This window comes from Schistocerca gregaria, unplaced genomic scaffold (genome assembly GCF_023897955.1).
Source record: "Schistocerca gregaria isolate iqSchGreg1 unplaced genomic scaffold, iqSchGreg1.2 ptg000327l, whole genome shotgun sequence".
NCBI lineage: Eukaryota > Metazoa > Arthropoda > Insecta > Orthoptera > Acrididae > Schistocerca > Schistocerca gregaria.
The window spans coordinates 3,749,542-3,821,630 of record NW_026061797.1 but is presented as its reverse complement, the minus strand read 5'-3'; positions in this window follow the sequence as shown (position 1 = coordinate 3,821,630).

The following is a 72,089-nucleotide window of genomic DNA, read 5'->3' as shown; positions in this document are numbered from 1 at the left end:
GGGGGGGATATGTAGACAGATATCTTACGAGAGGGGGGTAGTTAGGCAGACATATTCTGAAGAGTTGTAGGAGGACGGACATATTCCAAGGGGGTAGGTAGACAGGCATCTACAGAGGGGGTTAGGTAGACAGTCTTATCAGAGGTGTATAGGTAGACAGACATCTTCTAAGGGGTTTGGTAGACCAACATTTCCTAAGGAGTGGCAGGTAGACAAACTTCTTTCGAGTGTGGGTGGGTATGTAGACAGACACCAGTAAGGAATTGTAGGCTGACAGACATCCTTTGTGATAGATGGTAGGTAGGCAGAAATATTCCGAAGGGAGGGTTGGAAAACATACATCTTCCAATGGAAGGGGTAGGTAGTCATACATCTTCTGAGGGCTGGGTTTAGGTATACAGAGATCTTTCCAAGGGGGGGCAGGTAAGTAGACAGACATATACTCAGGGTAGGGGGATGAGAGACAGACATTTTCCGAGGGGGAGGGGTAGGTAGACAGACATCTTCTGATGGTTGGGTAGGTAGACAGACATCTTCCGGGGTGGACAGCTAATCGGACATGGTTTGAGGGAGCTTAGGTAGACAGACATTTCCGATGGGGAGTGTAGGTAGACAGACATATTCTAAGGGTGGGGAGATGAGAGACATTTTCTGATGTGGAGATAGGTAGACAGACGTCTTCTGAGGGGTTGTAGGTAGACAGACATCTTCCAAGCGGGAGCTGTAGGTAGACAGACATCTTCAGAAGGAGATTGTAGGTTGATGGACATATTTTGTGCAGGTAATGATAGATAAACAAATTCCAAGGGGTGGTAGTTTAACAGACATCTTCCCAGGGGGGCTGAGTAGATAGACAGACATCATCCAACGTGGGTAGACAGACATATTCCAGGTGGAGTAGACATCCTCCAAGGGGTAGACATCTTAGAATGGTGGTGAGGGTAGGTAGACATCCTATGAGAGTGGGGTTAGAGATTCTCTGAGAGGGAGGTGTAGATAGCTACCAAGAGTGGAGGTAGATAGACATATTCCGAGTGGGGGGGGGTTGGATAGAAATCTTCTGGGGGTTGAAATTTGGCATTTGGTAGACTGGGCTTTTCTGAGACTGTGTTTGGAAGACATTTTCCGAGGTGGGAGGTAGACAGATATATTCCGAGGCAGTTGGTAGGTAGACAGACTAATTCCAGGGTGGTTGGTATGCTGACAGACATCTTCTGAGGGGGGGGGGGGGTAGACAGACATCGCCTGAGGGGCTGGAAGACACCTTCCAAAGTTTGGGGGTCTCTAGACATCTTCTGAGACAGGGGTAAACAACTTCCAAGTGGGGGGGCTGAGTAGGGGTTGGGATAGGTAGACAGACAAATTCCGAGAGGGCAGGTAGGTAGATAGACTTCTCCTTAGTGTGGGGGGGGGGGGGGTGTTGAGAGACATCTTTCAGGGTGATAGACATCTTACGAGGTGGGGAGAGAGTTTTTGTGGGGGTATAGATAGACATCTTCACAGGGTGAGGTAGGTGGACAAACATCTTCCTTAGGGGGGTGAGGTAGGCAGACATCTGACGAGGGGGCAGGTAGACAGACATCTCCTGTGGAGAGTTACGTAGACTGACATTTTATAAGGAGCAAGTAGGTAGAATTACATATTAGGTGGTGGGGCGATGAGAGACAGACAGCTTTCGATGGGGTAGAGGTAGTATGAAATCTTACGATGTGGGAGGTGTAGGTAGATATCATCTGAGAGGGGTAGGTACACAGACATCTCCCGAGGGGTGGGGTAGGTAGACATTCATATTCTGTGGGGAGGGGTAGGTAGTCATACATATTCTAAGGGGGGGGGGGGGATTTAGGTAGACAGACATATTCCAAGGGTGTGGGTAGGTACACAGACATCATCTGAGGGGGAGGGGCGGTGCAGGTTGACAGAGATCTTCCATGGATGGGTAGCTCGGTAGATATCTTCTGAGGGGGATAGATAGGCATATTTCGAAGGTGGGGTAGATAGCCACCTTCCCAGGGGGGGGGGGGGGGGCAGATCATCATGGGTGTGACGTCACGTGAGCTGCACTGCTGTTGAAATAGCTTGTTAATGTTTTATAAATTTTAGACTTCATTTACGTATTTTAAAGTTTTTTTGTGTTATTATTTTTGCCGTAAAAGCAAATTATTAGTGGATATTCATTTATCTCAGTGTTTCTTCCTGTGGTATTGACTCGAGTGGTCTATTATGTGTAAGTGTGCTTCCATGGTTCGTCTAAGCCTCGCGCCTCATCAGCGTGTTTACATTTTGCGGCGTGCACTGCATCTGCAGCGGTTATAAGCTAAGTACTGACGAACTTGTTTGTGCTCTGTAATACGTTATTAAACTGAATAGATTGCAGTGGTGTTGCTTGCCATTTTTGGCGAAATAATGACTTAATAAACTCTTGTAATCCTTCGCTCGCTGTGTTTTATAGAGTTTTCAGTGTGTTGAAGTCGTTTAGTAAATTTCGTGCTTTAGTTTTCAACTGGCGTTTAGTTTAAATTTTTTGGTTTTAGCCAATAATTTTGTGAAGTTTTGCTGGTATTGGTATCGGCTGTGTTGTAGTAGTATTAATACAAGTAGCTGCTTTCTTAGTAGGCAGAGAATTTCGAGACCATAGTTGTTAGTTCTTAAATAGTGCTGCTTTTGTAACTGAACTTTGGTAACGTAGACGTATAGTTTTTTTTAGTAACTGTAAAATTTTATCGTGAGTGAGAAGTGATTGCTATGTCGTAGGTTTGTGAGTAGTGGGTTAAGCTGTGGGATTTGTTCAAAGTATTTTCATTGGGGGGAATGCGGTGGGGAAGCCAGTGGTCATTTGAGGGTGATCCTGTCCTGGGAATGTAGAATCTGTAATAGAAACAAGTTAATAGAGGAGCAGGAGCGTAAGATCTGTGCCCTTCAGGTGCTGTTACAATGCGCAAAGGAGGAACTAGATAAGTTGAGGAGGGTGAAGGGTGCTGGGGAATGGGAACTGGCAGTTGACAAGAAGATAGATAGGAAAAGGAGGTAGTCAGACAGTTTTACTTTGCATACATGCAATAGATACGACAAACTGTCAGTTGAGCGGAGAGGAGCCTCGTGTAGCTGTATATGGAGGTAACTTGCAGCCGTCCTCAGCAATTAGGAGGCCTAGGTTCTGCTGCTAGGTAGTTACCGGGTAGAGGTGTGGGCCAGCATTTGCAAGAAGTTTTGTGGAGTGAGTACCAGGTCACAAGCATTGTGAAGCCTAATGCAGGGTTGGCTCAGGTGGCTGAAAGCATAGGGGAGTTATGTAAGAATTTTACAAAGGAGGATCAGGTAGTGATAGTGGGTGGTGCTGGGAGCAGTCGCAATAGGGACAGGGGGTATGATGTCAGTGGTGACTTGGTTAAGATAGCTACTCAAACTGGTGGCACTAATGTGCTTTTCGTGCAACTGTTTCAGCATAATGATCGGCCACACCTTAATGCGGCTGTTGGGGGCGTAATTGTGGGGCTGGGGAGTGCAGTGATGGGAGAGGGCATGGATCACATCTCAGTGGTGCCAGTTGGGTCTATCAGTAGATGGGGTTTCACTAGGCATGGCCTGCACCTCAATAGGTATGCGAAGGAGAGGCTACCTAAGCTTATAGGTGACAGTGTAGTGGGTGGTGGTGGCGGTAGTGGTGTCACTCATGGAAAAATTCCTGTAGTATTTGGTGTTAGAGCTGCACCTTTTTAATACTGAAGTCAGCTGATTGGTATACCAGCTTAAAGGAAGTGCCTCTAAGGTTCAAAAATGGTTCTAATGGCTCTGAGCACTATGCAAATTAACATATGGGGTCATCAGTCGCCTAGAACTTAGAACTAATTAAACCTAACTAACCTAAGGACGTCACACACATCCATGCCCGAGGCAGGATTCGAACCTGCGACCGTAGCAGTCGCGCGGTTCCGAACTGAGCGCTTAGAACCGCAAGACCACCGCGGCCGGCGTGCCTCTAAGGGCTCTCCTCCAGAGGATGTAATGTTTCCAAGTAGAGAAGGAATTGGCATATTTCATCAGAATATAAGAGTTATTAGAGATAAAGTTAGTGAACTGCTAACAGATGTTAACGCTGAAATTATTTGTATATCAGAGCACCACTTCAATAAATTGATAATTTATAGGCTTCCTTTACCAGGCTACATATTACCTGGCTGTTTCTCAAGGAGTTCCTTGCGGGGTGGGGAGGTGTCTCCGTACATAAAAAACAGTACGTTATTTGAGTCCATAGAGTTATCACGACACTGCACTGAACAGATATTTGAAAGTTGTGCAGCATTTGTTGAATTTAGTGAAACTCAACTTCTAATTGCTGGTGTTTATAGGGCCTCTAACTCAAACTTCAGAGCATTTTTGCTTAAGCTAGAGAGGGTTCTTGATTCACTTTGTAGGAAGTACCAGAAAGTAGTTATATGTGGGGACTTCAATATTAATTTTGTATATGATTGTGCAAGAAAAAGGGGGGTTGGGTTGTTTGGGGAAGGAGACCAGACAGCGATGTCATTGGTCTCATCGGATTAGGGAAGGATGGGGAAGGAAGTCGGCCATGCCCTTTGAGAGGAACTAACCCAGAATTTGCCGGGAGTGATTTAGGGAAATCACGGAAAACCTGAATCAAGATGGCTGAACGCGGGACTGAACCGTCGTCCTCCCGAATGTGAGTCCAGTGCCTTAACCACTGCGCCACCTCGCTCGGTCCCAAGAAAAATGATGTTGGTAGATCTCCTAAATTCATATGATCTGATGCCAACTGTGTTTTTTTTTTTTTTCAAACTAGGGTGCAGGCGAATAGTAGCACAATTATAGACAATATTTTTATCCGTTCTTCAATACTAGATGGGCATCCGGTTAGTAAAAAAGGGAATGGCCTTTCAGACCATAATGCACAAATTTTAACACTAAAAGGTTTTTGTACTCAACCCAATGTCATATTTAGTTACAAAGAACGTAGGAAAGTCAATCCAACAGCAATAGAGTGTTTTTAAAACTTGTCAAGGAACAAGAGTGGCAAGATGTTTATAGTGCCAATAATACAGATGATAAATACAATGCTTTCCATGGCACATTTCTCATGCTCTTTGAGAGTTGTTTTCCATTAGAACATTCTGAATGGGGTACTAGCAGTAATAGACAGCACAGTTGGCTGACTAGTGGGATAATGATTTCATGTAGAACATAGGGCGAATTATATCAAAATGTTAGAAGTAGTCACAATCAAGCTAAATAAAAATTTAGTTTCAACAGGAAATCATACAAATTTCTTCGCAAATACCTTTCTGAGATTGACGTCTGAAATACTCCCCTGTGATACAAACAAGAGAGAGATTGAGTCAATAACTATATCACTGAAGACTAAGGACTCTCATGGATATGATGGAGTGCCTAGAAGCATATTAAAGTACTGTGCTGCACATGTTAGCCCTGTATTTAGCCATATTTGCAATTTTTCCTTTAGAGTTGGTCAGTTTCCTGACCGATTAAAGTACTCATCAGTAAAGCCGCTTTATGAAAAGGGAGAAAGGGATAATATAGATAATTTTAGACCTACTTCTATGCCATCAGTGTTTGCAAAAGTTACCGAAAAGGCTGTGCATGTAAGGTTAATTGATCACTTGCTATCACACAATTTTCTGTCAAATGAACAGTTCGGTTTTAGAAGCCGTCTGACAACTGAAAATGCTGTATTCTGGCGTACAGACGTACTTTTATGCAAAATCGTAAGGTCCTAGCTCTTGTCCAATGCACCAAAGCCGACAAATAAGGGAATAACCGATAACTAAAACTTGAATAGTACTGCTTCTTACTGGCTACTACATCTTCTTAGAAGATATTTCTGTGTTATAATATGATGTTTTCAGTTTTCTCCGCATACCGCAACACGCGACATAATTTTGCAGACGATAAATGTAACCGTTTCAGAGAGAAAAGCGGCCAATGTGAAGATGTGGCAATAAAGTCGATTCGATAGCAAATGACGAAAGCGGGCGGATTTCTGAAGTTTTTACTACGTATGAACAGTTTCCACATTCTCCCGTGCAACGTGGTTTCCAGACGTCGTTTCATGCTGAATCTTTAGGTCGTCGGTCATGTGCAATGTACCAAAGCCGGCAAATAACTGAATAACCGATAACTAAAACTTGACTACTACTGCTTGTTACTGGCCGATAAAATCTTCTTAGAAGCTTCTTCTGTGTTCTACTATGGTGCTTTTAGTGTCTCCGCATACCGCGGCAAGAGACATAACTTTGCAGACGATGAATGTGACCGATTCAGAGAGAAAATCGACCAATATGACGATCTGGCGTTAAGTCGATTCTTATGGCAAATGACGAAAACGGGCGGATTTCTCATGGTGTTACAACATATGAAAGCTTTTCTCATTCTCCCGTACAACGTGGCGTACAGACGTACTTTCATGCAAAATCTTAAGATCTTAGCTCATGTCCAATGTACCAAAGCCGGCAAATAAGTGAATAAACCGATATTTAAACTTGAATAGTACTGCTTCTTATTGGCTATTACATCTTCTTAGAAGCTTTTTCTGTGTTCTAATATGATGTTTTCAGTTTTTTCTGCATACCGCAACACGCGACATACTTTTGCAGCCGCTAAATGTAACCGTTTCAGAGAGAAAAGCGGCCAATATTACGATCTGACATTAAGTCGATTCGATGGAAAATGTCGAAAACGGGCGGATTTCTCATGTTGTTACTACATATGAAGATTTTTTATATTCTCCCGTCCAACGTGGCGTACAGACGTACTCTCATGCATAATCTTAAGGTCCTAGCTCATGTCCAATGCACCAAGGCGGCAAATAAGTGAATAACCGATAACTAAAGCATGTATATTACTGCTTCCTACTTTCGATTATATCTTCTTTGAAGCTTTTTCTGTGTTCTAATATAATGTTTTCAGTTTTTTCCGCATACCCCAACACGCGACATAACTTTACAGACGATAAATGTAACCGTTTCAGAGAGAAAAGTAGCCAATATGACGATCTGACAATAAGTCGATTCAATGGCAAATGTCGAAAACGGGCGGATTTCTCATGTTGTTAGTACATATGAACACTGTTCACATTCTCCCGTGCAACGTGGCGTACATACGTACTTTCATGCAAAATCTTAAGGTCCTAGCTCATGTCCAACCGTGCGACAGCTAAGGTCGCAGGTTCGAATCCTGCCTGGGGCATGGATGTGTGTGATCTCCTTGGGTGAGTTAGGTTTAAGTAGTTCTAAGTTCTAGGGGACTAACGACCTCAGCAGTTGAGTCCCATTGTGCTCAGAGCCATTTGAACTGATGTTTAATGTACCAAAGCCGGCAAATAAGTCAATAGTATAGTTCTGCTTGCTACTTTCGATTACATCTTCTTAGAAGCTTTTTTTGTGTTCTAATATGATGTTTTCAGTTTCTTCCGCATATTGCAATACGCGACATACATTTCCAGACGATAAATGTAACTGTTTCAGAGAGAAAAGCGGCCAATGTGACGATCTGGCATCAAGTCGATTCGATGGCAAATGACGAAAGCGAGCGGATCTCTCAAATTTTTACTACATATGAACAGTTTTCACATTCCCCCGCGCAATGTGATTTCCAGACGTCGTTTCATGCGAAATCTATAGGTCGTCGGTCATGTCCAATATACCAAAATCGGCAAATACGTGAATTACCGATAACTAAATCTAGAATAGTACTGCTTCTTATTGGCGATTACATCTTCTTCGAAGCTTTTTCTGTGTTCTAATATAATGTTTTCAGTTTTTTTCATACCGCAACACGCGACATAATTTTGCAGACGATGGATGTAACCTGTTCTGAGAGAAAAGCGGCCAATGGGACGATCTGGCAATACATTCGACTCTATAGCAAATGACGAAAGCGATCGGGTTTCTCAGGTTTTTACTACATATGAACGCTTTCCACATTCTCCCGTGCAACGTGTCGTACAGACGTACTTTCTTGCAAAATCTTAAGGTCCTAGCTCATGTCCAATGCACAAAAGCCGGAAAATAAGTGAGTAACCGATAACTAGAACTTGACTAGTACTGCTTGTTACTGGCCAATTACATCTTCTTAGAAGCTTCTTCTGTGACTACTATAGTGATTTTAGTATCTGCGCATACCGCGGCAAGCGATATAACTTTGCATACGATGAATGTAACCGTTTCAGAGAGAAAAGCCACCAGTGTGACGATCTGTCATTAAGTCGATTCGACGGCAAATGACGAAAACGGGCGGATTTCTCATGGTGTTACTACATATGAAAACTTTTCTCATTCTCCCGTGCAACGTGGCGTACAGACGTACTTTCATGCAAAATCTTAAGGTCGTAGCTCATGTCCAATGCACCAAAGCCGGCAAATAAGTGAATAAACCGATAACTGAAACTTGAATAGTACTGCTTCTTACTGGCAATTACATCTTCTTTGAAGCTTTTTCTGTATTCTAATATAATGTTTTCAGTTTTTTCCGCATACCGCAAGACGCGACATAATTTTGCATACGATAAATGTAACCGTTTCAGAGAGAAAAGCGGCCAATGTTACGATCTGGCATTAAGTCGATTCGAACGCAAATGACGAAAACGGGCGGATGTCTCATGTTGTTACTATTATGTACAACTTTGTCATTCTCCCGTGCAACGTGGCGTACAGACGTAATTTCATGCAAAATCTTAAGGTTATAGCTCACGTCCAATGCACCAAAGCTTGCAAATAAGTGAATAACCGATAGCAAAAACTTGAAAGTACTGCTTCCTACTTTCGATTACATCTTCTTAGAAGCTTTTTTGTGTTCTGATATGATGTTTTCAGTTTTTTCCACATATTGCAAACACGTGGCACAAATTTCCAGACGATAAATGTAACCGTTTCAGAGAGAAAAGCGGCCAATGGGACGATCTGGCAATACATTCGATTCGTTAGCAAATGACGAAAGCGATGGATTTCTCAGGTTTTTACTACATATGAACACTTTCCACATTCTCCCGTGCAACGTGGCGTACAGACGTACTTTCATGCAAAATCCTAAGGTCCTAGCTCATGTCCAATGCAATAAAGCCGCAAATAAGTGAATAACCGATCGCTTAAACTTGAATAGTACTGCTTCCTACTTTCGATTACATCTTCTTAGAAGCTTTTTTTGTGTTCTAATAAGATGTTTTCAGTTTTTTCCGCATATTGCAATACGCGACATACATTTCCAGACGATAAATGTAACTGTTTCAGAGAGAAAAGCAGCCAATGTGAAGATGTTGCAATAAAATAGATTCGGTAGCAAATGAAGAAAGCGGGCGGTTTTCTCCAGTTTTTACTACATATGAACAGTTTCCACATTCCCCCGTGCAATGTGGTTTCCAGACGTCGTTTCATGCAAAATCTTTACGTCGTCGGTCATGTCCAATGTACCAAAGGCGGCAAATAAGTGAATAACCGATAACTAAAACTTGAATAGTACTGCTTCTTATTGGCGATTACATCTTCTTAGAAGCTTTTTCTGTGTTCTAATATGATGTTTTCAGTTCTTTTCCGCATATTGCAACACACGACATAAATTTCCAGACGGTAAATGTAACCTTTTCAGTGAGAAAAGCGGCCAATATGACGCTCTATCATTAATTCGAGTCGATGGCAAATGTCGAAAACGGGCGGATTTTTCATGTGGTTACTACATGTGAACACTTTTCACATCCTCCTGTGCATCGTGGTTTCCAGACGTCGTTTCATGCAAAATCATTAGGTCGTCGGTCATGTCCAATGTACCAAGGCCGGCAAATATGTGAATAACTGATAACTAACACTTGAATAACACTGCTTGTTACTGGCCGATTACATTTTCTTAGAAGCATCCTCTGTGTTCTACTATTTTGCCTTTAGTGTCTGCGCATACCGCGGCAATCGACGTAACTTTGCAGACTATGAATGTAACAGTTTCAAAGAGAAAAGCGGCCAATGTGACGATCTGGCATTAAGTCGATTCGAAGGATAATGTCGAAAACGGTCGGATTTCTCATGTTGTTACTACATATGAACATCTTTTACATTCACCCGTGCAACGTGGCGTACAGACGTACTCTCATGCAAAATCTTAAGGTCCTTGCTCATGTCCAATGCACCAAGGCGGAAAATAAGTGAATAACCGATAACTAAAGCTTGTATATTACTGCTTCCTACTTTCGATTACATCTTCTTAGAAGCTTTTTCTGTGTTCTAATATAATGTTTTCAGTTTTTTCGGCATATTGCAATAAGCGACATAAATTTCCAGGCGATAAATGTAACTGTTTCAGAGAGAAAAGCGGCCAATGTGAAGATCTGGTAATACTTTCGATTCGATAGCAAACGACGAAAGCGATTGAATTCCTCAGGTTATTACTACGTATGAACACTTTCCACATTCTCCCGTGCAACGTGGCGTACAGACGTACTTTCATGCAAAATCTTAAGGTCCTAGTTCATGTCCAACCGTGCGACTGCTAAGGTCGCAGGTTCGAATCCTGCCTGGGGCATGGATGAGTGTGATCTCCTTAGGTGCGTTAGGTTTAAGTAGTTCTAAGTTGTAGGGGACTAATGATCTCAGCAGTTGAGTCCCATTGTGCTCAGAGCCATTTAAACTGATGTCCAATGCACCAAAGCCGGCAAATTAGTAAATAACCGATAGCTAAAACGTGAATAGTACTGCTTCCTACATTCGATTATATCTTCTTAGAAGCTTTTTTCGTGATCTAATATGATTTTTTCAGTTTTTTCCTCATATTGCAATACGCGACATACATTTCCAGACGATAAATGTAATTGTGTCAGAGAGAAAAGCTGCCAATGTGAAGATGTGGCAATATAATAGATTCGGTAGCAAATGACGAAAGCTGGCGGTTTTCTGTAGTTTTTACTACATATGAACAGTTTCCACATTCCCCCGTGCAAAGTGGTTTCCAGACGTCGTTTCATGCAAAACTTTAGGTCGTCGGTCATGTCCAATGTACCAAAGGCGGAAAATAAGTGAATAACCGATAGCTAAAACTTGAATAGTACTGCTTCTTACTTGCGATTACATCTTCTTAGAAGCTTTTACTGTGTTCTAATATGATGTTTTCAGTTTTTTCCTCATACCGGAAAACACGTCAAAATTTTGCAGATGATAAATGTAACCGTTTCAGAAACAAAAGCGGCCAATGTGAAGATGTTGCAATAAAATAGATTCAGTTGCAAATGACGAACGCAGGCATTTTTCTCTAGTTTTTACTACATATGAACAGTTTCCACATTCCCCCGTGCAATGTGGTTTCCAGACGTCGTTTCATGCAAAATCTTTAGGTCTTCGGTCATGTCCAATGTACCAAAGGTGGCAAATATGTGAATAACCGACAACTAAATCTTGAATAGTGCTGCTTCTTATTGGCGATTACATCTTCGTAGAATGTGCTTCTGTATTATACTATGTTGCTTTTGTGTCTCCACATACTGCGGCAAGCGACATATCTTTGCAGACGATGAATGTCTTTACTACATATGAAAACTTTTCACATTTTCATATGCAACGCGTCTGCTAGACCTCCCCTCATGCAAAATCTTAAGGTACTAACTCATGTACAACGCACCAAAGTCGGCTAAATATTCAATTTTCGGTAATTAAAACTTGAATTGTATTGCTTCTTGCCGGCTACTACATCAACTTAGAAGCTTCTTCTGTGTTCTACTATGGTGCTTTTAGTGTCTCCGCATACCTCAGAACGCAACATAGCTTTGCACACAATAAATGTAACCGTTTCAGAGAGAAGAGCAGCCAATGTGACGATCTGGCATAAAGAAGATTCGATAGCAAATGACGAAAACGAACGAATTTCTCTGGTTTTTACTACATATGAACACTCTTCACAATCTCCCATGCAACGTGGCTGCTAGTCCTCCCTTCATGCAAAATCTTAATGTCAAAGCTCATGTCCAAGGCACCAAAACCGGCTAAAAAATCCAAAATCGATAACTAAAACTTAAATTGTACTGCTTCTTACTGTCTATTACATAAACTTAGAAGTTTCTTCTGTGTTCCACTACTGTGCTTTCAGTGTATCCGCATATCGCAGCACGCGACATAGCTTTGCACACGATACATGTAACCGTTTCAGAGAGAAGTGTGGCCAAAGTAAGGATCTGACATTAAGTCGATTCAATAGCAAATGACGAAAACGGGCGGATTTCTCAGGTTTTTACTACATATGAACACTCTTCACATTGTCCCGTGCAACGTGGCTGCTAGTCCTCCATTCATGAAAAATCTTAATGTCAAAGCTCATGTCCAAGGCACCAAAGCCGGCTAAAAAGTCAAAAATCGATAACTAAACTTGAGTTGTACTGCTTCTTACTTGCTATTACATCAACTTATAATCTTATTCTGTGTTCTACTATGGTGCTTTTAGTGTCTCCGCATATCGCAGCACGCAACATAGCTTTGCACACGATAAATGTAACCGTTTCAGAGAGAATAGCGGCCAATGAGACCATCTGACATTAACTTGATTCGATAGCAAATGACGAAACGGGCAGATTTATTAGGTTGTTTCTACATATGAACACTTTTCACATTCCCACGCGCAACGTGGCTGCTAGTCCTCCCTTCATGCAACATCTTAAGGTACTAACTCATGTCCAAGTCACCAAACCAGGCTAGTGAGTCAATAATCGGTAACTAAAACTAGAATTGTAGAACTCCTTACTACCCGATTATATCAACTTAGAAACTTTTTCTGTGTACGACCATGATTCATTTAGTGTCTCCGCATACTTCAAAACGCTACATAGTTTGGAAGACGATAAATGAAACCGTTTCAGAGATATGAGCCTCCAATGATTCGATCGTTCATTAAGTCGATTCGATAGCAAATGAAGAAAACGGGAGGATTTCTGAGGGTTTTACAACATATGAACACATTTCACATTCACCCGTGCAACGCGGATGCTAGTCCTCCCTTCATGCAAAATCTTAAGGTCCTAGCTCATTTCCAAGGCACCGAAGAAGGGAAAAACGTCAGTAATCGATAACTAAAACTTGTATTTTACTGCTTCTTACTGGCTATTACATCAACTTAGAAGTTTCTTCTGTGTTCTACTATGGTGCTTTCATTGTCTCCGCATTCCGCATTTCCGAGAGAAGAGCGGCCACTGTGACGATGTGACATTAAGTCGTTTGGAAAGCTAATGACGAAAACTGGCAAATTTTTCAGGTTTTTACTACATATGAACACCTTTCACATTCTCCCTTGCAACGTGGCTGCAATTCCTCCATTCATACAAAATTTTAAGGTCCTAGCTAATGTCCAAGGCACCAAAGCCGGCTAAAAAGTCAAAAATCAATAACTAAAACTTGAATTGTAAAGCTTCTTACTGGCTATTACATCACCTTAGAAGCTTCTTCTGTGTTCTACTATGGGGCTTTTAGTGTCTCCGCATTCCGCAGCACGCGACATAGCTTTGCACACGATAAATGTAACCGTTTCATGGAGAAGAGGAGCCAATGTGACGATCTGACATTAAGACGATTCGATAGCAAGTGAAGAAAACGAGCGGATTTCTTAGGTTTTTACTACATATGAACAATTTTCACATTCTCCCGTGCAACGTTGCTGCTGGTCCTCCCTTCATGCATAATATTAAGGCCCTAGCTCATGTCCAAGGCACCAAAGCCGCCTTAAAAGTAAAAAATCGTTAACTAAAACTTGAATTGTACTGCTTCATATTGGCTATTACATCAACGTAGAAGCTTCTTCTGCGGTCTACTATGGTGCTTTTAGTGTCTCCGCATACCTCAGAACGCAACATAGCTTTGCACACAATAAATGTAACCGTTTCAGAGAGAAGAGCAGCCAAAGTGACGATCTGGCATAAAGTAGATTCGATAGCAAATGACGAAAACAAACGAATTTCTCTGGTTTTTACTACATATGAACACTCTTCACATTCTCCCATGCAACGTGGCTGCTAGTCTTCCCTTCATGCAAAATCTTAAAGTTCTAGCTCATGTCTAAGGCACCAAAGCCGGCTAAAATATCACAAGTCGATAACTGATTTTGAGTCGTACTGCTTCTTACTGGTTATTAATTCAACTTAAAAGCTTCTTCTGTGTTCTACTATGGTACTTTTAGTGTCTCCGCATTCCGCAGCACGCGACATAGTTTTGCACACGATAAATGTAACCGTTTCATACAGAAGAGCGGCAAATGTGACTATCTGACACTAAGTAGATTCGATAGCAAATGACGAAAACGGGCGGATCTCTTACGTTTTTACTACATATGAATTCTTTTCACATTCTCCCGTACAACGGGCTGCTAGTCCTCCCTTCATGCAACATCTTAAGGTTCTTGCTCATGTCCAAGGCACCAAAACCGGCTAAAAAATCCAAAATCGATAACTAAAACTTAAATTGTACTGCTTCTTACTGTCTATTACATAAACTTAGAAGTTTCTTCTGTGTTCCACTACTGTGCTTTCAGTGTATCCGCATATCGCAGCACGCGACATAGCTTTGCACACGATACATGTAACCGTTTCAGAGAGAAGTGTGGCCAAAGTAAGGATCTGACATTAAGTCGATTCAATAGCAAATGACGAAAACGGGCGGATTTCTCAGGTTTTTACTACATATGAACACTCTTCACATTGTCCCGTGCAACGTGGCTGCTAGTCCTCCATTCATGAAAAATCTTAATGTCCAAGCTCATGTCCAAGGCACCAAAGCCGGCTAAAAAGTCAAAAATCGATAACTAAACTTGAGTTGTACTGCTTCTTACTTGCTATTACATCAACTTATAATCTTATTCTGTGTTCTACTATGGTGCTTTTAGTGTCTCCGCATATCGCAGCACGCAACATAGCTTTGCACACGATAAATGTAATCGTTTCAGAGAGAATAGCGGCCAATGTGACCATCTGACATTAACTCGATTCGATAGCAAATGACGAAACGGGCAGATTTATTAGGTTGTTTCTACATATGAACACTTTTCACATTCCCACGCGCAACGTGGCTGCTAGTCCTCCCTTCATGCAACATCTTAAGGTACTAACTCATGTCCAAGTCACCAAACCAGGCTAGTGAGTCAATAATCGGTAACTAAAACTAGAATTGTAGTACTCCTTACTACCCGATTATATCAACTTAGAAACTTTTTCTGTGTACGACCATGATTCATTTAGTGTCTCCGCATACTTCAAAACGCTACATAGTTTGGAAGACGATAAATGAAACCGTTTCAGAGATATGAGCCTCCAATGATTCGATCGTTCATTAAGTCGATTCGATAGCAAATGAAGAAAACGGGAGGATTTCTGAGGGTTTTACAACATATGAACACATTTCACATTCACCCGTGCAACGCGGATGCTAGTCCTCCCTTCATGCAAAATCTTAAGGTCCTAGCTCATTTCCAAGGCACCGAAGAAGGGAAAAAAGTCAGTAATCGATAACTAAAACTTGTATTTTACTGCTTCTTACTGGCTATTACATCAACTTAGAAGTTTCTTCTGTGTTCTACTATGGTGCTTTCATTGTCTCCGCATTCCGCATTTCCGAGAGAAGAGCGGCCACTGTGACGATGTGACATTAAGTCGTTTGGAAAGCTAATGACGAAAACTGGCAAATTTTTTAGGTTTTTACTACATATGAACACCTTTCACATTCTCCCTTGCAACGTGGCTGCTATTCCTCCATTCATACAAAATTTTAAGGTCCTAGCTAATGTCCAAGGCACCAAAGCCGGCTAAAAAGTCAAAAATCAATAACTAAAACTTGAATTGTAAAGCTTCTTACTGGCTATTACATCACCTTAGAAGATTCTTCTGTGTTCTACTATGGGGCTTTTAGTGTCTCCGCATTCCGCAGCACGCGACATTGCTTTGCACACGATAAATGTAACCGTTTCGTGGAGAAGAGGAGCCAATGTGACGATCTGACATTAAGACGATTCGATAGCAAGTGAAGAAAACGGGCGGATTTCTTAGGTTTTTACTACATATGAACAATTTTCACATTCTCCCGTGCAACGTTGCTGCTGGTCCTCCCTTCATGCATAATATTAAGGCCCTAGCTCATGTCCAAGGCACCAAAGCCGCCTTAAAAGTAAAAAATCGTTAATTAAAACTTGAATTGTACTGCTTCATATTGGCTATTACATCAACGTAGAAGCTTCTTCTGCGGTCTACTATGGTGCTTTTAGTGTCTCCGCATTCCGCAGCACGCGACATAGCTTTTCACACGTTAAATGTAACCGTTTTAGAGAGAATAGCGGCCAATGTGACCATCTGCCATTAAGTCGATTCGATAGCAAATGACGAAAACGGGCGGATTTCACAAGTTTTCACTACATATTAACACTTTTCACATTCTCCCATGCAACGCGGCTGCTAGACCTCCCTTCATGAAAAATCGTAAGGTCCTATCTCATGTCCAAGGCACCAAAGCCGGCTAAAAAGTCAAAAATCGTTCACTAAAACTTGAATTGTACTGATTCTTATTGGCTATTACATCAACTTAGAAGCTTCTTCTGTGGTCTAGTATGGTGCTTTTAGCGTCTCCGCATTCCGTAGCACGCGACATAGCTTTGCACACGTTAAATGTAACCGTTTCAGAGATAAGAGCGGCCAACGTGGCCATCTGACATTAAGTCGATTCGATAGGAAATGACGAAAACAGGCAGTTTTATTAGGTTGTTACTACATATGAACACTTTTCACATTTTCCCGTGCAACGTGGCAGCTAGGTGTCCCTTCATGCAAAATCTTAAGGTCCTAGCTCATGTCCAAGGCACCAAAGCCAGCTCAAAAGTCAAAAATCGATAACTAAACTTGAATTGTACTGCTTCTTACTGGCATTTACATCAAATTAGAAACTTCATCTGTGTTCTTTTATGGGGATTTTAGTGTCTCCGCAACCGCAGTAGGCGACATAGCTTTGCACATGATTAATGTCACTGTTTCCCAGGGAAGAGCGGCCAATGTGACGACCTGACATTAAGTCAATTCAATAGCAAATGACGAAAACGGACGAATTTCTCAGGTTTTTACTACATATGAACACTTTTCAGATTCTCCCGTGCAACGTGGCTGCTAGTCCTCCCTTCATGCAAAATCGTAAGGACCTAGCTCACGTCCAAGGCACCAAAGCCTGCTTAAAAGTCAAAAATCGATAAATAAAACTTGAATTGTACCGTTTCTTACTGGTTATTACATCAACTTAGGAGCTCCTTCTGTGTTCTACTATGGTGCTTTTAGTGTCTCCGAATTCCGCATCACGCCACATAGTTTTGCACACGATAAATGTAACCGTATCAGAGAGAAGAGCATCCAATGTGACCATCTGACATTAACATCTGACATGAACACTCTCCACATTCTCCCGTGCAACGTGGCTGCTAGTCCTCCCTTCATGCAAAATCTTAACGTCCTAGCTAATGTCCAAGGCACCAAAGCTGGCTAAAAAGTCAAAAATCGTTAACTAAAACTTGAAATGTACTGCTTCTTATTGGCTATTACATCAACATAGAAGCTTCTTCTGTGGTCTACTATGGTGCTTTTAGTGTCTCCGCTTTCCACAGCAAGCGACATAGCTTTGCACACGTTAAATGTAACCGTTTCAGAGAAAAGAGCGGCCAATGTGACCATCTGACATTAAGTCGATTCAATAGCAAATGACGAAAACGGGCGGATTTATTAGGTTGTTATTACATATGTAAACTTTTCACATTCACCCGTGCAACGTAGCTGCTAGTCCTCCGTTCGTAGAAATTCTAAAGGTCCTAGCTCATGTCCAAGTAACCAAAGCCGGCTAAAAATTCAATAATCGATAGCTAAAACTATTATTTTACTGCTTCTTACTGCCTATTACATCAACTTAGAAGCTTCTTCTGTGTTCTACTATGGTGCTTTTAGATTCTCCGCATTCCGCAGCACGCGACATAGCTTTGCACACGATAAATGTAACCGTCTCAGAGAGAAGAGCGGTTAACGTGACGATATGATATTGAGTCGATTTGATAGCAGATAACGAAAACAGGCGGATGTCTTAGGTTTTTACTACATATGAACGCTTTTTACATTCTCCCGTGCAACGTGGCAGCTAGGCGTCCCTTCATGCAAAATCTTAGGGTCCTAGCTCATGTCCAAGGCACCAAAGCCGGCTAAAAAGTCAAAAATCGTTAACTAAAACTTATTATTGTAATGCTTCTTATTGGCTATTACATAAACTTAGAAGCTTCTTCTGTGTTCTACTATGGTTCTTGTAGTGTCTCCGCATTCCGCAGCACGCGACATAGCTTTTCAGTCGTTAAATTTAACCGTTTCAGAGAGAAGAGTGGCCAGTGTGACGATCTGACATTAAGTCGATTCGATAGCAAATGACGAAAACGAGCGGATTTCTTAGGTTTTTACTACATGCGATCTCTTTTCACATTCTCCAGTGCAACGTGGCTGTTAGTCCTCCCTTCTTGCGAAATATTAAGATCCTACCTCAAACCCAGGGCACCAAAGCCGGCTAAAAATTCAAAAATCGATAGCTAAATTTGAGTTCTTCTGCTTCTTACTGGCTATTACATCAACTTAGAAACTTTTTCTGTGTTTTACTATGGTGCTTTTAGTGTCTCCGCATATCGCAGCACGCAACATAGCTTTGCACACGATAAATGTAACCGTTTCAGAGAGAAGAGCGGCCAATGTGACGATCTGATATAAAGTCGAATCGATGGCAAATGACGAAAACAAGCGGATTACTTAGTTTTTTACTACATTCCATCACTTTTCACATTCTCCCGTGCAACGTGGCTGCTAGTCCTCCCTTTATAGACATTCTTAAGGTCCTAGCTCATGTTCAAGGCACCAAAGCCGGCTAAAAAGTTAATAATCGATAACTAAAACGATTATTTTACGGCTTCTTACTGGCTATTACGTCAACTTGGAAGCTTCTTCTGTGTTCTACTATGGTGCTTGTAGTGTCTCCGCATATCGCAGCACGCGACGTAGCTTTGCACACGATAAATGTAACCGTTTCATATAGAACAGCCTCCAATGTGACCATCTGACATTAAGTCGATTCGATAGCAAGTGACGAAAACGGACGAATTTCTCAGGTTTTTACTACATATGAACACTTTTCACATTCTCCCGTGCGAGATGGCTGCTAGTCCTCCCTTCATGCAAAATCGTAAGGTCCTAGCTCATGTCCAAGGCACCAAATCCGGCTGTAAAGTCAACAATCGATAATTAAAACTTGTATTGTACTGCTTCTTACTGGTTATTACATCAACTTATTAGCTCCTTCTGTGTTCTACTATTGTGCTTTAATGTCTCCGAGTTTCGCAGCACGCAACAAAGCTTTGCGCACGATAAATGTAACCGTTTCAGAGAGAAGAGCGCCCAATGTGACGATCTGATATAAAATCGAATCGATAGTAAACGACGAAAACGGGCGGATGTCTTAGGTTTTTACTACATATGAACACTTTACACATTCTCCCGTGCAACGTGGCTGCTAGTCCTCCCATAATACAAATTCTTAATTTCCTAGCTCATGTCCAAGGCACCAAAGACGACTAAAAAGTCAATAATCGATAGCTGAAACAATTATTTTACGGCTTCTTACTGTCTATTACGTCCACTTAGAAGCCTGTTCTGTGTTCTACTATGGTGCTTGTAGTGTCTCCGCATTCCGCAGCACGCGACATAGCTTAGAACACGATAAATGTAACCGTTTCAGAGAGAAGAGCGACCAGTGTGACGATCTGACATTAAGTCGATTCGATAGCAAATGACGACAACGGGCGGATTCCTTAGGTTTTTACTACATATGAACACTTTTCACATTCTCCCGTGCAACGTGGCTGCTAGTCCTCCCTTCATGCAAAATCGTAAGGTCCTAGCTCATTTCCAAGGCACCAAAGCTGTCTAAAATGTCAAAAATCGATAACTAAACTTGAATTGTACTGCTTCTTACTGGCTATTACATCAACTTAGAAGTTTCATTTGTGTTCTACTGCGGCGCTTTTAGTGTCTCCGCATATCGCAGCACGCGACATAGCTTTGCACACGATAAATGTAACCATTTCAGAGAGAAGAGCAGCCAATGTGACGATTTGTTATTAAGTCAATTCGACAGCAAATGACGAAAACTTTCGGATTTCTTAGATTTTTACTACATTTGAACACATATCATATTCTCCCATGCAAGGTGGCTTCTAGTCCTCCCTTCATACAAATTCTTAAGGTCCTAGCTCATGTCCAAGGCACCAAAGCCGGCTAAAAAGTCAATAATCGATAGCTAAAACTCATATTTTACGTCTTCTTACTGGCTATTACGTCAACTTAGAAGCTTCTTCTGTGTTCTACTATGGTACGTTTAGTGTCTGCGCATTCCGCAGCACGCCACATAGTTTTGCACACGATAAATCTTAAGCTCCTAGCTCATGTCCAAGGCACCAAAGCCGGATAAAAAGTCAAAGATTGATAACTAAAACTTGAATTATACTGCTTCTTACTGGTTATTACGTCAACTTAGAAGCTCCTTCTGTGTTCTACTATGGTGCTTTTAGTGTCTCCGAATTTTGCAGCACTCAATATAGCTTTGCACACGATAAAAGTAACCGTTTCAGAGAGAAAAGCGGCCAATGTGACGATCTGATATAAAGTCGAATCGATAGCAAACGACGAAAACGGGCGGATTTCTTAGGTTTTTACTACATATGAACACTTTGCACATACTTTCGTGCAACGTGGCTGCTAATCTTCCCTTCATGCAAAATCGTAAGGTCCTAGCTGATGCACAAGGCACCAAAGCCGCCTAAAAATTTAAAAATCTATCACTAAAGCTTCAATTGTACTCCTCCTTACTGGCTATTACACCAACTTAGAAGGGTCTTCTGTGTTCTACTATGGGGCCTTAGGTGTCTCCGCATTCCTCAGCACGCGACATAGCTTTGAACACGATAAATGTAACCGCTTCAGAGAGAAGAGCGGCCAATGTGACGGCTGACATTAAGTCGATTCGATAGCAAATGACGAAAACGGACGAATTTTTCAGGTTTTCACATTCTCCCGTGCAACATGGCTGCTAGTCCTCGCATCATGCAAAATCTTAAGATCCTAGCTCATGTCCAAGGCACCAAAGCCAGCTAAAAAATCAATAATCGATAGCTAAAACTTTTATTTTACGTCTTCTTACTGGCTATTACGTCAACTTAGAAGCATCTTCTCTGTTCTACTATGGTGCTTTTAGTGTCTCCGAATTCCGCAGCATGCGACATAGTATTGCACACGATAAATGTAACTGTTTCAGAGAGAAGAGCGGCCAATGTGACGATCTGACATTAAGTCGATTAGATAGTAAATGACGAAAACGGGCGGATTTCTATGTTTTTACTACATATGTACACTTTTCACATTCTCCCGTGTAACGTAGCTAATAGTCCTCCCTTCATGCAAAATCTTAAGTTCCTAGCTCATGTCCAAGGCACCAAAGCCGACTAAACAGTTAGTAATCGATAGCTAAAACTATTATTTTGCGGCTTCTTACTGGCTATTACGTCAACTTGGAAGCTTCTTCTCTGTTCTACTATGGTGCTTGTAGTGTCTCCGCATATCGCAGCACGCGACATAGCTTTGCACACGATAAATGTAACCATTTCAGAGAGAAGAGCATCCAATGTGACGATCTGACATTACGTCGATACGATAGCAAAAGACGAAAACGAGTGGATTTCTTAGGTTTTTACTACATATGAACAATTTTCACATTCTCCCGTGCAACGTGGCTGCTAGTCCTCCCTTCATGCAAAATCGTAAGGTCCTTACTCATGGCCAAGACACCAAAGCCGGCTAAAAAGTCAAAAATCGATAACTAAACTTGAATTGTACTGCTTCTTACTCGCTGTTACATCAACTTAGAGGCTTCTTCTGTGTTCTGCTATGGTGCTTTTAGTGTCTCCGCATATCGCAGCACGCAACATAGCTTAGTACACGATAAATGTAACCGTTTCAGAGAAAAGAGCGGCCAATGTGACGATCTGACATTAAGACAAATCGACAGCAAATGACGAAGACGGGGGGATTTCTTAAGTTTTTTCTACATATGAACACTTTTCACATTCTCACGTGCAACGTGGCTGCTAGTCCTCCTTTTATACAAATTCTTAAGGTCCTAGCTCATGCCCAAGGCACCAAAGCCGGCTAAAAAGTTAATAATCGATAGCTAAAACTACATTCCTGGAAATGGATAAAAGAACACATTGACACCGGTGTGTCAGACCCACCATACGTGCTCCTGACATTGCGAGACGGCTGTACAAGCAATGATCACACGCACGGCACAGCGGACACACCAGGAATTGCGGTGTTGGCCGTCGAATGGCGCTAGCTGCGCAGCATTTGTGCACCGCCGCCGTCAGTGTCAGCCAATTTGCCGTGGCATACGGAGCTCCATCGCAGTCTTTAACACTGGTAGCATGCCGCGACAGCGTGGACGTGAACCGTATGTGCAGTTGACGGACTTTGAGCGAGGGCGTATAGTGGGCATGAGGGAGGCCGGGTGGCCGTACCGCCGAATTGCTCAACACGTGGGGCGTGAGGTCTCCACAGTACATCGATGTTGTCGCCAGTGGTCGGCGGAAGGTGCACGTGCCCGTCGACCTGGGACCGGACCGCAGCGACGCACGGATGCACGCCAAGACCGTAGGATCCTACGCAGTGCCGTAGGGGACCGCACCGCCACTTCCCAGCAAATTAGGGACACTGTTGCTCCTGGGGTATCGGCGAGCACCATTCGCAACCGTCTCCATGAAGCTGGGCTACGGTCCCGCACACCGTTAGGCCGTCTTCCGGTCACGCCCCAACATCGTGCAGCCCGCCTCCAGTGGTGTCGCGACAGGCGTGAATAGAGGGACGAATGGAGACGTGTCGTCTTCAGCGATGAGAGTCGCTTCTGCCTTGGTGCCAATGATGGTCGTATACGTGTTTGGCGCCGTGCAGGTGAGCGCCACAATCAGGACTGCATATGACCGAGGCACACAGGGCCAACACCCGGCAACATGGTGTGGGGAGCGATCTCCTACACTGGCCGTACACCTCTGTGATCGTCGAGGGGACACTGAATAGTGCACGCTACATCCAAACCGTCATCGAACCCATCGTTCTACCACTCCTAGACCGGCAAGGGAACTAGCTGTTCCAACAGGACAATGCACGTCCGCATGAATCCCGTACCACCCTACGTGCTCTAGAAGGTGTAAGTCAACTACCCTGGCCAGCAAGATCTCCGGATCTGTCCCCCATTGAGCATGTTTGAGACTGGATGAAGCGTCGTCTCACGCGGTCTGCACGTCCAGCACGAACGCTGGTCCAACTGAGGCGCCAGGTGGAAATGGCATGGCAAGCCGTTCCACAGGACTACATCCAGCATCTCTACGATCGTCTCCATGGGAGAATAGAAGCCTGCATTGCTGCGAAAGGTGGATATACAATGTACTAGTGCCGATATTGTGCATGATCTGTTGCCTGTGTCTATGTGCCTGTGGTTCTGTCAGTGTGATCATGTGATGTACCTGACCCCCAGTAATGTGTCAATAAAGTTTCCCCTTCCTGGGACAATGAATTCACGGTGTTCTTATTTCAATTTCCAGGAGTGTATTATTTTACCGCTTCTTACTGGCTATTACTACAACTTAGAAGCTTCTTCTTTGTTCTACTAAGGTGCTTGTAGTGTTTCCGCATATCGCAGCACGCGACATAGCTTTGCACACGATAAATGTAACCGTTTCAGAGAGAAGAGAATCCAATGTGACGATCTGACATTAAGTCGATTCGATAGCAACTGACGAAAACGGGCGGATTTCTTATGTTTTTACTACATTTGAACACATTTCACCTTCTCCCGAGCAACGTGGCTGCTAGTCCTCCCTTCATACAAATTCTTAAGGTCCTACCTCATGTCGAAGGCACCAAAGCCGCCTAAAAATTCAAAAATCGATATCTAAATTTGAGTTCTACTGCGACTTACTGGCTATTACATCAACTTAGAAGCTTTACTGTGTTCTACTATGGTGCTTTTTGTGTCTCTGCATATTGCAGCTCGCAACATAGCTTTGCACACGATAAATGCAACCGTTTCAGAGACAAGAGCGGTCAATTTGACGATCTGATATAAAGTCGAATCGATAGCAAATGACGAAAACGGGCGGATTTCCTAGGTTTTTACTGCATATGAACACTTTTCACATTCTCCCGTGCAACGTGGCGGCTAGTCCGCCCTTCATGCAAAATCTTAAAGTCGTAGCTCATGTCCAAGGCACCAAAGCCGGCTAAAAAGTCAAAAATCGATAACTAAAACTTGAATGGTACTGCTTCTTACTGGTTATTACATCAACTTAGAAGCTACTTCTGTGTTCTACTATGGTGCTTTTAGTGTCTCCGCATATCGCAGCTCGCAACATAGCTTTGCACACGATAAATGTATCCGTTTCAGAGTGAAGAGCGGCCAATGTGACGATCTGACATTAAGTCAATTCGATAGCAAATGTTGAGAACGGACGAATTACTTAGGTTTTTACTACATATGAACACGTTTCACATTCTCCCGTGCAACGTGGCTGCTAGTCCTCCCTTCATGCAAAATCGTAAGGTCCTAGCTCATGTCCAAGGCACCAAAGCTGGCTAAAAATTAAAAAATCGATCACTAAAACTTAAATTGTACTGCTATTTACTGGCTATTACATCAACTTAGAAGCTTATTCTGTGTACTACTATGGGGCTTTTAGTGTCTCCACATATCGCAGCACGCCACATAGTTTTGCACAAGATAAATGTATCCGTTTCAGAGAGAAGAGCGGCCAATGTGACGATCTGACATTAAGTCGATTCAAAGACAAATGACGAAAACTGGCGGATTTCTCAGGTTCTTACTACATATGAACACTTTTCACATTCTCCTGTGCAACGTGACTGCTAGTCCACCCTGCATGCAAAATCTGTAGGTCCTAGCTCATGTCCAAGACGCCAAAGCCGGCTAAAAAGCCAAAAATCGATAACTAAACTAGAATTGTACTGCTTCTTACTGGCTATTACATCGACTTAGAAGCTTCTTCTGTGTTCTACTATGGTGCTTTTAGTGTCTCCGCATTCCGCAGCACGCGACCGTTTCAGAGAGAAGAGGGGCCAATGTGACCATCTAACATGAAGCCGAATAGATAGCAAATGACGAAAACGGGCTGATTTCTTAGGTTATTACTACATATGCACACTTATGAAATACTCCCGTGCAACGGGGTTGCTAGTCCTCCCTTTATGCAAAATCTTAAGGTACTAGCTCATGTCCAAGGCACCGAACCCGGCTAAATATTCTATAACCTGTAACTAAAACTTGAATTGTACTGCTTCTTACTGTCTATTACATTAACTTAGAAGATTCTTCTGTGTTCTATTATGGTGCTTTTAGTGTCTCCGCATTTCGCAGCAAGAGACATAGCTTTGCACACGTTAAATGTAACCGTTTCAGAGAGAAGAGCGGCCAATGTGACGATCTGACATTAAGTCGACTCGATAGCAAATGAAGATAACGGGCTGACTTCTTAGGTTTTTACTACATATGAAATCTTTTCAGATTCTCCCATGCAACGTGGCTGCTAGTCCTCCCTTCATGCAAAATCTTAAGGCCCTTACTCAAGTCCAACGCACCAAAGCTGGCTAAAAAGTCAAAAATCGGTAAGTAAACTTGAATGGTACTGCTTCTTACTGGCTATTACATCAACTTAGAAGCTTCTTCTGTGTTCTACTATGGTGCTTTTAGTGTCTCCGCATTCGGAAGCACGCGACATAGCTTTGCACACGGTAAATGTAACCGTTTCAGAGAGAAGAGCGGCCAATGTGACGATCAGACATTAACTCGATTCGAAAGCAAATGACGAAAACGGTCGGATTTCTTTGGTTTTTACTACATATGAACACTCTCCACATTCTCCCATGCAAGATGTTAGCTAGTCCTTCCTTCGTGCAAAATCTTAAGGTCCTAGCTCATGTCAAAGTCACCAAAGCCCCCTAAAAAGGCAAAAATCGATAACTAAACTTTAATTGTACTGCTTCTTACAGGCAATTACATCAACTTCGAAGCTTCTTCTGTGCTCTACTAAGGTGCTTTTAGTGTCTCCGCATATCACAGCACGCGACAAAGATTTGCACACGATAAATGTAACTGTTTCAGAGAGAAAAGCTGCCAATTTGACGATCTGACATTAAGTCGATTCGATAGCAAATGACGAAAACGGGCAGATTTCTCAGGTTTTTACTACATATGAACAATTTTCACATTCTGCTGTGCAACGTTTCTGCTAGTCCTCCCTTCACGCAAAATCGTAAGGTCCTAGCTCATGTCCAAGGCACCGAAGCCGGCTAAAAAGTCAAAAATCGATAACTAAGTTTTATTTGTACTGCTTCTTACTGGCCATTACATCAACTTAGAAGCTTCTTCTGTGTTCTACTATGGTGCTTTTAGTGTCTCCGTATATCGCAGCACGCGACATAGCTTTGCACGCGATAAATGTAACCGTTTCACAGAGAAGAGCGGCCAATGTGACTATATGACATTAAGTTGATTCGATAGCAAATGACGAAAACGGGCGGATTTCTTAGGTTTTTACTACATATGAACACTTTTCACATTCTTTCGTGCAACGTTGGTGCTAGTCCTCCCTTCATGCAAAATCTTAAGGTCCTACCTCATTTGCAAGGCGCCAAAGCCGGCTAAAAAGCCAAAAATCGAAAACTAAACTTTAATTGTACTGCTTTATACTGGCTATTACTTCAACTTAGAAGCTTCTTCTCTGTTCTACTACGGTTCTTTTAGTGTCTCCGCATTTCGCAGCTCGCGACATAGCTTTGCACAAGATAAATGTAATCGTTTCAGAGCGAAGAGCGGCCAATGTGACGATCTGACTTTAAGTCGATTCGATAGCAAATTTATTTATTTATTTTTTTATTTAACCAGACAAGATTAGGGCCATCAGTCCCTCTCTTACATCTAATCAGGCATTCTACTTATTTTACAGTCATATGTTGTAGTAGGCATGTTAAACTACATCTAATACAAAAAGTGAGATAAACAATTAGAAAGGTACACCTCGAAAAATACATTATTGAAGAGAAAGATTTCAGATAGGAGTGCTGGCAGCAGGAGTGTGGGGGGAACTCATGGTGAAGGGAGGAGAGGAATAGAGGGACATGATGAAACATAATTAAGGAAAATATAAAGGAAAAGAAGACTGCGTGGCTAATAGAGATAGATGAAGAGGAAGGCATCTCAGAAGCAAGATAGGAGACGCTAGCTTTGCTATTTGACATATGAGAGGATTGGCCTTGCACATTAATTTTGTGGAGAATTTTCATGCGGATGATAGTAGGAAATGCTTCAACTTCTTCTTAAAAGCAACAGGAGATTGAATTTTCCTCAAGGTGAGGGGCAGTTTGTTCCAGAGGCGAACAGCGGCAACTGAGAAGGAGTTTGCAAAAGTTTTTGTTTTGTGAGTGGGCACAGCTAGGATACCAGATAAGAGCGACCTCGTGTTTCGATTATGATGGCATTACACGTCTTTAATCTCTGAAGCTAGGTACTGGGGTGCTTGCGCGACGAGGAGTCGGTGAAGTAGACATATAGTGTGGTAGTCACGCAGTTTGTCCGGCCGCAGCCACCCTAGCTCGGAGTATGAAGCACTAACATGATCATATCGGCGAATGTTGCAGGTGTAACGCACACAGGCATTCATGGTTAGCTCTAGCCGTCTTTTGTTTTCACTACTCATGCCTTGTTGAATCACATCACAATAGTGGAGGTTCAGTAGAACGAGTGCTTGCACGAGCTGGCGTTTCAAGTTCTGTGGGAATATGTTCCGAAACTTTTGAGAGCATAGAGAGAAGCAGACGTCTTTCGGCACACTGCGACTGTATTCTCCGCCCAGTTGAGATGCTCGTCCAAAGTTACACCCAAGTTTTTCACTGTTTTCTGATATGGTATTGGAGTACCTTCGAGCAGAATAGGAGGTAGCCGTTCGCGGAAATCTGAACTTATTAATTTCTGATGGGCTATTAAGATTACTTGCGTCTTTTTTGCGTTTAATTTAAGCCCCTGGTTTTTCGCCCATGTCACTACTGAAGACAGATCATCATTCATCAGAGCGATTGCAGTGTTTACGTCTTCAGGTCTGACGCTTAGGTAGAGCTGGAGGTCGTCGGCATATGTTTACAGGAGGACAAAACCGACGAAAACAACAGTGGTCCTAAGACTGATCCTTGTGGCACTCCCGAAGAAACATGTTTCGAGGAAGATTTTTCATTTGCGCAGACAACACATTGCTGTCTGTCTTTTAAGTAGCTTTCAAACCATCTCATTGCACTATCAGAGAAATTAAGCTGTTGCACTTTTCTGAGTAATATGTCAAAGTTAACAGTGTCAAAAGCTTTGCTGAAGTCCAGTAGCGTCAATATTGTTGCCTTTCGATTGTCGATGGCATATTTCAGGTCATCAGTTACTTTAATTAGAGCAGTGTTTGTGCTGTGATGTTTACGGAAACCAGATTGAAATTTGTCATATAGACTGAATTCATGCAAGTGTTCAGTGATTTGGTCATGAACAATATATTCAAGTGCTTTGGAAACAGCTGGCTGTATGCTAATTGGTCGGTAATCACTAGGCAGTTGCGGGTTTTCGATCTTAGGGATGGGTCGAATTATGCTTCTTTTCCATGCAGTGGGGTATATTCCGTTCACGAGGGAAAAATTAAATATGTCAGTTAAGACAGGTACTAAGATATCGGCAACATTCTTAATCATGGTTATACCGATAATGACGTTGCCTATTGCATCAGAAGAGATTCTCATTATTGCTATTCTTGCCGTATTTGTTGTTACATGTTTTAGATGGAAGGTCTCGTTGTTAGTTATTTTGTTTGGGGATTCTTGTGGACGGTAATTATCAGCCGTGCTGGTAATCAGAGGTGCAGAGAAGAATTCATTTAATTCGTTAGCTGACACATGAAAAGTAGTTTCCGATTTTGCCTTTCCGACCCCCAAGCTACGGAGATTCTTCCATAGAGTCGTGGGTTTCAGATCGCTGCATACAAGGGAGCGAGCGTGCCTGATTTTGGCATTGCGAATGCATTGTTTCACCCTGTTCCGTAGCTTTCTATATTCTTCGAAACGCTCGGTTTTCGGATATGCCTTGAAACGCCTGTGGGCAGCATCATTATTAGTCATCCTTTGACGTAATTCAGCTGTCAGCCATGGAGCAGGAGATTTTCTTACACGGACTGTGTGCGCAGGTGCATGTTTGTCATAGAGGGCAAAGAGTTTATCACCAAGTTCATTAATTTTGCCGTCGATTGAAGGTTCTCTGATTATTTGAGGCCATGAGATTTCTGAGCAATCGGCTGTTAGAGCGTCAAGGTCAATACTTTTCATGTTCCTACAAGTTATGTAACGCGTAAAGTCAAAAATCGATAAATAAATTTGAATTGTACTGCTCCTTACTGGCTGTTACATCAACGTAGAATCTTCTTCTGTATTCTACTATGGTGCTTTTTGTGTCTCCGCATATCGCAGCACGCGACATAGCGTTGCACACGATAAATGTAACCGTTTCAGAGTGTAGAGCAGCCAATGCGACGATCTGACATAAACTCGATTCGATAGCAAATGACGAAAACGGGCCGATTTCTTATGTTTTTACTACATATGAATATTTTTCACATACTACCGTGCAACGTGGCTGCTAGTCCTCCCTGCTTGCAAAATCTTAAGTTCCTAGCTCATGTCCAGTGCCCCAAAGCCGGCTAAAAAGTACAAAATCGATAACTTGAATTGCACTGCTTCTTACTGGCTAGTACATCAACTTAGAAGTTTCTTCTGTGTTCTACTATGGTGCTTTTAGTGTCTCCGCATTCCGCAGTACACGACATAGCTTTGCACACGATAAATGTAACCGTTTCAGAGAGAAGAGCGGCCAATGTGACCATTTGACATTAAGTCGATTCGATAGCAAATGACGAAAAGGGGCGGATTTGTTAGGTTTGTACTACATATGAACACTTTTCTCATTGTCCCCTGCAACGTGGCTGCTAGACCCTGCATGCAAAATCTTAAGGTCCTAGCTCATGTCCAAGGCTCCAAAGAAGGCTAAAGAGTAAAAAATCCTTAACTAATCTTGAATTGTCCTGCTTCTTACTGGCTATTACATCAACTTAGTAGCTTCTTCTGTGTTCCACTATGGTGTTTTTAGTGTCTCCGCATATCGCAGCAAGCGACATAGCCTTCCACATGATAAATGTAACCGTTTCAGAGAGTAGAGCGGCCAATGTGACGATGTGACATTAAGTCGATTCGGTAGCAAATGACGAAAACGGTCGGATTTGTTGGATTTTTACTACATATGAACACTTTTCACATTCCCCCGTGCAACGTGGCTGCTAGTCCTCGTTGCATGCAAAATCTTAAGGTCATAGCTTATGTCCAATGCACCAAAGCCGCCTAAAAATTGAAAAATCGATAACTAAACTTAAATTGTACTGCTTCTTACTGGATATTACATCAACTAAGAATCTTCTTGTGTTCTACTATAGTGCTTTTAGTGTCTCCGAATATCGCAGCACGCGTCATAGCCTTCCACACGATAAATGTAACCGTTTTAGAGAGTAGCGCTGCCAATGTGACGTTCTGTCATTAAATCGATTCGATAGCATATGACGAAAACGGGCGGATTTCTTAGGTTTTTTCTACATATAAATAGGTTTCAAATACTCCCGTGCGACGTGGCCGCTAGTCCTCCCTGCATGCAAAATCTTAAGTTCGTAGTTCATGTCCAAGCCCCAAAGCCGACTAAAGAGTCAAAATCGATAACTTGAATTGTACTGCTTCTTACTGGATATTACATCAACTTAGAAGCTTCTTCTGTGTTCTACTATGGTGCTTTTAGTGTCTCCGCATATCGCAGTACGTGACATAGCTTTGCACTCGATAAATGTAACCGTTTCAGAGAGAAGAGCGGCCAATGTGACCATCTGACATTAAATCGATTCGATCGCAAATGACGAAAACGGTCGGATTTGTTAGGTTTTTACTACATATGAACTCTTTTCTCATTGTCCCCTGCAACGTGGCTGCTAGACCTCCCTGCATGCAAAATCTTAATGTCCTAGCTCATGTCCAAGGCTCCAGAGAAGGCTAAAAAGTAAAAAAAATCGATAACTATACTTGAATTTTACTGCTGCATACAGGCTATTACATCTACTTAGTAGCTTCTTCTGTGTTCTACTATGGTGCTATTAGTGTCTCCGCATATCGCAGCACGCGGCATAGCCTTCCACACGATAAATGTAACTGTTTCAAAGTGTAGAGCGGCCAATGTGACGAACTGACATAAAGTCGATTCGATAGCAAATGACGAAACCTGGCGGACTTCTTAGGTTTTTACTACATATGATCACTTTTCACATTCTCCCGTGCAACGTGGCTGCTAGTCGTCCCTGCATGCAAAATGGTAAGGACCTAGCTGATATCCAAGGCACCAAAGAAGGCTAAAAAGTCAAAAATCGATAAATAAACTTAAATTGTACTGCTTCTTACTGGCTATTACATCAACTTGGAAGCTTCTTCTGTGTTCTACTATGGTGCTTTTAGTGTCTCCGCATATCGCAGCACACGACATAGCTTTGCCCACGATAAATGTAACCGTTTCAGAGAGAAGAGCGGCCATTGTGGCGATCTGGTATTTCGTCGATTCGATAGTAGATGCCGAAAACGGGAGGATTTCTTAAGTTTTTACTACATATGATCAGTTTTCACACATTCTCGTGTAACGTGGCTCCCAGACCTCGTTTCATGCAAAATCGTAACGTCGTCAGTCATATCCCTGGCGCCATAGGCGGCTAATAAGTCAATAATCGATAGCTAAAACTTGAATTGTACTGCTTCTTACTGGCCGATTACATCAACTTAGAGCCGGCCGCGGTGGTCAAGAAGTTCAGGCGCTCAGTCCGGAACCGCGGGACTGCTACGCTCGGAGGTTCGAATCCTGCTCGGGCATGGATGTGTTTAATGTCCTTAGGTTAGTTAGGTTTAAGGAGTCCTACGCTCCAGGGGACTGATGAAAACAGATGTTAAGTCCCATAGTGCTCAGAGCCATTTGAACCAATAACTTAGAAGCTTCTTCTGTGTTCTATGGAGTTGCTATTAGTGCCTCCGCATGCCGCAGCCAGGGACATAAGTTTCCAGACGATAAATGTAACTGTTTTATAGAGAAAAGCATCCAATGTGACGATATGTCATTACGTCGATTCGACGGCAATTGACGAAAACGGGACGATTTCTTAGGTTTTTACAACACATGAACACTTTTCCAATTCTATCGTGTAACGTGTCTTCCAGACTTCGTTTCATGCCAAATCTTAAGGTCGTCGGACATGTCTGAGGCACCAAAGCCGGATAATAAGTCAATAATCGATTACTAAAACTTGAATTTTACTGCTTCTTACTGGCTGATTACATCAACTTATAAGTTTCTTCTGTGTTTTACTGTGTTGCTATTAGTGCCTCCGCATACCGCAGCACACAAAGTAAGTTTGAAGACGATGAAGGTAACCGCTTCACAGAGAAATTTCAAATTCTGTGTCTGTGTCTATTGCCTGCTCATATTGTTTAAAGCAGGTTGCTCTAAATGCCCAGCGGATCTGATTCCATTGATACCTATTCTAAACAATCTCGGATTGGTAAAGACCAAGCTCTGCTTATACTTATAGTCTGGGAAGTTGACATATCTTAGACAGTAAAATATGATGGTTAAAGATGTCCACTGAGTATTCCCATATACACTGAAGTTAGCTTTGAACAACAAATTATTAATTGGCCACCTACTCTTGACTCAATAGCTACTAAGATCTTTCACTAGTGAAGGAGGTGACGACGTTGTTATGTCCACTAGAGGCTTCTGTAGTTTGCTGAAAATGATGTGATATAATTGTGCCTTGTGATTTTCTGTGGAGTTCCAGAGTAAGTTCTATACTGGTGCAGGACATTCATTCGTGCTGTTCTCATTCGAGGCAATCCTGGATTCTGAATCTCAAGCACCAAAGGATTATAAACAGCAATGCAACCTCTGTCTTCCTGGCTGTGCACTATTTCAAAGTGCTCTGGTTGACAGTCTCTTCTCATTGTGCAGTGCTTGTAGATTATTGTAAATGGATTATCTGCATTATTTAGAACATCTCATTCTAAACTTTCTAAAGAACGAGACTTTTCTGTCATGACCACTTTTTGTGTGAGGTGATAAATACCAGGAATTTGATTGCATTTTGAGAACCTAATGGTAACTAACATTATTGTCTATGTAAATTAATGGAACTGGATTTTTCCTGAGGTCAGCAGTTTTCCGAAGGTCGTCGTTTTTCCCGAGGTCGTCGTTTTTACCAAGGTCGGCGTTTTTCCCCGAGGTCGGCGTTTTTCCCCGAGGTGGGCGTTTTTCCCCGAGGTCGGCGTTTTTTCCCAACAGCGGCGTTTTTCCCCGATGTCGGCGTTTTTCCACGATGTCGTCGTTTTTCCCCAAGGTCGGCGTTTTTCCACGATGTCGTCGTTTTTTCCCAAGGTCGGCGTTTTTCCCCGAGGTCGGCGTTTTTCCCCGAGGTGGGCGTTTTTCCCCGAGGTCGGCGTTTTTTCCCAACAGCGGCGTTTTTCCCCGATGTCGGCGTTTTTCCACGATGTCGGCGTTTTTCCCCAAGGTCGGCGTTTTTCCACGATGTCGTCGTTTTTCCCAAGGTCGGCGTTTTTCCCCGAGGTCGGCGTTTTTCCCCGAGGTCGGCGTTTTCCCCCGAGGGCGGCGTTTTTCCCCGAGGTCGGCGTTTTTGCCCTAAGGTCGGCGTTTTTCCCCGAGGTCGACGTTTTTTCCCGAGGTCTGCGTTTTTGCCCCGAGGTCGGATCAAAGATTTTTTTTCCCGAGGTCTAGAAATCTATCGATATATTGAAAATCCAAAGTATTTTCATGTATGTAGACTATACTGTTATGTCATGTCATCTTGAAACATTTATCCGACCACTAGATAATGGTATTTATCAAGATAGCGATATATTTCGTTATATCTATTTATTTCGATATTCGTTTTCTTAGGGGTACAGATTTATTTTGAGACGTCCATACTTTTCCCATTATCGATTCAATTCGATATATCGACTTACGTAGATGCGCACATTAAATCATGATATCGATTTATTTCGAGATATCTATCTATATTGAGGAGTCTATTTATTTCGAGATATCGATTGATTTAGAGTATCGGATTATATCGAGATATCGATTTATTTTGATATACCGACACAATTAAGGTTGTCTATATATTTCCAGGTATCGATATATTTCCATGTATTGGTGTACTACAGATATCGATTCTTATCGAGATATCGATATAATTCAAGGTACCTCCATATCTCTAGTAATCCATAAATTTCTAGATATCGCTATTTTGAGAGATATCTTTATATTACGTGGTACCAATATATTTCGAGATATCGATATATTTCTGTACCTCAATTTATCTCGATATGTCGACTAGCATCGAGATTTCGGTCTATATGGTAAGCCGAAATGCGTCTAGATGTCGATATACTTCGGGATATCGACTCATTTCGGTGTAGCGGTTGTTTGGAGGTGTCGATTTATTTCGAGGTTTCGATTTATTTCACGGTGTCGATTTATTTCGAGGTTGCGATTTTTCGAGGGTTGCGATTTATTTCGACGTGGCGATTTATTTCGAGGTGGCGATTTATTTCGAGGTGTGGATTTATTTCGAGGTGTCGATGTATTTCTAGGTGACGATATATTTCGATGTTACTTGTCGACTGCATCAGCTTAGAACCTATTTCGTACAGAGTGGTGCGACTGCATACCTCAGCAGGCGACATTGATATCCAGACGATGAATTTTACCGTTTCCGAGAGAAAAGCGTGCGATGTGATGAATTGGCACTACTTCATTATGAAAACAAATGACGAAAACGTGAGGTTTTCTTCGGTTTTTCTGCCACTGCTGCCAACTTTCAGCCCACCCCCTCCTCCCCTTCCCCAGTCGTGGCGATCAGCTTTTGTGATGGAAATGGACACAGGAAAGTAATAACGTTCCATGAAATCCCATTTTAGGGACGTTCAAGGGTAAATGTTCCAGACGGTTTATTTGCATTAAGACACGCATACTGCGCATCTACAATGTCACATCCGCCAGATCGTTTCTATTGTCAACAGTGGAAAACAAAACAGCGTACTGAAGAAGCCATAGTGAGACGCGGTTTTTGGTAGACGAAATAATAGGAATACTCTAGCCATTGATAATGATGATCTAATGAGAATTCTGTTATTGTTTTGAAAGATGCATTTAAATATGCATTGAACGTAGCTCCAAATTATTTTGAGAATTATAATTGCGGTATTATGAATCTACATTGGAGATTTTGTAATGCAAAACATTTCGATCTGAGAATACTTTACGTGATAGTACGGCATTGACCTTGTGTGTCATTAGGGTAAAGTTAATTTGCCGCCATTCACATAAAATTTATCCGCCATTAACATAAAATCTATTTTTCAGCGTACTGCAATAAGGACTCACTTCAGATGATTGGACAATCAAAGAGAACTCAAACCGTTATTTTAATAGTATTCGTAGGTCCATTGCAGCATTTACCGTGGACAGTCCCTGAGCCTAGAATGTCAGTTTTATGTAGGGAGTACTACTTTAAAAAAACACTCCGTGTTCAGGTCACAAGTGGCCAATCAGGACCATCCGACCGCCACGTCATTCTCACTGAGGGTGGAGGAGGAGCTGGCTCTCCCACTCGTTGTGGTAGTTTCCTTTGACTGGAGCCGCTACTATTCGGACGAGTAGTTCCTCAATTGGCATCGGAAGGCTGAGTGCAACCCGAAAAATGCCAACAGCGCATAGCGGCCCATATGGTCACCCATCCAAGTGCCGACCACGCCCGAAAGTGCTAAACTTCAGTTATCTGACGGGAACCGGTGTATCCACTGCGGCAAGGCCATTGCCCCTACCACTTTTTATGATATTTTTGATCGTAGTTCAGGTCTGATGGCTGGGAAGAATGGACGTTTACCATGTTATGCACATTTATATTTTCACTACGTCGACACAGCTGGTCCAATTACGACCACAGGTGATGGTAGCCATAATGATCGTGCCAAGCATCCCGTGTACATTAGTTACACCCAAGTGTGTGGGCATCACAGCATTCGTGACATTTAAATTTGTTACTTCTTTGCTACTATATTCGCAATAAATTTTGCAGACAGTATCCGCAAATGACGCTGAATGTACCTACAAAATTATATCATTGTACGACACATGTTTCGGGAGATACGTCATAAAAACTCAGGACAAGGCCAGACGCTGCATAGTACGGACGTGGACGCACAGCTCTAAATAAATGCCTTGTCAACACCAAGCTTTTCCGCTAGTCATCTATAAAGATAAAAAATCCCCAATATTGTCTACCAGCGTATTTTTGAAAAACCTTTATTTTGTCATCCATTTTTTTCCTGTAAAAATCGTAAAAGCCGTGCATCATTGTGTTTTTAAAAAGCGTTTCTTATTGTCATCTCTTTTTATGTATTTTAAACCATCTATCGCTTGTGTAACCTGTGGCTACAAGTCCATTCCCTTTATGGTGTAATCGAAATAATAAACAACGCAAAAAAGTGTGGGTCAATTTCTTCCTCATTTTTCGGAACTTCTGATAATAGTAAATCGTTGGCTCTTTGAGGGCGTGGTAGGTACATACAAGAGATTAGTGTAAGATTAGAATTTGGGTTAGATGCAGTGCCAGGAGGTTCTGTTTCTATCTGGCTAGCTTCAGAGTACTTCACCATCTACTAAGTGATGCGTTTCATTGTGAATGGTGTGTTCTGTGCTAGGTCTACCCTTTACTGCACAATGCTGTTCCTTCGATGCTATTAAAACCAGGATGTTATCAAAATATATGCACAGTGGCAGACTGGAGTCTGCAGAAATATTTCCAGTGGTGGGGAGGGGGGAAGGCGCGTCGGGGCTGGAGTGCATGATTCTGAAACTGGCACTCTGTGTACAAATCAGCTGGTCAGTTACGAGGTGCATCAAGCTACAAGACCCTAACTCTATAAGCGCTACAACTGGTCAAAGCTAAGGTTTAGCAGTATTGTGGAGAATTCTTATCTGGAAGAGTATGAGTATACTGTAACGAATAAAAACTCTTTACTTCAGATTCCAAGGATGGTTAGGGGCGACGGGTGAAAGTGCCCTTTTGCCTATCCTCCCCTCCCCACCTCCTCCCCTCCCCCTCCCCTTCCCCCTCGCGGACGCCAATGGCTGGCCCGTTCATTTTGAGAACATCAGAGCTCCAGTAACCTTTCTGAGAAACTGTTCTTGTTGTCCTTGTGCGTCAATCTTACCACTCAGAACACCAGTGGGAATGTTGGTTATCGCTGAAATAACTGGTTTTCGGCTCTTATCAGCTTCCCAACCCTTCTTTAAGCTAATTGTTAAAGCCCGTCACAATACCAGTTCTTGTAATAACCGATTTTCAGTCTTTTATTTACATTATTTTCTCTAGTAAACGTAGAAATCAAACAAAGATTAAACAATTTTTACTTTCTCAGTTTCTTGATAAATGGAATCAAAATGTCAAATTAAATACCCTTATGATGACCTGCAGCCGTTCAGAACGAAATTAGAATTATATTAATACCGTCAGCTGCTCACGTGTGTCGATATATATCAACGGCGACAGGTGACAATGTGTGCACGTCTGGGACTCGAACCCGGGATCTCCTGCTTACATGGCAGGTGCTCTGCCCATCTGAGCCACCGAGGGCACAGACGATAGTGTGACTGCAGGTACTATCTCGCGCACGCCTCCCGCGAGACTCACATTCTCACCTTGCATGTCCACACACTACATTCGTAGTGTCCCACACCGACACACTCATTACTCGTGGAACACATTCTTACCAAGTCCAGTTCGGGGAATACGTGTGCATCTTCACAGAAGAAGGTCATGGCTGGTATTGCCAGAACCATATACTTATATTGATATGGACATGTCTTCCACGAGGAATGAGTGTGTTGGAGTGGGACTCTACGACTGTAGTGTATGGACATTCAAGGTGAGAATGTGAGTCTCGCAGGAGGCGTGCGCGAGATAGTCCCTGCAGTCGAACCATACACTGTGTCCTCTGTGCCTCAGATGGATAGAGCGTCTGTCATTTTAGCAAGAGATCCCGGGTTCGAGTCCCGGTCGCGGCACACATTTTCACTTGTCCACGTTGATATTTATCAACGCCCGCGAGCAACTGACGGTATTAATATAATTCTAATTTCTTTAAATTAAATAGTCAAATAAAACTTTGTCCGATCTTCGCTGCTGGCGAGTGCTTCTATACTACAGAAAACTGGCAATATTATCCTACTGATTATAGTTTTTAGAAGCTCTGCTCAAAAATTATATTGTAATCGGTTATCACAGCACTATGCAGGCATTACGTATAGTCCAGCGATAAAGAGTGAAAACTGCGGCAGGAGAACTCTCTTTTTCGTTTTAATTTCTCTGTTTTTAAGGGCTAAAAGCAGATAACGGCATACTACGTAGACACAGCAGCAGATCAGGCACTTTCTACTTTTATCCAGAACTATGAATGATTTGTTAAATTTTAACTTTTTTCCTTGTATGATGTCGCAAGTCGACCAAATCTAACTTTGTTCTTCACTCGTACCGCATATCGTAAAATACTTCCAGACTTCCAGATGGTGCCATTCTATGTTACAACTGACGTTCGACAACAGCGAGAAACTGTGTCCAGTCTCGCGCTCTGCTTGTATAACAGGCACAGTATTGTCTCGGCAATGTTGGACCAATCCATTTGTTGCTCGTTTCTATCAGCAGTGTTATTAAAGTGGCATACATAACTTTTCCCATTTTTTTCTGTAATAACGCCGTATTTCAGTGCTATGGAAATCTTACGAATAAAAATTACTCGTCTTTTTTTAAAAAGGTTTATTTGAAAACTAAAAATTTTACTACGACATCTGTGGCTAATTGATATATCTGTTTTTACGTGGTTATCAGGAAAAAATGAAAAGATACTTGTTATAACCGAGAGCAAACAAATACTGAAAGACATCGGTTATTCAGAACTAAAATACCCATGTCGTTTTAACTGATCGGTTTTTCTATCTATAAATTGCAGTGTCGCCATAGAAAAGTGTGTCGCTCCATCAATGTCCATAGCAACTTTGAGATATGTGTTTATGCGCAATATCGGCAAATGGAAACACGAAGAGGTAATAAGCACCTTAGCGATAGAATTTATTTCACAGTCAGAAAAGTCGAGTGACAGGCAAGACTGAATCACTGTAATAGAAATTATATGGAAAGCTGTGTAAAGGAAAATTTCCAGTTCTTTCGTGGATTCCAAAATTGAAGCAAATTCCGGGACACCAAGGTGACATAGTCTTATACGGATAGTATTCCATGACTAACGTAATTGGCCCATATACTGTACTGGTATACGGATAATATTACACGACTAACGTAATTTACCTGAAATAATTTACAAACATGTTACTGTAACATTCGCTACTACTCATTACGCTAATTCACCTTCAGCCATTAAGCGCAAATCTCAGTTATGATACGTGCGCCAAACAAAAATTTATCAACCTAGTAACTCAAGACAACTACAAACGATCATTGTGTGCAAAATAAATAGAACACTTCATAAGAAGAACATGACGGGTTTGAATCATTCCCACCGCAAAGGATGAAAAATTCAGGCTCGCACACAAGACCACTTGATAACTAACCAGAAATTCAGATTAGTTGTAGCTTCGGTGACAATCGCCTTTTTTACATTTTCCCCGTAAACTAGATAATTATGAAACGTAAGCAACTACTGTAAAATATCTGCGGCAACGGCCTTGCCGCGGAGGTTGCATCGGTTCACGTGGGATCACCGAAGTTAAGTGCGTTGTCGGGCGTTGAAGGCACTTGGATGGGTGATCATCCAGGCCGCCATGCGCTCTTGCCATTTCTCGGGGTGCACTCAGCCTCATGATGCCAATCGAGGAGCTACTCGACCCAATAGTAGCGGCTCCGGTCAAAAAATACCAACATAACGACCGGGAGAGCAGTGTGCTGACCCCCGCCCCTCCTGTTCGCATCCTCCACGGATGATGACACGGCGGTCGGATGGTGCTGTCCCAGTAGGTCACTCGTGGCCTGAAGACGGAGTGCTTACAAAGCAAACTACTCTCCAGTGGATGGTCCTACTACTGAGACCTTGATGCCTGGCATCAACAACAGATGGCAGCACACGAGGTTGGCTTACGCCTACTGCCGAATTTTGCGATCTGTCGTAAGCCTGCGTCTTAAGTGCAAGCATATCCATTGCGGTTTCTGTCAAGCGACTTGAGTGGAATATTTCATTATTTCTGAAATTTTATAGAAATGTTTTTCGTTGTATATCCTCACCATCGGTACTGAATTTACTGTAAAATTACTTGCTCACTTTTCGGAACTTCCGTTCATAGTAAATCGATACTATTTGAAGCCGTGGTAGACACGAGTCTAGTGTGCTTCACCTTCAGCACCTTCTGTGTCAGTCTCGGTTAATATGTCGCTGATTTCACAACGAACAGTTCGTTGTCTACTGAGTATACTGTCTGTTGCACGACACTATCCCTCCCACGCTGCTAAATGTAGGTCGTCGGCAAAATATGACTGCAGTGGAACAAGGGCGTCTGCAGAAATTTCCCCAGGAGGTGGTGGTGGCATTGGTAGTGGTGTGTGTGTGTGTGTGTGTGTGTGTGTGTGTGTGTGTGGAGGACTATTACTATGAAACTCACACAGTCCAGACCGCCAAGGAAAATAAACATTGAGATTTGGAAAGAGTGTTGATCTTATACCGCTTATACTGCATATTTCAAAATTCCACCTCTAAGGGGGAGACGCAGGACATGAAAGGATTTCTGAATCATGTAGCTATTAAGGTAATTTTGAAGCTAGGCATACGAACATTTGTATCTGGTTTCTAGGTCAGAAATAAAGAAATACGTGTTCCAGTATCTTTGGGAATTTAACCTCTATGAGGTGAAATAGTGGATGAACATTTTATTTTGAGATAAATAATTATGGAAGAATTATGAAAGTATTTTTAAGGCTACATCTACGAAAATTGGTATTTGACTTCAAGGCTACAAATAAGAAAATACGTGTTTCGGTGTTTTTGGAAGTTCAACCCCTAAGGGGATGAAATAGAGTGAGCTGGTGCGTTTCTGGCGCCAGTTTCCGTCGATCGTTGTTTCGATCTTTGAGTCGCGGTCCAGAGGACACTGCTCCCTAAGCGACTGTACTAGTTCTCTGTGCAGCCCAACATCGGGCTTACCACGCTTACACTGGACACAGTTGCCAACAAATCGCCTGCCATCGCGATATAGGTTGGGCCAAAACATGTATTCCTGAACTCGGTTCAAGGTCTTGAAGAACCCCAAATGACCCCCGTCCGCCGACTCGTGGAAATATCTGAGTGCCATGCTAACTCGTTCCTGTGGAATACAGACCTTCACTTGGCCACGGTTGGCTCCCCCTTTACACAAGAGGCCCGCACGAAGGCAACAGCTAGTGACGACGTCGCCATCCACAAACTGCTGCATATTCGGTCCCCACCCGGCGTCCTCGGCCTGTTTGCCGGCTAAGTCGAAGAAGAAGCCGGGTGTCTCGGAGAGAAGGAAATTCACCCCCAGATCCGGCTCCACGTTTCTGAAAATGGTTCATTATGAAAGCATTATGAAAGCATATCTGACAATTCGTATTCGGCTAATCTGTTACAATTTTTAAAAACTACGTGTTTCACTGGTTTTTAACTTCGAGCATAAGGGGATGAAAATTTTAATGAAATATTTATTGCGTTATATTAAAATATTTTAAATCTGCATCTACGAAAACCGGTATTTCACTTCTCAATTAGATATAAAGAAATATGCGTTATACAAACAAGAATACAAACGGCTTGATTAACCAAAACCTTGGACCCCAGCTGTCAGCATTGCTTTTTGGTCATTCAGCAAAAGACCATGCTTCAACGGCGTTAAGTTTAGAAAAGTTTAGAAAGTGTTGCAGTTTATAAAAGACATAAAAAAAACGATTAAAGAAAAAATGCTTTGCAGACCATGAACGGTCTAAGTAAGTAAAGAAGCGGATGATAAGCTAGCTCTTTATGCAAATAAGTTGCTCAGTTTAAGTTCCGAGACATGTCATGCAGCAGGAACGGAATCCTATAGTTGCTACGATTGGCTAAAGGAAAAGTTTTGCAGAATCACGCGAAATCACTTCTGCAAGTGGCTGAGAATCTCGTAATGAATAAAAATTCTGTACTGAGAATTCCAAGGTGGGAGAGGCGAGATTCCTCCCCCCCCCCCCCCCCCTTCCCCCTTCTCAGAATCCTATCCTTCTTTACCTACAGCAAAAAATAAATAAATAAATAAAACTAGAGAAATGTCTACTGTGAAACTATTTGCATACAAGAGAACGGCCTTTAAAATTTAACTCTTCAAAGTTTTAAGCCCTGCCCCGTTCGAAAATTCAATTTCTTTGTAGTTGCATTTTTTAAAGGTGTACTTGTCTAGACTCCTGGAACGGAAAGGTTTTTTTTTTTAATCCGTGCTTTACAAAAGTTTCTACAGTCCATTGTTTGAAGCAGTGTCACGGCTGCCATGAGCCGCGCGGGGTACCCGCCATGTGTCCAACGCCTTGTCACGGTTCGCGCGGCTCCCCCCGTTGGAGGTTCGAGTCCTCCCTCGGGCATGGTTGTGTGTGTGTTGTCCTTAGCATAAGTTACTGTAAGTAGTGTGCAAACATACGGACTGATGGTTCAAATGGCTCTGAGCACTTTGGGACTTAACATCTGAGGTCATCAGTTTCCTAGAACTTAGAACGACTTAAACGTAACTAAATTAAGGACATCACACACATCCATGCTCGAGGCAGGATTTGAACCTGCGACCGTAGCGGTCGCGTGGCTCCCGACTGAAGTGAATACAACCGCTCGGCCACATCGGCCGGTCTATCATGTATTCTAGAAGAGCTGCACGGTCGTCAGTGGCGCCTGTTCTTTCTAGAACAGTTACTATCTTCATATCTATGGTTAAACGTCACCCAGCCATTGACCTTCGTCTGTGCGAATGCGCACAGGCTACCGGAAATCTTACGGGAATCGTCACCTTAGTGTGAGCCAGTAATGAGTGGATGGACAAATACCTATTAAGTACATTACGTAATCGGATTGTGGGCGGTTCGGGGTGTGAGTCTCACGGGAAGCGTGCGAGGGATAAATTCCTGCAGTCGTGCTGTTCATTTGTGCCCTCGATAGCTCAGATGGATTGAGCGTCTGCCTTGTAAGCAGGGGATCCTGGGTTCGAGTCCCAGTAGCGGCACACTTTTCAGCTGTCCCCATCGAAGTATATCAACAACACCTGTCGGCAGCTGAGGGTTTCAATTAATTATCAGTTGTGTAGGTGATTCGATGAACCTTTTGCCAGGCACTTAAATGTGTTTTGCAGGGTATCCATATAGATGTAGATGATAACTCGTCCCGTGTCGCACGTGCTCAAAAGGATTCATACTGCAGAATGCATGCAAACATACTCACCGAAAATACGGACGAATATCAAGTGCAGGCTGCCGAGTGCTGCATATCCAGCTTAGACAGATCGGCTTTTCCTGCCAAGAAGAACAGGAAGTTGCTGTCTAGGAACAATCAGAGGTAGAGGAAGGGCTGATAAATACTCCTTGAATTGCAGACTAAACGTAAATAACGAAAATACATTTTTGGTAAAAATTGGTCAAAACATAATCGTTTGCCCTTCGTATTGGATTAGCTGTTTTGAATATTGAAAATCTGACTTCAGATTCGTTTTCAGCGACATTAAGAATATATGTGTAACACTCAGTTCATGCAAATCGAAGTAATAATATAACTAAATGTTTTCCCTAAACTTTGAACACTTTTTTTTTTTTCGAGTAACGATTTTCTCAGAACGGCATGCAGCATAAATTAAAAGTGGTTCGATCTCTTAACTTCTACCTCTGACCCCTAAAAGTAAACACTTTTCTTAGGAACTTATAGCTATAATATGACATTTGTTAATATTAACTAATTTTTGTGTAGGCATAAGGAGTGAAACAAACCCCTCAAAATCGAACTCAAAGTTCGAATTAGCACTGTATCGTTAAATTTAAGGTTGTTTCATTGCGGTTAGGTATGCGCTCCCATTAATTTTATGTATTATCGACTGATGTTATCCATTTTCAAGTTCAGAGAAATAATGTAGTATCAACTGATGTTACCCATTTTTGAATTCAGGTAACATCTGAGGTGCCACACTGCACGCACTCTGCGTACTCCAGTCTCGCAAGCCCTTGATCAAATCATAATTACGGGCGCCATTTTTTATTGAAAATCTAAAATTAAGCTCATAGTATTGTCACTCGTAATTCCCAAACAGATCGTTCGAATGTATTTTCATTGTCTCAAAAAAAATTTCAAATTTACCCTTTTTTGCTCATTTGTATGAGAACCTGGCCGTAACGCCGGAATATAGTCACTAGATTTTTTTTCAGAGACGCTGTACGTTCGCGAGAAGACTTTCGTTCTGCGCGTGTCGAAGGACATTCCTCAGATATTACTGTGTGTGTGCTACTCAGTCGTGCCATTTAAGTGTACATCTTTGCATAGTTTTCCTTTCACGATGTAAACAGTGTTCCGCTCAGTTGCTAACTGGCCAGTGAGTGGTTCCGAAGGTGTCGGATGTGCGGTGCGTTCGGTCTGCTAGGACAACAGCAGACTGGCGTGGTGCGATGGCAGAAGCAGACACTGAGGGAGCTAGCTGCTGGGACGCCAGCGAACAATTTATGCCAAGTAAGACGAAGAGGACTATTCTAAAATTACGAGCCGTCTAAAAAGTGTTTACCATTGGTAAATCTTGCTGTTGAGTCTGACAAAACTGACAGTTTTTCGTAGAGATACAGGAAATCCCCCCACCCCCACTCAATGAATGTTTGGTTGTGATGACAGGCCGATTGGTAGTGTAGCCCGAGATCTAAGTTAGGTTGGAAGGTGGTAATTTGATTGAGAGTTGTTTACGCCAACGATTATGAATGCCGACTAAACGTTGTGCGAGCAGATTGCCCTGTAGCGTAGCCTAGTGTTTCCGTCCGCGCCACATTTAACACACTTTCTCTAACTGTGTACAAAAGTCTCACAACAGCCACGATAACTACGTTTCTGGTGGGGGGGAGGGTAGAGTCCACTATGTAACTTTCACGGCAAATTTTAGTAACCGCATAAACTAACCGAAATAGAAGCGTCATTTTAACTATATTTCCTTTTGTGGGAAAATAATGGTTCTCCTCTTTTGGCAGCAACTGTAATATGTAGGCGACTTATTAGTTTTTTTTTAAACTCTGAATCATGATCTCAATAGACGCAGTGCTTTTTTTACGTTACTTGATTTGTGGTCTATAGTAAACAATGCAACGAATTGGTAAATTCTTTGAAGTTTGACGTGTGTTACATAGACGACGTCTGCAATGTTCGTAAGGCCAAGTTTGCATATATTCGGTGTCTGTTTTTTTGGCCATGTACTGTATAATTAAGGGGAGGAGGATTATGTTCAAGGAGCAGTGCATTAGCAGTCTATGGAGAAATTGAGAATTAGGATCTAACGAACGGCATGCTCGGGCAGTTCGTGATATTCTGTTGACCACTGTGTAATTCGGACACAGTGATCATTGCCTCTCCCTAGTAACCAGGGGACTCGGGTGCTAATCCTGGTCTGGCACAAATTTTCAACAGTGCCCATTGACTAAAGTCTGTGCCCATTGTCAGCTAATATCATTGTTTCGGTGTTAAATAGTATTTTGTTCGCGATACGTGGTTTAGCTTTTTCATGGATAACAGCTTTGAAAAGCGTACAGGTTATATTGATATTCGCTCGTCGTTAGTCCAAGGCAACTATAGCGATTTATAAACACAGTTGTAGTTCGTATTAAGCCCACATACGTAATTGTGTCCTGTGTTTCTTTACCAAGAACTACTCCGTAAGTAATTCCCCTGTAGTGGTATTTTGTTATAGTATTTTGTTTAAATATTTATAGACTGCAGGCTTGGATGAAATATGAAACACATATCCGAAGTTCCTGTTGATATTGCAGATACTGTTTCATCCGTACTAGGGGCCAAAACATTTCATCAAATACAGAAGGACACAATTTGTCTCGAGATTTAGCAATTTTTCGTAATAGAGGCCTTGCGTCGATATGTTTTTCTCTAATTCTTGTTTGGATTTAATCTTAAAACACACTAACTCTTCCACCACTTATTCGATATGTGTTTTCATCCCTTTCGTAGCCTAGAGTTCCTAAACGGTCGATAATATTAATAATTTCCTTTCTCAATTTTATTTTCTGTAAAATCTCCTGTTTATGGTTATTGCTAACAAGTTTCACGTTCTCACTTTTATTATTTTTATTTTTCTAGTTTTGTGGCTTGTAGCCAAATTTTCTTTGAATCTGGTTTTCAATTCTGAAATAGTAACAGTTGAAGGTCAAGAGAAGATTGCGGTCTATTTGAGGAGAGTGGCTTGGAGATTTTTTATAACAGACGTATACAGGTCATGGGGATCCTTACCTATATACATTTACTTCGAGTGTGATGTAGCCCATTCTCTTGTCATGATCTCGGCTGTATCGTAGCACATTGTCTCGGTTAGGTTGGAGGTTTCTGTTGAGAGTTGCCGAAGTCAACGAAAGTGATTACAAAGTAAAGACTGTGCTAACAGAACGATCTCTAGCGTAGTCCAACACGTTCTTTCTGTCCTTTTAAAGCCTCTTTTAATTAAAAATAACTAAAGCTGCAAGATACAATCACAAAAACTGTATTACGTAATAGAGTAATCCCAGACTATTGTTGTGTAAGTTGTGTGCGTACACTATTTGTTTTGTTAGTGAATATACACTTTTTTACTCATTTGCTGGGTTTCAGTTTTCCCCGTTTTCTGGCAAAAAACCTTTTCCTGTGAAGGGCCCATTAGCTTGTCGGTTATATTTGTGACATTCTCGACGGTCAGTAATTTCGTGATAGTCCATCCACCGGCGTCATTGTTAACATCGGATATAGATTTAAGTATTAGGAAGGCTAATATGAAGCTAATGCATGAGTAGGTCTAATAATTAATAAAAATAGGAATGCGGGTAAGCTACTACATACAGCATAGTGAACGCATTGTTGTGGCCAAGATAGCCACGAATCCCACGCCTACCAAAGTCGTAAAAGTAGTCCTCAGATGATGAAGAAATTGATGGAATGTGTGATGAGATAAAAGAAATCATTCAGATAGTGATGGGAGATGAAAATTTAATATTAATGGGTGACTGGAATTCGACAGTAGGAAATGGAAGAAAAGGAAACGTAGTAGGTGAATATGGAATGGGGGTAAAAAATTAAAGAGGAAGCCGCCTGGTAGGCTTTTGCCCAGAGCATAACTTAATCATAACTAACACTTGGTTCAAAAATCATGAAAGAAGGTTGTATACGTGGAAGAGACCTGGAGATACTGCAATATTTCATATAGATTATATAATGGTAAGACAGAGATTTAGGAACCATATTTTAAATTGTATGACATTTCCAGGGGCAAATGTGAACTCTGATCACAATATATTGATTATGAACTGTAGATTAAAACTGAAGAAACTGGAAAAAGGTGGGAATTTAAGGAGATGGGACCTGAAAGAACTGACAGAATCAGAAGTTGTACAGTGTTTCAGGAAGAGCATTAGGGAACGATCTACAGGAATGGGGGAACGTAATACAGTGTGATGGGGGATCTGAGTGGTGTACTGTCAAGGGGGAGGGGGTTCCTCAGGGATCAGTGTTGGGGCCGCTATAGTTCCTTATTTATATAAATGATATGCCCTCAAGTATTACGGGTAACTCTAAAATATTTTTGTTTGCTGATGACACTAGCTTGGTAGTAAAGGATGTTGTGTGCAATACTGACTCCGTTTCAAGTAGTGCAGTACATGACCTCAGTCCATGGCTTGTAGAAAATAAACTAACGTTAAATCACAGTAAGATTCAGTTTTTACAGTTTCTAACACACAATTCAACAAAACCTGACGTTTTAATATCACAGCATAGGCATATGATTAGTGAAACTGAACGGTTCAAATTCCTAGGTGTTCAAATAAATAGTAAGGTGTTGTGGAAAGCCCACGTTCAGGATCTTGTTCAAAGACTTAATACTGCCATTTTCACTATTCGAACGGTACCGAAAGTGAGTGATACTTCGCCAAGTAAATTAGTCTACTTTGCTTATTTCCATTCACTTATGTCGTATGGTATTATGTTTTTGGGTAACTCTTCCCATTCTAGAAGGATATTTTTGGCTCAGAAACGAGAGGTTCGGGCAAAAAGTGGTGTGAGTTCACGAACCTCTTGTCGACCTCTGTTCAGGGAGTCTGGGTATTTTGACATTGGCCTCTCAATATGTATATTCCTTATTGTCGTTTCTTGTTACCAATATTAGTTTATTTCCAACAATAAGCAGCTTTCACTCGGTTAATACTCGGGAGAAATCAAACCTCCATTTGGATCGGACTTCCTTAACTCTTGTGCAAAAATGTGTGCAGTATACTGCTGCATCCATTTTCAATAAGCTGCCACTCGAATTCAAAAATCTTAGCAGTAATCCACGCGCTTTCAAATCGAAACTGGAGTGTTTCCTCATGGGTCACTCCTTCTATTCTGTCGAGGAGGTAATTGAAAAATTAAGCTGATTCTCATTGTACTGCTGATAGCGTTTGCTTAAACTTATGGACTGATTTTCTCTCAGGTTCATGAACATGTATTTTTATCTGTTATTACTTTTATGTTGTAAGTTCATGTGTCGCCCTAACCGCCGTCTGCTTCACGTCTGCTGTGCAGCGAGCTATCTTAATTTAAGTATTAACTGTATTTTTCTTACTTGTCACTTCTTCTTCCGTGTGTTTTTGCTTTTGCTGCCTCGGAGTGTAGCGGCAGTGGGGAGTCTGGTGCGTCGCATGGTGCACCCCAGGTGTTAGATGCTTCACCCACTGTCCCTGCTGTCGAGACATCTTCGCGGGTACCGGGCGCGGCTGGCCACCCTCTCCCCAAGGGGAGTGGCGGGTTCAGCGGCGTTCGCGGCGCACGAGGCGGAGGGTCAATGTGGAGGCTGGCCGTGTGGCATCGCCCGCTCTGCCTGTGAATGGACATGTGGCTGCTCCTTCAGCAAGGTCCGAGCAGGCACACGGGGGGAGGGGTTTATTAGTTATTGGGAGCTCCAACGTTAGGCTGGTGATGGAGCCCCTTAGGGAAATAGCGGAAAGGTCGGGGAAGAAGGCCAGTGTTCACTCTGTGTGATTGCCGGGGGGTCTCATCCGAGATGTGGAGGGGGCCCTACCGGCGGCGATAGAGAGCACTGGGTGCACCCGACTGCAAATTGTTGCTGATGTCGGCACCAATGACTCCTGCCGTCTGGGTTCAGAGGTCATCCTCAGTTTGTACAGGCGGTTGGCGGAGTTGGTGAAGGCGGAAAGCCTCGCTCGCGGGGTGGAATCAGAGCTAACTATTTGTAGTATCGTTCCCAGAACCGATCGCGGTCCTCTGGTTTGGATCCGAGTGGAAGGCTTAAACCAGAGGCTCAGACGATTCTTCGGAGAGCTGGGGTGCAAATTTCTCGACCTCCGAAATGGGGTGGAGAAATGTATGGTCCCCCTGAATAGGTCAGCCGTGCACTACACGCCGGAAGCGTCTACGAGGGTAGCGGAGTACGTGTGGAGTGCACATGGGCTTTTTATTAGGTTAGAGAATTCCCTCCCTAGGCCCGACAAGACGCCTCCTGAGACGCGGCAAGGCAGGAGTAGGCAAAATGCGACAGGGAATAACAATATTAATGTGCTAATAGTAAACTGCAGGAGCGTCTATAGAAAGGTCCCAGAACTGCTCTCATTAATAAACGGTCACAACGCCCATATAGTACTAGGGACAGAAAGTTGGCTGAAACCACATGTAAACAGTAATGAAATCCTAAACTCCGATTAGAATGTATATCGCAGAGAAAGGCTGGACAGTAAAGGGGGAGGCGTGTTTATAGCGATAAGAAGTGCAATAGTATCGAAGGAAATTGACGGAGATTCTAATTGTGAAATGATTTGGGTGAAGGTCACGGTTAAAGCAGGCTCAGACATGGTAATTGGATGTCTCTATAGGCCCCCAGGCTCAGCAGCTGTTGTGGCTCAGCACCAGAAGAATAATTTGGAAAATATTTCGAGTAGATTTCCCCACCATGTTATAGTTCTGGGTGGAGATTTTAATTTGCTGGATATAGACTGGGAGACTCAAACGTTCATAACGGGTGGCAGGGACAAAGAATCTAGTGAAATATTTTTAAGTGCTTTATCTGAAAACTACCTTGAGCAGTTAAACAGAGAACCGACTCGTGGCGATAATATATTAGACGTTCTGGTGACAAACAGACCCGAACTATTTGAATCAGTTAATGCAGAACAGGGAATCAGCGATCATAAAGCGGTTACTGCAACGACGATTTCAGCCGTAAATAGAAATATTAAAAAAGGTAATAAGATTTTTCTGTTTAGCAAAAGTGACAAAAAGCAGATTACAGAGTACCTGACGGCTCAACACAAAAGTTTTGTCTCAAGTACAGATAGTGTTGAGGATCAGTGGACAAAGTTCAAAACCATCGTACAATATGCGTTAGATGAGTATGTGCCAAGCAAGATCGTAAGAAATGGAAAAGAGCCACCGTGGTACAACAACCGAGTTAGAAAACTGCTGCGGAAGCAAAGGGAACTTCACAGCAAACATAAACATAGCCAAAGCCTTGCAGACAAACAAAAATTACGCGAAGCGAAATGTAGTGTGAGGAGGGCTATGCGAGAGGCTTTCAGTGAATTCGAAAGTAAAGTTCTATGTACTGAATTGGCAGAAAATCGTAAGAAATTTTGGTCCTATGTCAAAGCGGTAGGTGGATCAAAACAAAATGTCCAGACACTCTGTGGCCAAAATGGTACTGAAACAGAGGATGACAGACTAAAGGCCGAAATACTAAATGTCTTCTTCCAAAGCTGTTTCACAGAGGAAGACTGCACTGTGCTTCCTTCTCTTGAAGTCGCATAGTTGACAAAATGGTAGATATCGAAATAGACGACAGAGGAATAGAGAAACAATTAAAACCGTTCAAAAGAGGAAAGGCCGCTGGTCCTGATGGGATACCAGTTCGGTTTTACACAGTGTACGCGAAGGAACTTGCCCCCCTTCTTGCAGCGGTGTACCGTAGGTCTCTAGAATAGCGAAGCGTTCCAAAGGATTGGAAAAGGGCACAGGTCATCCCCGTTTTCAATAAGGGACGTCGAACAGATGTGCAGAACTATAGACCTATATCTCTAACGTCGATTAGTTGTAGAATTTTGGAACACGTATTATGTTCGAGTATAATGACTTTTCTGGAGACTAGAAATCTACTCTGTAGGAATCAGCATGGGTTTCGAAAAAGACGGCCGTGTGAAACCCAGCTCGCGCTATTCGTCCACGAGACTCAGAGGGTCTTAGACACGGGTTCACAGGTAGATGCCGTGTTTCTTGACTTCCGCAAGGCGTTTGACACAGTACCCCACAGTCGTTTAATTAACAAAGTAGGAGCATACGGACTATCAGATCAGTTGTGTGCTTGGATCGAGGAGTTCCTAGATAACAGAACGCAGCATGTCATTCTCAATGGAGAGAAGTCTTCCGAAGTAAGAGTGATTTCAGGTGTGCCGCACGGGAGTGTCATAGGGCCGTTGCTATTCACAATATTCATAAATGACCTGGTGAGTGACATCGGAAAGTCTCTGAGGCTTTTTGCAGATGATGCTGTGGTGTATCGAGAGGTTGCAATAATGGAAAATTGTACTGATATGCAGGAGGATCTGCAGCGAATTTACGCATGGTGCACGGAATGGCAATTGAATCTCAATGTAGACAAGTGTAATGTGATGCGAATACATAGAACGATAGGTCCCTTATCATTTAGCTACAAAATAGCAGGTCAGCAACTGGAAGCAGTTAATTCCATAAATTATCTGGGAGTACGCATTAGGAGTGATTTAAAATGTCGACTGTCAATGGTAAGAAAAGTGTTTCTAAAGAAGAAAAATTTGTTAACATCGAGTATAGCTTTAGGTATCAGGAAGTCTTTTCTCCGAGTATTTGTATGGAGTGTAGCCACGTATGGAAGTGAATAATGGACAATAAATAGTTTGAACAAGAAGAGAATAGAAGCTTTCGAAATGTGGTGCTACAGAAGAATGCTGAAGATTAGATGGGTAGATCACATAACTAATGTGGAGGTATTGAATAGGATACTGGAGAAGAGAACTTTGTGGCACAACTTGACTAGAAGATGGGGTCGGATGGTAGGACACGTTCTGAGACATTAAGGAATCACCAATTTAATATTGGAGGGCAACGTGAAGGGTAAAAATCGAGGAGGGAGACCAGGAGATGAATACACTAAGCAGATTCACAAGGATGTAGGTTGCAGTTGGTACTGGGAGATGAAGCTTCCACACGATACAGTAGCATGGAGAGCTACATCAAACCAGTTTGTGGACTGAAGACAACAACAACAACAACAACAACAACAAGGTATTTGTCTCATGTGTAACCTTCAACAGGAGTGGGGCAGACAAGAGGGTTAGATTATATGTACTTTCCATTGAAATTGATCCATAATGGGGAGATACTCAATGGGAAAATAATATGCTAATTTATTATCCACAGACCGCAAATGGACTGATCATGAACGAGGAATGAAAATTTGGTCACACTTCTGATAGTACACGTATTATTTGACCTCTCTCTCTCTCTCTCTCTCTCTCTCTCTCTCTCTCTCTCTCTCTCTCTCTCTCTCTCTCTCTCTCTCTCTCTCTCTCTCTCTCTCTCTCACACACACACACACACACTCAATCGCGCGCGCGCGCTTGTTCTACTAAGTAATTCAATTCATTAATGGTGTCGGAAGAGATGGTTAGCAAGAAATCCTTTAGGCTCCTCGTAAACTGAAATCTGTCAGTAGTAAAGCTTTTTATGGCTGCCGGCAAGTTATTGAAAACATCGTTCTCCTTAATGATGGAGACTTTCTTGCACCAAAGTAATTAACTTACCAATTTTTGTGGAGATTATTCACTTCTAGTTATGACTTCATGAAATGAGCTGTTGATTTGAAAATATTCATTTGTTTTTAAACACAATATTCACGGGGAGAACGTATCTTCCATCTCCACCAGTTAACTGATCTATTTATATGACCCTTATCCTAAGTTGTGTTATATTAACGGTAAAACACAAAACATTTCTTACATGCATTTCCACTATTTTCCAACAAGCTGACAATTTTTCATGAATAATATATTAATAGCGAAATTTTTAGAAAAATTTTGAAAGACAGGTTTTGCGGGCAAATTTCAAAAATTAAAAGACCATAGTGTTCATTATAATACAATTTCTCCATGGTTTTTAATTCCTACTCCGAAGTTTTCTTTTGTTTCCTTTACTGCTTGCCCAGCAAACAGATTGAATAACATCGGGGATAGGCTACAACCCTGTCTCACTCTCTTCCCAACCACTGCTTCCCTTTCATATCCCTCGACTCTTCATGCCCTCGAGTAAGAAAACTGGTCGTTAGAATTCCATGGTTCTGGGATAAATGGTTTGAGAGGAAAGGTACATTTAGTTAGAAAAGTTACGGAAAATTTAAAGTTGTATTGCACTTACCGTCGTACATGCACTCATTTAAATTCATAGTTTCTTTCACTTTCCAATAGTACGCATGCTGTACATAAACATAACATTTGTTTCATGATATTTACTTTTTTATTTCTTGCAAGTCTTCTAGAACTTCTTTCGAAAACTTTGTGGGTAGATCTTGGCATTTGTTTTGTTCAGAAACGTTATTACTCTAGCAAACAACTGACTACGAGACAAGAAAAAATGTATTCAATAGGTGAAAGCTCAAAGCTACGGGTAAAATGTCCCTAGGCTTATCATCTCAAAGAAGAGATGGCACAGAGAAACAAGTGGGCATGTCTTACATAGCAAGCTGCCATTTAAACCGACATTTAGAACCTTCAAATACGGATTTGGACTAAAATACTTTCATATTCACACTAAGTGTAAATAAAACTGGTACAATCACCAATAAACAAAATTATTTTCATTGTTTTCGGGGTTCCTTTTGCCTTTCGGAATAAATATATTGCGAATCAGTAGTTAACATGCCTGGTTCCCCAAACAGGAGACGACTAGAAACTTCCGAAATGTGGTGGTGTAGAAGAATGCTAAAAAATTTTTCATCGAATAGCTGATGGGGAGATACGAAATCAGATTAGGGAGCAGAGAAATTAATGGCACAAATTGACAAAAAGAAGCGATCGTGGGTAAATGTCATATTTCGATTCCACCCATCCGCTGTGACCCACGACGTTCTGCATGACGTTGATTAGTTGCATTTCGAAGGATACCAGTGGCCTTATTAAATGTTAACTGCGATTGCCTTCGTTTCTAGAGCAATTTATAATGTTCGTTAACTATGATTTTTTTCGGAATCTATCGTGATGAACTCTGGGAGGAACCACAGAACACAGCTTAAATTGTCGTTGAAGAAACGAGTAGTGATTGTATTTTTATCTTTCTTATCCGACACGTTGGGGAATCCAAGGTATAATGGGGTACACAGTTGAAAACTTTGATTAAATGTACAAAATTGATAAATAAGAGAGTTACAAATTTTTCTATGAACACATTATGATGTATTAATCACAAAAATACAAGAACATTGCCATAAAATAAAACAACAATATTTTCTCACTCAAAAACAGAAATTTATAACATTTGCACGCGTCACAATGGTGTGGTAAATACAAGTGATTACAAAAACGTATAAAATTATCCGAAATGCAGAAAATATTGGCTTGCTCGTTATTTTTTTTAGTTTAAAGTGAGTATTAATGTCAAACTACAGTTTTCATGAATCGTATCCTTTTCTTGAGGCTGTTTACAAAATTCACACACGGGGAGACACTCGTCATCTTCGCTATCTATTCCTGCACAAGAATCGTGTGTCAGTTTTTTGCAGGTGGAACAAGCGACCCAACTTCCAACTGATTTTAAATATAACCCACCACAATATACACATTGACAGTCAGAACTTTCCTCATAATCGCTTTTGTTAGTATTGTATTCTCTCTCCTTTTTTCCATTTACCTTCAGAATCTTTCTCTCTTTTTTGAGTTCTTAATTTTATTCTCTTTCGCAGAAAGTTTTCTGTTTGCTCTTTCTTCTTTGTCAATGTTCTTTTTTCTATTTCTCCCATTAATGACTTTTAACTCTTTCTTTGTACGGCGAATCAGTTAAAACAACGTTGTTCCCCCTTTTCAGTCTCGCTCTTTTCTTGCTTTCGTTAACTTTTGACAAGAAAATCAGAATCTCAGGTGAAATATGAAATGAGGAGGTTGTGTTGTCAGTTGTCATCCAAGAGCACCCAAGATTAGAACAATTAGCCCCAATAACTTTGTTATTCTTAGGCGGCAGTTCATTGTAACAATTCGCTGAAACCTCGTCCCCTTGATTATCCAGCCCGTTTGAGTCGTCTTTTTCAGCTGGTGTGCTAGGTGAAGGCAAGTCCAATTGTTCAGATATAATAACCTCTTTATCTGACGGCCTATCACGTCCGCTGTCAGTTGTGTGTGCCGGGAGGAAGTGTGCGTCGTGAATATGGATGGGTCCGTGGGCCATATTGCAGTAGCTTCGAAACCTTTAATAGCGGTTTTCATTGTTGCGCTTTAGACGAAAGCTGAACCAAAAAGCGTTGAAATTTCAAAGATAGTTACGACTTTCGCTGCATGGTTCCGTAGCCATTTTCGAAGCTGATCACTATAGCGAGGATTTATAAAACAAACATCAAGCGGCTGAAGTCTGTGAGAGCAATGTGGTGGTAAAGAAACGCCACTCTCCCTCGCGTAGTCCATAACGTCAATGTTCGTGGTATGTGCTGAGTGGCCATCTGATATAAGGAGAACTGGGACCTGCTTTGATGCCTTAGAAAATACCACTAATTGTGGAAACCATACAAAGAAGGACTCTGTGGCCATACATGCTGTGCTGTGGACCTCAGCGCAACCTCCTGCTGCCTGTCCTAACTCAAATTCTTTCTGCTTCTTCTTTCGTGGAAAAATAATCGTAGGAGGAATGTCAGCTCCGCTTGCTGACGTACTAATGAGGCTGGTTGCAGTTTCGCCCCTTTCTGCATATGTTAACGATCGCACTGGACGGTTCCCTTTGCAAGCTGCGATGTTCGATTAGTTTTTAGCATTAACCGAGACGCCTGTTCCATCACAATTAGTTATTTGAGAAGTCATTAATTTGTGATTGTCAGTTACATCTGTAAGCAACGAAAAAAACCTATCGACAGCTACTTTATTAAAATCCATGATTCTTGTACCAGATGTTGCTTCGGGCTTGCGAACAAACCCGCATTTGCTTCTTCATTGTTTCATGATGTAATAAAGATTTCGATTTGTTTTGCTCGAAATTTTCGAAAAGGTATCTGTGAAACGTGCAAAAATGGAAATGGCAAAACTGTGCACCTGCCGAAATACGAGTGCGTATACTCATTTGAAAAAATGTTCCTAAACTGCTTCTGATACGCTAGAGGTTACCTCACAGTAAACAGCAATTGTAGTTGACCATTTGCCTGCACCGTATAAAGTACGGCCAATAAAATATTTTTGTAGGGAGGACACATCATCTCATCCTAAATGGAGAGTTCATCTATACGTGTAAAAGTAACCACTTGTGCCAGAGGGAAGCGTGTTGGGAGCCTTACTGTTCATGTTGTATATTAACATTACAGATAATATAAGAAAGCTCACATATTTCGAAAATGATGCCGATATCGACATTGAGGTAACAAAGGTCGTGTGAAGCGATATGCACATAAAGGGGATAGTAAAAATGTGACCACCTATACTTGCATCTACATGGATACTCTGCAAATCACATTTAAGTGCCTGGCAGGTTGTTCATCGAACCACCTTCACAAGTCTCTATTATTCCAATCTCGCATAGCACCCGGAAAGAATGATCACCTGTGTCTTTCCATACGAGCTCTGACTTCCCTTATTTTATCGTTGTGGTCGTTTCTCCCTACGTAGGTCGGTGTCAACAAAATATTTTCGCATTCGGAGGAAAAAGTTGGTGATTGGAATTTCGTGAGAAGATTCCGTCGCAAAGAAAAACGCTTTTCTTTTAATGATGTCCAGCCAAAATCCTGTATCATTTGTGTGACACACTCTCTCATATTTCGCGATAATAGGAGGACGTGCTGCCTTTCTTTGGACTTTTTCGATCTACTCCGTCAGTCCGATCTTTTAAGGATCCCACATTTCCCAGCAGTATTCTGAAAGAGGACGGACAAGCGTAGTGTAGGCAGTGTCCTTTGTAGGTCTGTTACGTTTTCTAAGTGTTGTGCCAATAAAACGCAGTCTTCGGTTAGCCTTAACCGCAACATTTTCTATGTGTTCTTTCCAATTTAAGTTGTTCGTTATTGTATAATAATAATGGCGTGTGACGAGGGCCTCCCATCGGGTAGATCGTTCGCCTGGTGCAAGTCTTTCGATTTGACGCCACTTCGGCGACTTGCGCGTCGATGGGGATGAAATGATGATTAGTACAACACAACACCCAGTCCCTGAGCGGAGAAAATCTCCGACCCAGCCGGGAATCTAACCCGGTCTTTTAGGATTGACAGTCTGTCGTGCTGACCACTCAGCTACCGCGGGCGGACGTTAGTTATTGTAACACCTAGTTAGTTAGTTGACTTTACGGCTTTTAGATTAGACTACAACTTCTCTGATAGTGATTCGTCCATTCTGCTTCACCAGCAATATTGCGGGATCAGTAACGACCTGATTTGCGGATATTGCGGGCGTACCTTAACTGGCTTCTGTCTTCATTGATTAGCGGCTACCTTTGAAATGGTTGTACCACTCCTTTAGCCCTGCAGTACCCATTACTTTGTCCACAAACACACGATGGTTTCAACTTGAGAATCGCCAAGCTTGGAGCCAAATGTGATGTAAAGACGTCATTTTGCTCAGAATACTAAATTCAACGTGTACGACTTGCAAGTGTTCCGAAGTAGTGGAGAAAATCAGGTATGTGTGCTAAATATGCCTGAAAACATGAGCCCATGCGCGCCCTGATACCATTGTTGATTTCAACAATTAAAAAAGGTCGGATATTTTTTGAACAGCTCATGTATATAAGCCATCGCCAGTGATGTCGAAAGAGCAAGATACCCCTAACTACGCCAGTTGTATAGGTAGTTCGAATGGAGCGGTCTATTGTCTGACGTATCTCCATAACAGCTCCGAACCGAATACCCCAAAGTTCGACAAATGGTTCAAATGGCTCTGAGCACTATGGGTCTTAACATCTATGGTCATCAGTCCCCTAGAACTTAGAACTACTTAAACCTAACTAACCTAAGGACATCACAAAACACCCAGCCATCACGAGGCAGACAAAATCCCTGACCCCGCCGTGAATCGAACCCGGGAACCCAGACGCGGAAAGCGAGAACGCTACCTTCACGTCAGGAATCAAGCTGAGCTCAGAAGGGCGCAATTCCGGGGCTGTCTCAGGCCGATACTGATCTTCGGCCTGACGTGGCTGCTTGTCCTGTTCCAGGGGTTGCCCCTCGGTCTGCAAGATCCGAGCAGTCGCAGAGGGTGGTCTTACTGGTAGTTGGGAGCTCCAACGTCAGGCGCGTAATGGGGCCCCTTAGGGATATGGCAGCAAGAGAGGGGAAGAAAACCAATGTGCAATCCGTGTGCATACCGGGGTGAGTCATTCCAGATGTGGAAAGGGTCCTTCCGGATGCCATGAAGGGTACAGGTTGCACCCATTTGCAGGTGGTCGCTCATGTCGACACCAATGATGTGTGTCGCTATGGATCGGAGGAAACCCTTCCTGGCTATCTGATTTGGTGAAGACTGCCAGTCTCGCTAGCCGGATGAAAGCAGAGCTCACCGCTCACCATCTGCAGCATCGTCGACAGGACTGACTGCGGGCCTTTGGTAAAGAGCTGAGTAAAGGGTCTGAATCAGAGGCTGAGATTGTTCTGTGACCGTGTGGGCTGCAGATTCCTCGACTTAAGCCATAGGGTGGTGGGGTTTCGGGTTCCGCTGGATAGGTCAGGAGTCAACTACACGCAACAAGCGGCTACACGGGTAGCAGGGGTTGTGTGGCGTGAGCTGGGCGGTTTTTTAGGTTAGATGGCATTGGGCAAGTACAAAAAGGGCGGCAGCCTCAACGAGTTCGGGGCAAAGCAGGACATGAGGGGACCAAGCAGCAATCGGTATTGTAATGGTAAACTGTCGAAGCTGCGTTGGTAAAGTACCGGAACTTCAAGCGCTGATAGAAAGTACCGAAGCTGAAATCGTTATAGGTACAGAATGCTGGCTGAAACCAGAGAGAAATTCTGCCGAAATTTTTACAAAGGTACAGACAGATATAAAGGATAGATTGCATGCAACCGGTGGTGGAGAGTTAGTCGCTGTTAGTAGAAGTTTATCCTGTAGTGAAGTAGAAGTGGATAGTTCCTGTGAATTATTATGGGTGGAGGTTACACGCAACAGCCGAGCTAGGTTAATAATTGGCTCCTTTTACCGACCTCCCGACCCAGCAGCATTAGTGGCAGAACAACTGAGAGAAAATTTGGAATACATTTCACATAAATTTTCTCAGCATGTTATAGTCTTAGGTAGAGATTACAATTTACCAGATACAGACTGGGACACTCAGATGTTTAGGATGTGTCGTAGGGACAGAGCGTCGAGTGACATTATACTGAGTGCGCTATCCGAAAATTACCTCATGCAATTAAACAGAGAACCGACTCGTGGAGATGACATCTAGGACCTACTGATAACAAACAGACCCAAACTTTTCGACTCTGTATGTGCAGAACAGGGATTAGTGATCATAAGGCTGTTGCAACATCCCTGAATATGGAAGTTAATAGGAATATAAAAAGAGGGAGGAAGGCTTACGTGTTTAGCAAGGGTAATAGAAGGCAGATTTCAGTCTACCTAACAGATCAAAACGAAAATTTCTGTTCTGACTCTGACAATGTTGAGTATTTATGGAAAAAGTTCAAGGCAATCGTAAAATGCGTTTTAGACAGGTACGTGTAGAGTAAAACTGTGAGGGACGGGATAAACCCACCGTGGTTCAACAACAAAGTTAGGAAACTACTGCGAAAGCAAAGACAGCTTCACTCCAAGTATAAACGCAGCCAAAACCTCTCAGACAAACAGAAGCTAAACGATGTCAAAGTTAGAGTAAGGAGGGCTATGCGTGAAGCGTTCAGTGAATTCGAAAGTAAAATTCTATGTACCGACTTGACAGAATATCCTAGAAAGTTCTGGTCTCACGTTAAATCAGTAAGTGGTTCGAAACAGCATATCCAGACACTCCGGGGTGGTGATGGCATTGAAACAGAGGACGACAGGCGTAAAGCTGAAATACTAAACACCTTTTTCCAAAGATGTTTCATAGAGGAAGACCGCACTGCAGTTCCTTCTCTAAATCCTAGCACAAACGAGAAAATGGCTGACATCGAAATAAGTGTCCAAGGAGTAGAAAAGCAACTGGAATCACTCAACAGAGGAAAGTCCACTGGACCTGACGGGGTACCAATTCGATTCTACACAGTACGCGAAAGAACTTGCCCTCCCTTTTAACAGCCGTGTACCGCAAGTCTCTAGGGGAACGGAAGGCTCCAAATGATTGGAAAAGAGCACAGGTAGTCCGAGTCTTCAAGAAGGGTCGTAGAGCAGATGCACAAAACTATAGACCTATATCTCTGACGTCGATCTGTTGTAGAATTTTAGAACATGTTTTTTGCTCGAGTATCATGTCGTTTTTGGAAACCCAGAATCTACTCTGTAGGAATCAACATGGATTCCGGAAACATCCATCGTGTGAGACCCAACTCACTTTATTTGTTCATGAGACCCAGAAAATATTAGATACAGGCTCCCAGGTAGATGCTATTTTTCTCGACTTCCGGAAGGCGTTAGATTCAGTTCCGCACTGTCGCCTGATAAGTAAAGTAAGAGCCCACGGAATATCAGACCAGCTCTGTGGCTGGATTGAAGAGTTTTAACAAACAGAACACAGCATGTTGTTATCACTGGAGAGACGTCTACAGACGTTAAAATAATCTCTGGCGTGCCACAGGGGAGTGTTATGGGACCATTACTTTTCACAATATATATAAATGAGGTAGTAGATAGTGTCGGAAGTTCCATGCGGTTTTTCGCGGATGATTCTGTAGCATACACAGAAGTTGCAGCATTAGAAAATTGTAGCGAAATGCCGGAAGTTCTGCAGCGGATAGGCCCTTGGTGCAGGGAGTGGCAACTGACCGTTAACATAGACAAATGTAATGTATTGCGAATACATAGAAAGAAGGATCCTTTACTATATGATTATATGATAGCGGAACAAACACTGGTAGCAGTTACTTCTGTAAAATATCTCGCAGTATGCGTGCGGAACGATTTGAAGTGGAATGATCATATAAAATTAACTGTTGGTAAGGCGCGTACCAGGTTGAGATCCATTGGGAGAGTCCTTAGAAACTGTAGTTCATCAACAAAGGAGGTGGCTTACAAAACACTCGTTCGACCTATACTTGAGTATTGCTCATCAGTGTGGGATCCGTAGCAGATCGGGTTTGCGGAGGAGATCCAAAGAAGAGCGGCGCGTTTCGTCATAGGGTTATTTGGTAACCGTGATAGCGTTACGGAGATGGTTGACAAACTCAAGTGCCAGACTCTGCGAGAGAGCCGCTCTTCATCGCGGTGTAGCTTGCTCGCTAGATTTCGAGAGGGTGCGTTTCTGGATGAGGTATCGAATATATTGCTTCCCCCCTACTTATACCTCCCGAGGAGATTACGAATGTAAAATTAGAGAGATTAGAGAGCACAGGGGCTTTCAGACAGTCTTTCCTCCCGCGAACCATACGCGACTGGAACAGGAAAGGGAGGTAATGACAGTGGCACGTAAAGTGCCCTCCGCCACACACCGTTGGGTGGCTTGCTTAGTATAAATATAGATGTAGATGAGTGTGGTGCGTGATGCGGCGCTCCCCATCCCTATATACCGATCAAATCAGTCACGACTTGAACCGAGCGTGCCCGAACATTGTCCTACAAAATGATGGCCGCCTCCTGCAGAAACCGACGCTGCTTCTTTCTCTCAGTTGCTTTTCAACTTTGTAACACAGTCTGTTTCGTTTTCGAGTCCAAACCGCTTAACAGATATTGTTCAAATTTGTCATGGAGACAGTTTGAACCCTTAGAAAGAACATATCCCACTTTAAAAAGCAAGAATTTTTTTTTTGCATCAGTGAACGTAAACTACATTAAAACTTACTTATTTTGGTTGTATAACTTAAGAATTCTATAATGTATAAGTACTTCAGTAGTCGCCGCGCGGGATAGTCTCTCAAACGAAATTGCTCCCACGTCCGAGGCCTTTCAATATCACGTCTTCCATTCCGCTTGTAGTTCAGAATATTTTGGGGAAGTCTGGGACGTAGCATTCTCACCAGTCTTCACGATATTTTTGAATTTTTTAGTTTCTGTTGAAAATACTTAATTTTTCTCTAGTATCTTCATTCCTAATCATTTCTTGTTGTGCAGCTCTTCGAATTTCTTAGGAACCTCATCTCTGCCGTGTGATTTTTTTTTGCTTTTTTTTTAACCATGTTTTCGCTTTCATAGCATAATACAGGAACCGCGACCACGTTATAGAATTTCGGGACAATCTTTTTGTACTTTATTGCCCAATGATCAGATAATAGTGTCACAAACAGCTTAGAATTTGTGTAATTTATTTTAAGTATCAGAGTAAAAATCAGATCTTACAGCGTAGCCTAAATGAAAGATTAAGAGACCAGTTCTAAAGCAGGATTATCCAAAACTAGTTTTAAACTGACTGAGTATTTTCCTCGGAGTGCACTTATTTTCGTTTTGTTCCTAGAAATTTTAAAGTTGTATTCATTGCATATTTCGTTCAGGTGGTATATAGATCTTTGGAGGTCATTTCGTGAACGTGAATCATGTCATCTACAAACAGAAGCACAATCAGGTATTTCTCATTCGTTATCCCAATTCCTTTGTCTTGTCATAGTTCCTGCTTTCATTTATGAAGAACGAAGTCAATGTAAATACTAAAAATGCTGACTTAATCTGCTCATTTAAATGTATACCGAACGAGCTGCCGCAGTGGTTATTACATGGTATGATGATGATGATGATGATTGGTTTTTGGGGCGCTTAACTGCACGGTTATCAGTGCCTGTACAAAGCCCCAACCTTTACACAGTCCAGTTTCGCCACCTTCACGGATGATGATGAAATGATGACACCACAGACACCTACTTCCCGGGCGGAGAAAGCAACCCAGCCGTGAATCGAACCCGGAATCCCATCACCAACAACGCTAGCTTCTACACGACGAGCTGTCAACTAGTACACTAGACTCGCATTCGGGAGGATGACGTTTAAATCCGCATCCGGCCATCCTGATACGTTTTCCGTAACTTTCCTGAATCGCTCCAAGTAGATGCTGGGATGGTTCCTTTGAAAGGGAACGGCGGACTTCTTTTACCCTTCCCTGACGCAGTGCCAACTCCTGCTCCGTCTCTAATGACCTCGACATCGATAGCACATTAAATGCAATCCTCCTTCCGTCCTTCATTTAAAGGCATAGGTTTACGCAATAAGTCGGGCGTTAAAAGTTAAAAACTGCGTACTCGTCTAAGGCAGCATAATTTCGTGGCGCGCAAATTATCGAGACTATATTCACCGAGCATTTGTGAAAGGCAGCACGTGGCGACTTCCAACAAACTTCACACATAATTTCGAAACTTGGCGAAACTTTTTTTCCCCTCTGACATCCCTGACATAATGATGAAAGGAAAAAGACTTTTATCACTTCTACATTTTCGCTGATCGTGCAGTAAGGTGTCAGCATCAGGCTTGATGTTTCACTTTATTACTTCTTTACTACTCACTTTATTCGCAACACATTTGTCAGACAGTATCCACAAACGTCGCCGAATGTACCTGAAAATTATAGAATTGTACAACACCTAGTTCAGTACATAAATATTGAGACGTTTTCGAAAAACTAGCTTCTCTTACAACTGAGCGTCTTCAACTGCAAAGGGTTATGTTTCTTCAGGTCAAGTTTTTAACACATTAACTGATACGGAATGTGAACGAACTTCTGAAGGTGTTTTACAAATGGGACTTCCAGTTTTCAGACAGCAATTTGGAGGGGAGAAGGGGGCCGTGGTTACGCGGTCTATTTGGAACTTCAGTGTTTTCGCAAATGATGCTGTTGCCTGTAATAAAGTTCTGTTTGAAAGAAGTCACGCCTTCATAAGATTTCAGTGTAGTGCAAAGCATGACAACTTAGTTTAAATGTTCCCGAAATGTAAAATTGTTCGGTTCACAAAACGATATAACCTTATCCTACGAGTATAGTGCAGCGAGTCAAATTCGCTATCGCTCAACCAACATGAATACATAGGTGTAAAAATTTCTAGAGATTTGAAATGGAATCGTCACATAGTCGCAGTCTTAGGGAAATACGGTGGATGGCTGCAATTCGTTGGTAGAATTCTAGGAAAATACAATCAGTGTACAAAAGAAATTGCTTACAAATCACGCTTGCGACCCATCCCCGAATATTGCTCGAGATTCTTGGATCCTAATCAGATACAACTGCCCGGCGATACTGAATGTATACAGAGAAGGGCGGCACGAATGGTCACAGGTTTTTTGACCCGTTGGAGAATGTCACACAGTTTCTGATCAAATTGAACAGGCAGGCGCTTGGAAAGAAACGTAAAATATCCAGAGAAAGTCTACTTGGAATATTTCCGGAGGAATCCTTAACTGTTGAATATAGGCGAATGGTGGTCAATGGAGGGAATGACTGCGAATGCTCGTTCGATTTGCGTTCTCTTCCGTAGGCTGCGATGCAAACTAATCCTGGTAATATTCCCGGTGTGAGATGTAGTTGGCAGCTCTGTAAATGCTGACCGGTGAGTCGCTTAAAGCCCAGGTGAAATTAATCTCGGAGGGACACATCACGCTCTCAACCGACTAAGCTTGTCCCCTAAGGATCGCCTAGAGCCTGTGACTAGTGCATTGAATGTAAATACGGAAAACTGCAAAAACTCACTTTTTCAACTTTTTTTAATTCCATTAACTAGTTTTGTAACCTTTACAGACTCATCTTCAAATGTGGCACACAGAATTTCCGTCTCTCTGGCGTGGAGACAGAGCGACAGTTACATGGCGACATGTGTCGGAAAACCAGTTATTCCACTTACTGACTAACGGACAGTTCATGGTAGACACAGACTATCCCGTGGAAGAGCAAAGTATCTCGAGGAGACCTAATTAGAAAGTTTCTAGAACTGACGTTACATGATGAAAGTAGGAATGGAATATACTGAAACCGCCTACGTATTGTAACTGTAGGAAGCGTGAAGACCAGAAGAGACTAAGCACAGCACGCACAGAGGCTTTTAAGCAGCCACGGTTCGCACGCTCCATACGTCAGTGGAGTGGGAATAAGTCCTAATAACTGGTATACTGGCAAGTTCCATCTGTCACGCAATTCACGGTCGGTTATAGACTACAAATTATAAGCTGCCTATGTTTTGTTTAAATTTGGATTACAAGAAAATGGGCGTTTTGCAAAATGTCCTACATAAGTCTCCTCTTCATCAACACCACCACCATGAGTGTTCTGCCCTAGGGCAGGTCTTCACATGTAGTTCTCCATGCAGTCCCATCATTTGTTACCCTCTTGTTTTCTCACAACTATTTTCTGTTCTTACGCTGTCCACCACCTGGTATGTTCTTCTTCTTCTTCTTCTTCTTCTTCTTCTTCTTCTTCTTCTTCTTGCATTCACCATTTCCTTCATACCATCAATAAACAATCTCTTCTCATTCAGAGTCCATGCCAATTGTGTTTGCTCATCCTGCTACCTTTAAAATTTCTCTCTGTTCTCCCAATCAACACCACCTCATTTCTCACTGTGCCTGCCTATTTTATCCCCTATCAACGCACCCACATAAAAGCCTCCTGTTATGAAACGTCTCGTTGGCAATTGCTATACGTATTTTCACCTCCTTATTACTTCCAATGTCGTCCATAATAGCACGTCGCAGTTATCTAAAAACACTAAATTGTTGTGTATCTTCCTGCCTAACATTATAGTTGTTCTTGCTTTTCTTGCACCTATCACCGGACATTTTGCGTTTTTCTTATTATTTCTCATTCCAATTTACTCACGTCTCTTGTTCAATTCTTTTAACATTTCAGTCATACTTTCGCTCTCTGCCAATAACACCACATGATCCGCGAGTCTAATACATTCTGCTCTCCTAAAAACAACCCGCTCCCGTCTATGTCGTTTCAAACGTTTTTGAATGACATGCTCCAAATATATTTACACACTAAGGAGAATAAACGTATCCCGGAGGACTTACCCCAGCGCGATGGAAATCGATACACGTGATGTTCATTCATGCCCAATAGTATCCGAACGACCTGAATTGAATTTCGCCTGATTCACATGCAACCCACATAGCGCAACTGTCTAGCAGGTCTCCTTATCGCTCCTTGGTACAGTCGTTTGACTATTGAAAGTGGTTCCAACAAGTCACCACGAGAAAAAACTGTTCTGTATTGCAATAACTCAAGATGCAAAGTAATACCACGATACTACAAATATCACGGAACACCTTATCACAGATAAGACTGCCCTTAAGGCTTGTAGCTCACATTTATTACAATAAATGACATACCTGACATTTTACCACTCTCATTATTACGTCAGATAGGTAATGCACGTGGTAAATTCGTCGTATTCATGATTTACTCTTCAAAGTAACATACCGTACTTATTATTTAACACAAAATAAGATTAAAAATTAAAGATATTCACGAGCAGCTAATTGAGAATATTTATGAACTTCAAATGACACGACGAACCGTCTCGTTCTGCATATGGATGCAAACTCAGGTCATGCAGACTAAGCAATGATTTCGTGCCTGACGGATACTGACTGTCACTCCTGATTAGGCATACAGAGAGTGATATACCTCGATTTTAGACAGAGCCAGTTTGCAAATTCCAACTTTAAATTACATATCGCAAGTATTTTTGCCGGACGCGAATTCCTACCCAGCACCTATTGTCCCTGTTAACGAACGACGAGAGATGTTGAATCTTGGTTCTTAACAAGTAACTTATTTGAATTGCCGTGAGGTAAGGCTTTGTGTTGGACAGGGGTTCGAACTCAGAACTTAATCGGATAGATATCGACGCACAATCAACTGTGACATTTCGGGTTTTCTCGGCAGTAGCTAGATGTTTTAACTGAAATGACGAGACGAAACATACATTTTTTTCCTTCCCAAGACTCCAACCCGGCATCTGTCGCTGTTATATTCTAGAGAAAACGAACGTGAAATATGGGTTTGTTGCACCAGCAGCGACATGTGAGCGTGTTTGAACTAGAAATAATATGACGAAGAGTTCAGTGCTCACTGGGAATACAGCTCCACACATCATACCGCTTTTGACTACACACAAAGATACGTCAGCTTCCGAATTTTTGTCCAGTTCGGACTAACATCTTGAACTTACAGTGATCTCGCAAATAGTTCTGTGTCTCACTGGGTGTCAAAAACGTCACATATCGTTAGTGTTGACAACGAATGAAAATACATTAAACATTAAAATAATTATCCACCAGCAGATAGGTGTTCTCATGCTAGAGCTTGATAATACATAATGAAATCTATAGTGCCGGGCCAGGATTCGAACCCATTCACGCGCAGTATGTGGAGATGTTGAGGAATCTGCAGTTCTGAACAAACAACAAATTGTAGACGTGCTGTATTCTCACGAAGGGATCAAATTCAGCGTTAAGTACGGTCTAAGTTGCATTCCCAGATCAGAACCGATTTTATCGACATACAGAAGCTCATATAAAATATGGACTAAATGTCCTGTGAGCCTACATAGCGTTTGTTTCGTCACTAGAAATAAATAACAAGTATAAGAAAGGTTTCTACGTGTCGCCGCTCCAGTCTTTATTGTGATTCATCCTAACGTCTACTTTGTAGTAAAGGAATATCATTTTTTATGTTAATTTCAGACCACAATGTCATTATATCTTCTTCACTTGGTGTAGCCAGAAGAGAATGGAATCTGTCTCTCCTTATCTAAAATCATTGACAGAAGTTGGAATCGAACCCAGTCCATAGATATACAAGCATATTATAAGTATGTGACTCATTTTTCTATCGTAACGCCGTTGCACCTCTCTGGATGAGAATTGACACACAGGCTTCGTGTAGTAATTTGCAGCAGGTTCAGTAAATTCATTTACTTGGTTGACCGAATCACAATGAACTAGCTGCCTCGACTACCCAGTGCATAAATTCGACTTTATTTTGTAATCACCGAAATAAAATCACGTACCTGCCACCTACACAGAACAGCCAACAGTGTAGGATGCACAAATTTGAAAAGGAAGTGTTTCTTTCCACTTGAGCTACTGTATTGCGCCATCTCTTTGTTGAAAACGTCGTGCATTGCAAATGTCGCATTTCATAAGTAAAGTTTTGTATTCCTAGAAACCCAAAATTTGTTTGTCAGCTGCGGGAAGAGGAGTTACCTGTTGTGCAGCATTGTAAGTTTTCACCATTGCACTATGAGCCGAAAGTATTTTTTTGCGATTTCCTTATCGATGTTTTATCTGACTGCTTGTAGCTCTTTCACAGAAGGGATAAAAACGTTACAGTCAGCGAGACTGGAAGTGCGAACCATAACAGATGCTATTTCTCAGGTCAGCGCATTACCATAGAGCTGGCGTAGAGGTACGTGTCTTAGCTTACTCTTACGAGTTCGATAATGTCTAGCACTCGTAAACCGCTATTTAAAGGACGAGATTAGTTGCGATTTCCACGTGCAACGACTTTCCTGGGCTGAAAACCGTAAATTTACAATCTTTTGTTACACCTAACGTGATAATAAATCAGATTATTCAATGGAAATGACAGGTAAAATCAAGTGAACTTTGAGGATAAATTCCGTGCGCACCAGGAAGGAACTCGTCGATCACAGAGTTGCAAAACATACGTTGCCTTGTTGTCAAATCTCAGTTACAGTACCAGCAGAAAGAAGACGAACCGATGTGATCGTACAGCGGGCTGGGAAGTGACCATAGCTGGTGTCTCCAAGTCGCGGTTGCTACGGCCTGGAATACGTAATGCGTCTGATTCGCATTTCTGTAACTAGGTTTAGGGACTGGAGCGTGGTTACTAATAATACTCCAAACTGACTGAAAACTAAGCATCATATACCAGTAACTCTCACAGTTGTTTTTATATTTATTTCGTAAGTGTACTAAAAACTAAGAAGCTCATTCAGAGACGTTTTGATGTCTCGCCGATAGTCGAGCAAAACAAACAAATAAAGAAAAAAAGAATGTGTGTGTGTATGATAGAGAGAGAGAGAGAGAGAGAGAGAGAGAGAGAGAGAGAGAGAGAGAGAGAGAGAAATCAAAAAGAATGAGAGAGAGTAAGAAATTGTTGTAAAGAAATTGAATATGGTATGTAAAGAAATCTTTCATTAAAATTACACGTTACACATCATTACGAAATATCGTATTCATGATCTATGAAACAAAAATTGATCTAATGTAATCTAATCATATCATATTGATGGCTATCCGTGAAGAGTCATGAATTACCGAAATTTTTGCCAATACCAGTAATGAAATCTAAACTTGAAAATAAAAGACGACAATTTTTTTAATAAACCTGGACTCCTAACAAGACAATTTCGTCCCTGTTAACTAACCACGAAAGATGTCTGATATACCTCCAAGCTCAAGTAACAAAGTGCGCATGCATTTAAAGATTAAGTGCATGATGTGAAGTTATATGACGGAGATACGAACCCAACACGTAATCGTATTGTTAATTAAGTAAAATCAAATGTTACGTATCGGTTTTCCTTACCAGCTGCTAGGTGTTTGAATCTAAACTAAGGATACAAACTTTTCTACCTAAGTGACAATCTAACTACACGCCTACCGTGCATCCACAAATATAGCTTAAATATCAGTTGCTTACTCACCAACGGTAAGGTGTGTGCGTGTTTGACAAGAAATAATGACACCTATTGCGATTGTTGGCAACACATGAATAGACATTAAAAGCGCACGTTGGTTTTCACTAGCGGGACGGTGTGCACGTTATAGGGCTTGAACTGAAACTATGAATATTTTTGTATTGGATCTGGATTCGGACCCACATCCTTACCTTTGGAGGAGACCTAGAGAAGGTTGCAGTCTTGCGAAAAGGGACGAAATGGTTGAACTATAATGTCCCGAGAGATTCAGATCCTCGAAAGAGGAGAAACGAATTCGAATCACAGTCCAGCACCAAATTTTTCAACGTCTCTAGTTCAATCAATTACAAGTAAAATAAGAGCCCCATCCTTTAAATGGCTATCGGTTCATAAAATAAAATAAAATTTTCTAATGTAAGTAAGTTTACTGGCGACTGTATTTCTGTTTACGATGACTTCCGCTATGTCATTTCCCAACGTAACCTGGCTCTGCCCAGTTGGTAATGATGGAACGTGATTTGTATTGCGAATTCTGGATTATAACGTCTTTCTTTTGAGGTTACCAGACGCAAAGTAAATCTGTTTGTGCTTCTTAAAAGTAAATGTCTGAACCCACGCATTGCTCCTGTGATAGTTCCACCAGGCCACTGTGCCCACATTTCCCAGCCCCAGGAGTGAGCTGCAATGGATGATGTGCTGATCTTACAAAAGTAGTCACGGTGGATAAAACGCGAGTCTATTAAATGTTTAAGTAGAAAAAAGCTTCTGACGCGGAGATTATGCTATTCTCATGTCAGCAGGATGTAAAGACCCTTGTAGGCATCATAGGCTCGATGTGAAGCCATTTTGAAATGTTCACAAATTCAGATATTTTCTTAGTTCGTGAAGATCCACTGGGAAGTGTGAAGTTACCGGATAATTGGATTATTACCGACATTATTACTATCATTTTCTTCATGCCGCTGCTGGAACACTGTACTTGAATATAAGTTCGTGCCTTTTGGTCACTATACAAGTAGTTTCCCAAGAAGAGGTTCTTTCTCTGTCTACAGAATTCTTTTCATGTTAATATCAAACATCAGCAATTACTCATAGATTACATTAAAACTAAAGTAATCGATGAAGACGTTACTTGATAACAAAAACGCGCTGCCATTCTTCTATTACTTGCGCCTAGAAATGGCTGTCGAGTGCTGCCAAACCAAAAGCTAAGAGATGTTACTGCCTGCCGATATACGTTCGAATCCCTGCCCAGTACAAAGCCTTACCTCACGGCAATTCAAGTTAGTTACTTGTTAAGAACCAAGATTCAACATCTCTCGTCGTTCGTTAACAGTGAAAATAGGTGCTGGGTAGGAATTCGCGTCCGGCAAAAATACTTGCGATATGTAATTTAAAGTTGAAATTTGAAAACTGGCTCTGTCTAAAATCGAGGTATATCACTCTCTGTATGCCTAATCAGGAGTGACAGTTAGTATCCGTCAGGCACGAAATCATTGCTTAGTCTGCATGACCTGAGTTTGCATCCATAAGCAGAACGAGACGGTTCGTCGTGTCATTTGAAGTTCCTACATATTC